We start from the raw sequence: 72,089 nt of genomic DNA, 5'->3' as shown, positions 1-72,089 counted from the left end.
TCTTTTACCATAGAGGATATCTTATGGATCTAGGGTCATAAGATGCCAACATAGTGCATAAATGGATTCTTATAAGTATACACGTAAACATAGTGCATAGAGGGAATTTTACTAACATAAAGATCTACATATGGACTTGGGGCCATAGGGTGCCAACATAAAGCATAGAGGGCTTTTTATTAGCACCTTGTTACCCTTGGGACACACATGATACCTTGGTCACTATCTGGCCCTTGGACCTTATGATAGTAGCATAGAGGACACCCTATAGCCCTAGGGTTTCCTTCTATCACTAGGGCCATACACTGCCAACATATAGTATACATGGTTTCTTCATAGAGCAAACCTTTTAGCCCTACGCAATAGAGTGGAAACCTAGACCATATAATGTATCCTACTAGCATAGAAGGCACCCTATGACCCTAAGGCCAAAGAGTACCAATTTAGGGCACAAAGGGTCTCTTCCTAGGTTGAAGGGCACCTTGTGGCCCTAGGGAGCACCCTATGGCCCCAGGGCCATAGGGTGTCAACATAGTCAAATGGGGTGTAAACTTAGAGCATAGAGGGTTTCTTACTATCATGGAGGACACCCTATTTCCTTGGTGCCATAGGGTGCACACATATAGCATGGAGGGTTTCTTGCTAGCATAGAGAGCACCCTATGGGCTCCCTATGGACTTGGGGCCATATGATTCCAACAAAAGACCATAAATGGTTTTTTGATAGCATAGAGGATAGCTTATTTCCCTGGGGCCATATGATACAAAAATAAAAGAGTCTTAAGAAGGGCACCTAGGCCACTAAATCACCATGGGGCCATAAGGTGTTCTTTGTGGGGAATGCTCCTAAAGGGTTCCTTGGCTATCCTATGGCCTTTGGCTACCAACATAGAGTTTAGATGGTTTCTTACTAACATAGAGCTCACCTTGTGGCCTACGGTCTTTAGATTCTAATATAGAGTTTCAATGGTTTCATACTAGGCATAAGGGGCACCCTATGGCCTTGGGGCCATAGAGTGTCAATGTAGAGCGCAGAGGTTTCCTTTCTAGCATAGAGGGCACCATGTGGCCTAGGAGCCATTTGATGCACCCTAAAGCCCGAGGGCTGTAGGTTGCCAATGTAGACTGTAGAGGTTTTCTTTCTAGCATAGAGGGAACCTTGTGGCCTAGGGTCTATTTGGTGCTCCCCTGGAGCATACAAGGTTTCTTAGTAGCATTATAAAGGGTACCTTGTGGCCCTCAAGTCTCCATAGGGTGCCAACATAGAGCGTAGAGGGTTTTTCTTACTAGCATAGAGGACATCCTATGGCCTTGGGGCCATAGGGTTTCAATATTGAGCATAGAGGATTTCTTACTATCATAGAGACTACCTTGTGACCCTAGGTCCATAGGGTGAAAACATAGATAATAGAGGATTTCTTACTATCATAGAGGGTACCTTGTGGCCCTAGGTCCATAGGGTGCAAACATAGAGCATAGAGGATTTGTTACTAGCACATAGGGCACCCTATGGCCCAAACGCCATAGAGTGATAACATGTAGCATAAAGGTGCATAAAAGGCAGACCTTGTGGCCCTCGGGGCATAGGGTGCCAACATAAAGCATATATGGTTTCTTACTAGTGCTCATAGAGGGCATCTTGTGGCCCTATGACAACCCATGGCCTTAGGGCCATTACACATAAATAAAGTACCATATGGATTTGAAGCCATATATCTATTTATATGTTGAGACCTCCCAACAATCCTGAACCTATGGCCTTGAGGACATAAACAGACATATTTTGGATTATCTTAAAGTCATAGAGATATCTACAAAGAGAACTGTATGGCCTGAAGGCCATAAGAAACTTAGTCAAGGAAATCATCCAATGCAAGAAGATCATGGCAATAGAAAATGAGACTTCTGCTCTAAAGCTTAAAGGCATAAATGTTTCTCCAAGTATACTTCTAGGCGCCACCATCATGGACAAAGAACTAATGTAGCTAGATAAAGATTAGGAATCTCTAGACAATAAGGAGCATAAAAATAAATTCATTGTAGATGTGTTGTCAGTTAGTAAATTTGCTATTTGCGATTACTTTTTTCTAAGAGTGTGACACAAAAGAGTTATCAAAATGTAGATACTTTGGAATCTAAAATTAGGTGTTCTTTAAACTTGCAGTCCTTCAACAAGATATTACGGCTGACAAAGTTTTACTCGAGATTGTTGGTATAGAGGATGCTAATGCCATTGACCCTACCCAGAAATATTCTATCAATCTCCATGTCAACCAAAGAGTTTCTGATGAAGATGACAAGAATCTACAAGTCTTTGAAGGTCAACTGCTACAATGACTGGAGATAAATTTAAAGAGTAATCCAATGGAAGAAGACAGTGAAAGTTCCAGAACATGTGCAAGGGAAGAAGAAGAATCCAATGAAAATATTCTAGTAGCCCAAGAGTTGGGAATTGGATTGCATGACACCACAATGGAAGTAGAAGGCAATGGAAGTTCCAGAACATGTGCAACGCCAGAAGGAGAATCCAACACAAATATTTTAGCACCCCAGGATTTGGAAATCGAAGTGCATGGTGAGTCAGACCTTCCATCCACCAACAAACCAATGCTGACTATAATAGTGAGCTTGTGTGGATTGTTCCTGAGGAGAAGAGCTTAAAAGGAAGCTTAAAGTTTGGACATGAGCATATTGTTCTTCGTCCAGGATGCATTGAGTTTTTAAAGGCTCTATTTAGCAATTTCAATGTAGGGATATGGTCAGCTGCTAATGACATGCATGTTGTGGACATCATCAAGATTTTAGAAAAGGAAGCTAAAGAAAAATTTCCATTCTTTATGATCTGGGGGCAAGATATGGGGGCAAAGCCAATGTCAACCATGCGTAGAATCAAGGATCACTCTCTTAGATAATCCAGGAGTAGAAGCACTTTTCAAACCGCTGGCTATTTGTGAGGTCCCCACCCCGCCGTTTCCAATCGCGGATCTGATGGTGAACCCGGTGGCCACTAGATCTATTGCGGAAGCAAACAAAATGGTTCAGGGTTCGACTAGCGGACGATCTCTCATCACAAAGTGAGTCGAGTTTGAGCCTACTAGCAGGGAGATCTAGCTCCACCTCACAAGGGAAGCGTACTTGAACTATCTAGCGATCCTAAGACCCACTTTCCAAGAGGAGAGAAACCCCGAGCACCTTTTTCCCCATGTTTTAGAGGCACGTACACTCGAGATTTCACCGCTCTAGGGGCAATGAGTATTACTAATATCGAAGTAAGAACAATGGGGACAGAGAGTTCCCGACCAATCGGGACCACCCATCTCGTAGGCATTGGCAACCTGAGCCAAGCCCCCACTTTCCACCCCCACACTCACACTTCCTTGTGTGACCTAATTACTACCACAAAGGTTGTTCAGCATAAATATTCCTTGTTTAATTCCAAATCACATTGTTCGTTAATACAGCCCTTCAACCAGTATTGCAAACAACACCAAGACAAAATTCTCGTAAAAATTCTACTCAAACTTATTCATAAAAGTTCCAATGTTCTGGAGGTACAACATCCCCCTCCAGCGAGAGTTCACTCCTCCCGTTATCGCCTAGCTGCCCATACAACTAGGTATGTCCACCGCATAGAAAGCACGTCATGGACACTCCCACCGCATAGAAAGCAAGTCGTGGATTCAAGAGCCCGAACTCTGCCCCCTATGATCAGTAGGGGGGTCAGGACTGATTCAACATTGGAAATAAAATGAACATGTCGAGCTAAATTTTCCCTAGCAGACATTCTTTCCTAATTGCAACCAGCATACCCATCAATCATTTCCTTCCTACTTTAGAACTTAATGTACAATGAATTCAATGCCGAGGTTTCCATCGGATTTCTCCAACATGTTTCGGGATATTTTCATTCCTAACTAAACGTGTGCAATGTTAAATTAAACAACTTGAATGAAATTATGATCTACCTCTTCCATTTCTTCGTCGATGGCCCGTGGGATGGCCGGTATTTGTTTCTCCATGGGAGCTTTTCCCTTCCCGTTCACCTTGCTCGTTCGTGCCTCGTGGTCGTGGGCTCCACCAAAGCGAGTCCTCTTAACCGGGGCCATTTTAAACTCACTACTTTAAGTAATTAACTTGGGGAAAATAGCTAATGTCCGTAAGCGTCATAACAAGCCAAATGATAGATTAGCAACATCAAACAATGCCTCCTACATGAGAAGTTTAGATTTTTCCGTATAGCAATCATTATGGATGACACATAATCCTATGGGAACCGGCTCTAAAGATAATTACTTGGCTTACATGATTAAGAATAATAGGATTTCACTAATGGAATTACCAGAGAGATGAATTAAGCACGATTAATCTCTTTCCTAGCAATTAGAGGGTGCAGAATCACCGCATGCATAAGTGTGAGAAAAACCACCTCTTAAAGACTTAATGACAGATTAATCTTACCTTAATTATATCTTAATGCATAACAGAGATGGATCTAAATCAGCTACAATATTAATGCGTGATAGAAAGAGTGATTCTCATCAATCTACACAATTACCAGCTTATAGATTAATTTCTATGCTACCTAGAGAGAGAAAATTCTAATAATCGTGCACTAATCATTAATTAAGAGTGATGAATGGCTGATAATTCAGCTATGGGATGATGATTATATGATAGAATATGGTTAAGGAGAATTTAGAGAGTAATTATAGAGAATTACGACTAGGAATAAGCATAATAGACGAGAAATTTATATGGTAATGAAAAGGATTTTCAGAAATCATTAATTAAACCGTGGTTATCGTGATTAAGGGCTGATAATCCTCTCGATTCTCTGATCTAATCGAGCTTCTTGAGGCGAGAATTCGACAACACCTCCCTCCTTGCTTCTCCTTCAAAAGGTGTGTGTTCCGGCAGCACCTTCCCAGAGTGTGTGTAGGTGTGTGTGTGTGTTCACTGTGTGTGTGTGATCATATGTGTGTGTGTGTGTGTGTGTGTGTGTGTGTGTGTGTGTGTGTGTGTGTGTGTGTGTGTATGTGTGTGTGTGCATGTCTTTAAATAGGCTCCTACAAGCTGAAAATCGATTTGTGCTACTATAAGCATCTGAGTGAGCACTCAGTCTCTGCATTGGCAAGTTCAATTCCCCTACCCACCAAGTGTCAGGTTGGCTTGGTTAACTGACTCTGAGACTTAGTTACTGGCTTGGAAACTCTCCCAGGACTCCCACAAAGCAAGAGGGCGCCCCCTAGCTGCTAAAGCTGATCTGGAGTGGGCTGGAACCTGTTCCCACACAGTCCCGGGCCCTCGGTACCTCCCCGGGCAATTTTGAGAAAATTTGATTCTAGGCTAAAACGGGTCATACGAGTCGGATTTTGATGCCGAAAATTGCTATAGCAAGCTCTAACTAAGGTGTACTGGCCCGAGTACCTGCCATATTTAGCAGTCCCCAAGGTCCGAAAATGCATTTTTTTGAAATTCGGGGTACGGGTGCAATTTTTCGAGACGATCAAAACTGGACGGTCGGGTGACCAAAAACTTACTATTTTTTAAAATTTTTCACAAAAATTATTTTAGTTCACATTTCGAAGCTTTAAAACATTCTGAACATCATGGCACTGACAGAATTTGGAAAACTGCTAAAAATAGCAACTTTTTCCATTATGTTCGTTTCATGGTTCAATGGTGCTCTTTTTGATCGGGGTCAGAGACCTTACACTATTGCATCATCAAAATTTGGGCTTGATGCAAGAAGATTGCTTCTTGTAGATGATGAACCATTAAAGGGATGTGTGAATCCTGCATTGAATTGTATTTTTCCACCATCATTTAATGCTGATGATGAGGAGGATAATATCCTCCTTGGGGAGCTGCTACCATATATCAAATCTCTCAATCATGTTAATGACATTCGCACAGTTACAGGGTCTCATTTATATGGACAAGCACCCATTGCTCAAGGTCATGAGCTTTATAACCGTATACACAAGGTTGTTGCAGAGTGGGAGGAGAGAAATCTAATTTTTCTAGGAGAAACCTACTCCACGGGAAGGCTACCAGAAGTTTCTCGTCCTCTTCACAATGAGAAAGTTACAACATCTAGCACTAGTGGAATGTCCACTCAAAGTCAAGACAAGAAAATTTCAGCACGTGATCGAGAAAAAGTAAGGGTCTTAAAGAATATCAAATCATTATTAGCCTTGAAAGGTACAGAAGCAATCATGCTTGCCCAAAAATTGGGATACAAGGAGCCTGTGATCAAAGTACATGAAGCCAGGAATTATATAAAGCATCTAAAAATTCACTATGATCTCAAATAGCCATATATCAAGAAACGATGGAGCAATGTTTTGTAACATTTTGTCATTTACAAAGAGCTTTATGTACTTAAAGACTTTGTTAGAGTTCTTAGGGTTTCAAGATATATGAAGATGTAAATGATTAATGGTTTTTTAAATTGTCTTTCAATATTATAAGTAACTTTTGAGTTTCATGTGCCAAATGCTCTTTTTTTTTAAAGCTTTTATAGTTGTTTGCTTTGAAATTTGAGTTTACTGTGCCATCAAGGACAATCTACATGCTCATAAGGTCAAATCTCACCCTATATGTCCTTGGGGGAATTTCACTTTATGGTCTCAACACCCTATGAATCTAAGGCCATAAGGTCATAGTTTGGCATGTGTTCTTGCATAGAACTTACTAAGTGTAACCACAAATTAGCACCCTATGTCCCTAAGGTCTTCAACACACTTAAGATCTCTATATTAACTTTTTTTTTTAATCATTTCAGGGCTTCTAAGAAAAAATGTTTTGCTATTAGATTATCACAAAATGGAGGAGCTCCCTTTCATATTACATCAAATATCACATTCAAACCAAGAGAAATGGTTTCATTATCTACCAACATCTTTCAAACAGGACAAAAGAACGCTTATCTTGGATTTAGAGGGTGTGCTTCTTGCAACATTTGACTTCAATCAAGGCCTACTTGGACCAAGTACATGTGCATTGTACAAGATAATAATAGCCGTTTTTCGGCTTTCCATAATTTCCATAGTAAGCTACCTCACCCTACCAAAATCACCCAAACACTATGGCTATCCCTACCATTTCACTGTAAATAGGCGTGTGTGAGTTAGGGGACTTTTCCCATATTTTCTTAAAAACCCTAAATTAGCTAGTCACTGGGCTAGTTAAATAAAAAAATAAAAAATAATAATAATAATAATAAATATTATGGCCCATTTGTGTGTAAATATTTCATTATATATGTGGCCTAAATATAGGTATTTTTATAATTATTTTGATATTTATTTAAATATTTATACCTAGGTGTGTGTTTTATTAAATTTACCTTCTTTCATCCTCTTGTACCATAAGTATATTTTTTGCCAATATGTACATACTCTAACCTCATATTTTTCCTTTATACAAATCACTCCCACATTTTCACCCTCACCCTCGTGAAAACAAAAAATTGATTTCTACTCATTGGTCACGTTTATTATATTATTTACTTGCATACCTTTTCCTCTTTCACCCAAAAGAATTCAAAGAGGGACCATATCATATGATTCCAATATCTTTCCATATCCATAACTCCTCCATATTTTTATTATTATTTTTACTCATTATTCTAACACCATGTGCTCATTGAGCTAAAGTCCATGAATAGTCCATACACTAGTCCCACCATGTATATATTTCTTTATTCACCAATCATCCTCCTCCATGCATGGGTCAAGGGCAACTTGGATGCTTTGTATTATGATATGACAAAGGAGGGGTTCACTCTTGGATGCATTGTACAAATTCAACAAAGGAGGGGGCCACTAAAAGACTTTTCCATGCATAAAAACAGGTCTTTTGGTGAGAATTTTGGCACCTATCTCCACTCCGAATTTGGAGCGGTGGTCAAAAGAGACAATGTAGCCCACGCTCTGAATAATTACCTCAAATTTTTTCATGATTTTTGGAGCAACCACCGGTGAGATATGATTTTTTGAGTGGACCCCAGTCTGCCCACTTTTCTCACAAGTAGCCCATAGTCTTCTCTCACCTCTTTCCACACTTCTACACACACACACACACATTCCTCTCAATCCCTCACTCAAACCTGCACCTTCAATGGTTTCTCTCACCTTCTTCACCATTAACCTCCCCACTTACTTCCATAGCTCTCATATGAGCTCCACATGTACATACACCATCTCTATGCCTCTCTCTATTATCTCCAAAGTACAATTCCATCTTAACCCTATATATATACATAAATTCAGCATGTGTACCATGCTTAAACTCTGCAAATCAAGAGATCTCATCAACGGAATTACCATTTTCATCACGATGATCAACCTTGGCGGCGGTGGCGTAAAGAAGAGAAGACGAAGAAGAAGATCGATAGTCATTTTGAGAACCTACACAAGTAAGTCCGAAACTTCTTCAAGCTTCACCATCACAAGGATTTGTTCACTTCATTCAACCATCTTACTCCAACCATCCACCCCATTCTACCCATTGTAAATATATCATTAACTTTCTAGTGATTACTAACACTAACCACTAACATACTAACACAAAATAGCATTGACCTAACCATAAAAGACACCTCACCTCAAGACATGTACAAAGTAACTCTCTCTGTCTCCCTCTCTCTCTCTCCTTTTCCTTAAAACTCTACTTTCACCTTATTCACCATCAATAATGCTCTCTTTTGAGCCCACACCCATGACTCAAGCAGACAAAGAAGGCCCGCAATGTTTTGATATTCAAAAAAATCATAATCCTGATTTGTTAGCTTGTAAATTAGGATTTCCAATAATCTTAATGAGGGGTCTCCAACCTATAAATAGGCCCCTCTCCTTCTTGTAAAACAACCTCCAATATCTCACATAGCACCCCAACACTCTATGCGTGAGGAGAGACTTAGGTGTAGCAACCACTTGTGAGCTTCACTCTTGGTGTGAGAGAAGCTTTCAAGTTACACATTGCAAGTGAGAGAGCGTGAGTTCCACAAATCTCAAAACCACTATTGTATATGCTCCTTCATCATCAATAAATTGAGGTTTGGTGCATCAAAGACGCGATTCGACGTTCAAATCTTCGTCCTTCCATTGTGCAATACGGTTTGGTGAATTCAAGGTGACTTGTGTATTTTGAGTTTTTATCGGTTGATCTTGATTCTAGAAAGTGTTTTAGTGTGTTTTTCATTGCCAGTTTTGTGTCCATTGTAAGAGGGTATTGTGGTGAGAGGTCTCCCACACCCTAAGACAGTGTGTGTGTGTGTTTTGGCAATGTTTAGCAATCACTAAGCATTGAGTGAGTTTTGTACAAGTTCTACGATAGCATCATAATGAACCATCTCAATTTGCAAGTCACAAATAAGGTATTACGCAAGATCCTTTCCTCTCTCTCTTCTCTTTGCTCTAGCTCTCTCTGGTCCATTTCATGTGTGTCTTGGTGTGAGGTTGCTTGTGTGTGTTGTGTGGTGCATCTTCTTGGTTGTGCCAAAATCTCTCTTGCGTCCTAGTTCGCATACCATAACTAGGTGGTGCCCCTATCTTGTTTGTGTTTGGTTGTGGGTTTGTTGTTGTGTTGTGCTTGTGGTTGCCCCAGCCCCAATTGAGCAGCACGGGAGCCTTGAGGGGTGTTTAGAGGTCGCCTCTCTTGTTGCCTGCCCCGGACCGCCTCAATAACAATGAGGTGTATGCGGTGCGTCCAGATGCAGAGTATTTCTTAAGATTTTGCTTTGAGTTCTTTGAGGTTTTGATTTGGAGCTGCCATCGTTTACAAAAAGCTCAACACATAATCAAGACCTGTTTTCCTACACAAAGTCACAAATTCAAGATGATTATGGATAACTGGTGCTGCCAAAATTCAAATTTCATGATCAGTTACAAAAGAGCCTATCACAAAAATCTTTCAACCATATGGAAGCTATTTGATTATTTAGATGGGGGCAACACTATAATATTTGATGATAGTCCATATCGAATTGTTGACCGTTGGGTCAACAACACAACATAACTCAAGTTTCATACCAAAGTCTTATCTTTTGCGAGTTATGAAATGCTGCGGATTATGGCTATAAACGTCATTTGTAATGAGTAGTTATTCTAGTTTTAGAAGCCGGGGTGCAATGGCACTTCCAGATTTTAAATACAAAGCCATTTGACCTTTTCAACCCCATTTTTGGTTAAACCTAAGGTAGCCTTAGTATATAAGGTACCTAGGTCATTTTGTAAAAAGACTTTTATCATAATCAAAACTAAGCGCTTCCGTCTACTATGTGTGAGAGAGAAAGAGAGTGAGCGTGAGCTTCATCCTCTCGCTACGCCCGGCTCGCTCAACACATTGGAGATCCGACTGCACCATTGCTGTAGGCTCGAGGAGAGCTACGCGACGACGCCAAGCATTCCACGCGAGACGAAGCGCACACGCCGACGCATCTACGAGCTATTTGTGGCTGTAAGTGTATCAAAGGATGTCTGTTTTCTGCGTGCTAGTAGTCTATAGAATCATGGTGACATAAGCTACACATAGGTACTCATAAATTTCAGTTTCGAGCACTTTCAAAATTCTGCTCTGTCATCCTACGCGTTTTTCGCATATGGGTTTAGAGTGAGGTTTTTGAGTGTAGAAGCTTAGGGACAGGTGTATCCTAGCGAGGGGATGGTGTTCCTTAAGTTTCCTACGAATCTGGTATGATTAGGTGAGTTACCTTCCGTATGTGTATATGTGGCTAGGTGGTGTAGTTGAGAGCAGTGAGGTCCTTGATTGTGGTTTAGTTGGCCTTCCTAAGTGTTGTATGTGTAGGATGGTCTCAGCCTGACAAGCTTAAGAGATTTCCTCTGTGTACCTATCGTGTCATATGTGTCCTCGATTGACATTACGTTGATCTAGGTAGTGTTTGCATGCACTTCATGGGTGTGTGAGTCGCTCCCCGTCCAACATTGGCGTCGTTGCCGGGGACACAAGGACCTAAGTAGGTTTCCTACTAACACTCGTGTGATGGTTGCTTGATTTAGTTTTGGCTAAAGAAGGAGTTTTTCTTAAGTGAATCCAGAAGAGGATATTCCGCGATCAAGTGGATAGCCAGGAAGCGTGTGTCTTGCCGAGGGTCTGCGACTAGATAGGTTTAGTTAGGATCTGTGGATTAGAGTATTTGTTCCTGGTCGAGTGATTTGTGAGGTGATAAAAGCGTTTACTAGTCCGTGTGTGGCAGTGGAGCGTTTTTCTACTCATAGATGAAAAACCCATATGATTTGTAGGAGTAGCTTTAGGTAAGTGATCCGATTCTGATCTAGAGCTATTCAACACTGAATTATTTTCTAACGTGCTTGATTGCATTTGAAATCATGGAAAAGTGTGCTTTTGAGGGTAAAAATGCATTAAACAAGCTTTTGTGGATATTTTTGTATGACTGACTGATGTTGTGCATATAAAAGAGCATTTGCAAGGGTTCTGTGAAGAAAACCTGCAATTCTGTAAACATAGACATCCTACGCATAGGATGTCTCAAGGGGGTTCTGGAGACCAAATTTGAAAATTCTGACTGCACCAGTGTGTTCAGAAGGGGGGTTTTACCCTTAGTATACATTGAAACTAGAGTTTTGACCAACTCTTGACACCCAAAAGACCAAAGACGGAGTCAGAAAACGTAAAATTTTAGAAAAGGCTTAAATTGTTACCATATACATGTGGTAGTGATGTGTGTGAACACACTAGGACCGCCGGGGCATTTTTTCCCTCTTTAGGAGGTTTTTTTCCCCGTGCATTGTATATACGCCCATCACTCTAGGGCTATCTATCTTTCCATTGCACACTAAGTAACACACTCTCTATTGTGTGCCTTGAGCTTCCTTCGTCTTCTCCAAGCTGTGTGTGTTTCTCTGCAACCCTAATTCCAACAATTGGTATCAGAACAGGTCATGTCCTCCCGGGCTTAGTCGCCAGCTGCTCCAGCACACGCCTGCTCACTTTCTCCGATTTCAGTGAGCTTTGGCGAGCGTTCGCATGTCGACAAATTTTTTGGGAGAGCTCGAATAGCTCGGTCTGCTCAGAATTTTGATTTGGGCTCATTTCGGCCTCCGTTTCCACTACAGGCAGTACTGCACAGGCTATTTCGTCATTTTGTGCAGATTTTTTGTCAGTTCCATTTTCTGCATAACAAGTGCCTTATAGTCTTCTACGGATTGTGCTATATAGCACAAGTTGTTCCCGCTCCATTTCTCCTATTTTCGGGCAGTTTTCACATCAGGTGCAGCATTTACCATGGCTGACAACAACAACACAGATGTGTTCAAGATGTTTGCTGCTGAGGACAGGTTGGATGGGGACAACTACCCTATGTGGGCTTATATGATGCAACATGTTCTTGTGTCAAAAGGTGTCTGGAACATTGTGCAGGGCATTGATGTACGTCCTGGTTCTGAAGATGTAGGCGATGTTGAGGATGTTGCAGGTCTTGCTGCAAGGATTGCAGCTGTTAGAGTTGTTTTGCCTACGGCAGAACAAGCTCGTTGGGATGTTAAGGATGCGCAGGCTCATGCATTGATTGCGTTGTCTGTGAAGCGCACCATTATTCCTCACATCCGTTCAGCAAAATCTGCAAAACAGGCTTGGGATATTCTAGCAGGTCTTTATGCAAGCCGCAATGAGGCTAAAATTGCTTTGCTGCGTAAAGAGCTAGAGTCGAAGATTATGCATGAGGAAGATGATATGGACACTTTCCTTGCTAGTGTCAAGGATATCAATGAGCAACTCATTTCTGCAGGTGAAGTCATTTCGGACAATTCCCTTGTGCAGACTGTTCTTGATGCCTTACCAGATTCCTACCAGACTTTTGCTAGTACTTGGAGACTCATGACCCAAGGAAATCCTGAAGTTGTCAAGTTTGATGCATTATGCACATTGCTGTTGCAAGAGTCACTTTCTAGAAAAAACAGGACTAGGCAGCGTGCAGTTGAACAGGCTTTTATTGCTGCTCAAAGAAAGAGTGGTAACAGTAATGCATCCACTTCTTATGGTTCTGCTGCGAGTGGCAAAAATTTTGTTCCTTATGCTTCTACTGGCAGTACTTCGTTTGGCAATTCTGGTGATAAGGGCAAAAAGAAGATGCGTTGCCATTATTGTAAAGCCAATGATCACTTGATCAAGTCGTGTCCTAAGTTGAAGGCCAAAGAGGCTAAGAAGAAAGAGGGTGGTTCCACTGCAAATGCTGGTTCCAATACAAATGCAGCCATTGTTGAGTCTTCTGTGAAAGGAGATTGTGATGCTGATGTTGATGCAGAATGGGCTTTTAGCACAGAGTGCACTTACAATCCTGCTGTCCATGATGCATGCTTGTCAGTTGCTGCAGATTCACATGTGTGGTATTTCGACAGTGGTGCTACAAAGCACATTACCTCACATCGTGAATTGTTTACCTCTCTCGAGTCAGTCCCTCATGGGAACTCAGTCACTTGTGCCAACAACGCCTCTTATCCAGTTCAGGGAGTTGGAAAGATTGTGCTCACTGCTGCTAATGGCAGTTCCTTCACACTTGTTGATGCACTTTATGTACCTGGGATCAAGAAGAATCTCTTGTCTGTATCCACACTTGCTAGACTTGGACTTGTAGTCAAATTTGTGGATGACAGATGTACAGTTCATGATCTCAGTTTTGGTGATGAAATTGTTGCATCTGGGCTTTTGTGTCGTGGGCTGTATAAGCTCACTTTGTATGACAAGTGTGGACAAAATTTTGCAAATGCTGTTGCAAATTCAAGGGCTATTTCAGATGCAAAACTTTGGCATGCACGTTTTGGTCATCTGAATTTTGCCAGTTTGCTGTGTTTGCAGAAATCTGATATGGTTGCTTCTTTGCCGCCTCTTGAAGCACCTGTCAAACATGTTTGTGAAGGCTGTATTCTGGGTAAAATGCAGCGTTCTAAGTTTCCAAAGGATGGTTCAGTTAGGGCCACATGCAGGTTGCAGCTTGTGCATAGTGATGTTTGTGGGCCCATGCAAACTCCGTCCTTGGGCAATTACCTGTACTTCGTGACTTTCATTGATGATTACTCCAGGCATGCATGGGTATTTCCACTTAAAGCGAAGTCCGAAGTTTTTATGTGCTTCAAACAATTTTTGGCTATGGCTGAAAATGTCTCAAAATGTACTATGGGCACCCTCCGTTCCGATCGAGGGGGGGAGTATATGTCTCATGAATTTAATGCATTTCTGGCTAGTCGTGGGATAAAACACCAATGTACAGTGCCTTATACACCTCAGCAAAATGGTGTTGCTGAGAGGAAAAACAGGTCACTAACGGAAATGACACGATGTATGGTCAAAAGTCAAGCTTTGCCACGTTCTTTTTGGCTTGAGGCCATCATGTGTGCCACTTATGTACTTAACATGTGTCCTACGAAAGCTTTGAAGTCTATTACCCCATATGAAGCATGGCATGATAGAAAGCCTTCTATTGAGCACATGCGTGTTTTTGGCTGTTTGGCATATGCTTTGGTGCCACAAGTGCAGCGCAGAAAATTGGATGATAAGGCTGTCAAATATATTTTTGTTGTTTATAGTGCTGAAAGCAAAGGTTACAGGTTGTATCATCCGCAAACAAAACGTATTCTGGTTTCACAGGATGTAGTGTTTGTGGAAGATTCTGTTCAGCCCTTGCTGTCATGTACTAGAGACAGTAATGTAAGCTCACAGGACATTTATGACACTTTGTTGCCTCTTTTCAGTGGTGGAAATACGAATGTAAGTTCCAATGAGGCAAATGTACAGCCTATGGGGGTTTCTGAAAATGTTTTAGAACAGCCTATTACTGATGCAGATGTACATGATGTACTTGATGAGGAAAGGGCTGAAAATGAGCAGGCTAGAGGTATGCCAAAATGGCTGGTGCACACTTTGCGTGATAGTAAATTGGATGCACCTTTATCTAGTCGTACTCGTTCAGGCTCTCGCCATGCATCTTATGCATCAGATTGTTATGCTATGGCTATGTCTAGTTTACATGATGTTGAGGAGCCTCTGTCTTTTGATGAAGCACAGAATGCAGAAAATTGGATTGCTGCCATGAAATCAGAATATGATGCACTTATAGAGAATGACACATGGACTTTATGTGATTTGCCTCCTGGCAAAAAGGCCATTGGTACGAAGTGGGTTTACAAGTTGAAAGGCAAGCCGGATGGTGAGATCGATCGCCATAAGGCTCGACTTCTTGCAAAGGGTTATGCACAAGAAAAAGGCATAGATTATGAAGAGACTTTTGCTCCCACTTGTCGTATGACTACTGTACGTTTTCTATGTGCATTGGCAGCTCATTTTGGTTGGGATGTACATCAATCAGACATTGTTACTGCTTTCTTGAATGGTGACATATTTGAGGAAGTTTATGTAACGCAGCCTCGCGGTTTTGTCATAAAAGGACAAGAGGACAAAGTGTGCAAATGTAAAAAGGCTTTGTATGGGTTGAAGCAATCTCCTCGTGCTTGGTATGAGAAAGCTGACACTCATTTGGTTAAACGAGGCTTTCGTAACAGTCCAACAGAAAGCACATTGTATGTAAAGCATGAGGATGATGTATTTCTCATTGTGGTTCTTTATGTTGATGATTTGCTGATCACTGGACCAAATGAGAGACATATTGCTGAATTTAAGGCTGATTTGAATGCTACTTTCAAGATGAAAGATTTGGGGCTGTTGCATCATTACTTGGGTATACAGTTTAAGCAGTGTGATGGTGGTATTTCCTTGTGTCAGAAAAGTTACATAGAGACATTGCTATGTAAGTTTGGACTTGAGGATTGCAAACCTATTGCCACTCCCATGGAAACAGGTTTGAAGTTGAGTCTACATGATGCTGGCGATCCTGCTGATGTCACTCTTTACCAAACTGTTGTTGGCTGCCTCATTTATATATGCAACACGAGGCCAGATATTCAGTTTGCAGTCTCGCAGGTCAGCAGATTTATGCATAGCCCAGGGTCTAAGCATTGGCAGGCTGTCTAGAGGATTTTCCGCTACCTTAGTGGCACTTTACATCTTGGCTTGTTTTATCCCAAGGGGGGATCATTGCCGCCAGACTTACATGCTTTTTCGGACTCAGATTGGGCTGGTTGTTTTGACACGCGAGTGTCCACATGTGGTTTTTTTTTCATGCTTGGCAGTTCATGTATATCATGGTTGAGCAAGAAGCAACCTACTGTGGCCACTTCGAGTTGTGAGGCTGAGTACAGGGCAGTCTTCACAGCTATGGTTGAGTGTGTATGGCTCAGACGCCTTATGGCTGACTTGGGTGTTGGACAGGACACTGCCAACACTATCTACACTGACAGTTAGAGCGCATTGGCAGTTGCGAGGAACCCAGTTTTTCATGCTCGCACAAAGCACATTGAGGTGCATTACCACTATGTCAGGGAGAGGCTCTCAGCAGGAGAGATCAGCTTGGCTTATGTGCTAACACAGGACAACCTTGCAGATCTTTTCACAAAGGCATTGTCTCGTGAGAAGCTTGAAGCTTTCTGCAAAGCTTTGGGCTTACTCCCCTTTGTGGACTGATCCTGTCCTCAGGGCATGGCACTTCCCTTTACTCATGTGCCAGCTCTCGTTCACCGCATCACTCCAGGGGGGATTTGTTACCATATACATGTGGTAGTGATGTGTGTGAACACACTAGGACCGCCGGGGCATTTTTTCCCTCTTTAGGAGGTTTTTTCCCCCGTGCATTGTATATACGCCCATCACTCTAGGGCTATCTATCTTTCCATTGCACACTAAGTAACACACTCTCTATTGTGTGCCTTGAGCTTCCTTCGTCTTCTCCAAGCTGTGTGTGTTTCTCTGCAACCCTAATTCCAACATAAATTGAGTGTTTTTTGTATGTTTTTGCAAGTGTGGAGCATACTTGCACTTGCTGAGAGCATAAGGAAGCATCAGAGATACTTCAGTCTCAAAAAATCAGCAGTAGACATCCTACGCGTAGGATGTCTATAGGGTGATCTGGTGGAAATTTTGAAAATCTGAGGTTACCAGTGTGTTCAGAAGGTAGGTTTTACCCTATTTTCACCTGGAAAGTGAAAATTTGACCAAATTTTGACAGATCAAAGCCAAAAGACGAGAATTGCCAGACATCCTACCCAAATTGTGTCGAAGGCCTAATTTTGAGACCAAAACCATAGGGAGACTTCATGTGCATGTTATACATGATGTTTTGGGTGCGTGTGATAAATTTCATCTCATTTGGGTCAGTGAAAGGAAAGATTGAACAGACTTTAGCATTTTTTACTGAAAAAGGCAAGAACAGCTAAAATTTGGGACTTTTGACATCCAAATTAAAATCTAAGCATAGAATTGGGTTGCTGACATCAAGGGGAAGCTATGGGACAAGTCTGGGGTCAAACAGGCCAAAAAGACATCCTACGTGTGGATGTCTAAGGCATGATTTAGAGGCCAAATTGTAACTGTGGACATAGCAGGGTGTTGTATAGCCTTAGGCAAGCCTCCTAGTCAATTTTGGTCCAATTTGGAGTTGATTTGACTTAGGAATTCATCAGAACAGACATCAGGCTTCTGAAGCAAATTCTTAATCATTTGACCAACCTATAGGTGTCAGAATCAAAAAGTAAAAATAGTTGTGAGTTTAGCACATCAAGGGGAAGCAATTTTGAGCTGAAACAGAGCAAAAAGACATCCTACGCGTAGGATGTCTCCAACTTGATTTAGGACTCCAAACCAACTTATGAGCACACCACTGTGATCAACACATCAAGGAGAAGCTGGGGTGAAAATTTCAAGTCATTCTGAGCAAAAAGACATCCTACGCGTAGGATGTCTCAAGGCCACTTTTGACATCCAAACTCAAATCTGAGCATACCATTGTGCTACTAGACTTAAGGGGAGTTTGGACCAAATTTTGTTAAATTCTGAGCATATAGACATACTACGTGTAGGATGTCTCTATGCCAGTTTTAGGGTCCAACTGTGCTTTTAACCACACAGAAGTGTTCACAGTGTCACAGAGATCCCAAATCTTTTTTCAAAATTGAATTCGGACTCATTTTGACCAGTCTAAACTGCATTTCACTGTTTTGGCCATAACTTTAACAAACGGTATCGGATCGAAAAAGTTTTTATATCAAAACGTAGCCTGAGAGCAGCTCTACAGATCTTAGAGCAAAACTTGAACTAAATGCATGTCCATGGCAACCATTTTGTTCAACTTTGAAAAAAACATTGTTTAAGGCCTCAAAATTCATCCGGAAGTTAGGGGTGTCTAAAAGCGACAATTTGCGAGAATTGTGACGAAACGGTTGCGGTTTTGGACATAGTTTCGACTTTTCCCTAACCAAAGCACTTGAACACAGTGGACTATGTCTACTTGAACCAAGAAAAATCTCTTAAGCCCAGAAATCATGTCTACCCTAGATTCAAACGCAGCTTACACAAGCTTGGAGATCCCGACGATAGAGGAATATCCTCCCACAATGGATCTTCCAAACTTGCAATTGATAAAGACCCATCTTATTGAGAGTGTTTAGATGATTGGTCATGAGAGTGAAGGACTATATAGATACATTGACGACAATGAGGTAAATCTTTATAGGTGCTTAGATCCATACCTAGAAGAGATAACGGATTACAAGCTCTTATATGTCTACACATACGGAGTCGACTGTCAATGGAGATCTATAGTTGTCGACAAGTATGGACGAGAATAAGGAGTTGTAGAAATCACAAATCCACATATTGTACTAGAAAGAGGTGGATATTTGGTCAATGAAGGACCACAAATGCCTCCACCAAACACGAGAATTCCTATAGGAATTCCAAGAAGAGAGCCACCAAGATTCCCTTCAAGAGCGATAATTAAAGAAGGATTGGGAGAGTCTCTGGTTAGACTTGTAAACAATCGAGGAGTTAGACCATCCCAAGTCCAAAAATGGGTAAACAGAAAATACTCCGGAGATAGAGATTCGAGAGATCACGTAACCGCTTTTAGAAGAGTGATTAGAGCAGAGGAAGTTTCAGATTTTGCGACACAGTTTGTGGGATTTGGATTGACTCTAGAAGATGATGCAGCTACATGGTTTGACTCGGTGGAAAAATGGGATTTTGAGACCCTAGATGAGCTGTTTGAGGAGTTTATTGAAGAATTCTCGCCAAAAGGCATTGCTCATAACACGGTCTCGCAAATCCATAGATTGAAACAGAAAGAGAATGAATCAGTACGCAAAGCATCATTACGGCTCAAGAGATATGTTAAGCTCTGTCTGAGAGCGGAATTACCTACGCAAGCACGGCTGATGCTGATCTTTATCCAGGGAATGAGACATGCGGGCCTTCAGAAGGATCTGCATATGATAAGGAGGATGACGCTAAACGAGTTGATCAAAGAAGCTCTTTATCTAGTGGATAATTTGAGGCATACAAAGAAAAGGACTTAAAGAGTCAAGGAGATGACACATCCTCTCAGCACAGTGTTTCACAGATAAGTGAGTCCATTGCCAAGCCAACGGCACCTATTGATCAAGAAAAGCTTATTGACGACTTGGTCAAGAGGTTGATTCCTCTTGTAAGGTCTGATTCGAGAGAGTCGAAGTGGTGTGAAATTGAGAGAAAATGGACGAAACATACGGGGGAAGAGTGCTATTATAGCATGGAAAATGCTAGGGAAAGGAATGTACAACCTGTTCTAGAAGCACCTACTCCACCTAGATACATTACGGGGAATGCGCCAAGACCAGTAGGAGTTTTAAGGCCACAGCTTGTCTTAGGACAACAACCTCCGTTGCCAGGTCCTAGAATGCCGGTAGACATTAGATACATGCCAATGATGGAAGCATCAAATAAACCAACGCCAGTGCCAGCTACAATGTGGTATAGCAACCAAAGTAGGTACTACCCTTCGGAGCAACAAAATGTGAGAGAAACACATGGAGTCGTGAGGCCGGTACAACCTCCACCTCCTGGGTTTCAGTCGAAAGAAAGAAGGTATGAAATGGATGAAAGGACATTGCGATTCATTGCAAATATACGACGAGACTGATGTACCTTGATACCACATAGGCCATGTGGCTAGTAAGGTAAGTCGGCACAAGTCAGTAATGAGGTATGCATTTGTTTTTGAAGCTGTTTTGCAAATTTATTCAAGCATGATGAGTGATTCTTGTCCCAGCAAGGCTGTTGTACAGGTTATCAATCTCCATTCATTTGCATGGTTTTGCTAGCATGAATGATCATCATTTGCACATGCAACTAAATTATGCCTACAATGTGCATCCTGCATTGTTACTTTGAAATTTACATAACATTTTGTGCAAGCAAGGCTTGCATTTCCTTCTTGCAAGGCTCACATGCAATTGAGGGGAGTGCACTTAAGTCACTCCAAGCACACGCATGGCTTGTGGTAGTTGTTTTAAGCATTACAATTTTGTTGACATCGAACCAATGATTAACCTCCCAACATGACTTAAGCATGTCTTGAGTACCTGCAGCCCTGATTTGCTACACGGATCAATAGCAGTCCAATTTTGATACCCATAGAATCTCAAGGAGATAGGCACACCCTGTGGCTAGACTTCATGAAGGGTGCATAAAGCTCGGCATGGTCGAATTCTTTTCACTGCTTCCCAAAAGCCGGCAAAGATGCTCGCCACACAGCACTAGCCAATTTCAATTGAAAATTGCTTGACAAGGTCAATTCTCGTTTGCCATGATCTTTGTACATCGGGACCAGCATCTGCTCGCTACAATTTGGGCATCTTGCATTGCGACTCCCCACGTTCGGTCTATGCTATGAGCATACAAACTTGGGACGGACTTGACAATATGCTTACAGGTTATTTCGTTACGTGACAGACAGGCCCGTATATGATACAAGGGACATATTTGTACATACGACAGCTCCCACTTGTGCAGCAGATATGGCTATGCACCATTTTTAAGCGAGTTTTCTTCCACAAATATCGGGCCAACTGGTTATAGCAACAACCAGGTTAGCCAATTTTACAATCTTCTTATTTTTCCATGTTTACATCTTTGATTGGAAGCTATTGCTTTTGTGCAAAGCAATGTGCTTTGACAATCTTACATGAAGCAAGGCTTCTTTCTTGTGCCAAGGTACTGCCCAATGACTTGGCATCAAGGGCATTGTCACACAAGTTCCGGAAACAGGAAAAAAAGGGAATCTTAGCTCACAGAATCCCTACCAGTTTCAACTGTGCAAGGCACTTATGGTTTTTGCTCTCACGTTTGAGGCCAGCACTTTTGCCAAGGGCTTAAGTTTATGTATGCATGATATGCTAGCTAGGTGGATTCAATTCTACCGCCTCCTGAAACATGCTTCTGCTACAACACCAAACACTTTGTCAAGGACACTCAAAAGCACCTAAATCAAGGACTTAATTCAAAGGCAAAGTGCTATCATTAGGTCACACTAGTGTCGTCACAACCACATACATGGTAGGTGGGTTAGTCTATGACTTGTATTACATCTCTCGATGAGAGAGTCATAGCAAAAAATTATTGCATGCTTATATGATAAGTTGCACGCTACACATAAGATGCACACGAGCATGGGCACAACATATACAAAGTCGTCACTTAAGGAAAGTTCCTCAGCCCAGCATTCTCTCTCTCTCTCTTTTATTTCTCTCAAAGAATAAAGAAAATTTTTTGAGAATCTTTTGATACATGGTTTGCTCACGAGTCAGCATGACCAAGATGCTAAAAATCTGAGCTAGAAATTGGGCAAGACGTCCTCTACATTAGTCTTCATTGTTTCGTTAATTGAACACTAATTGCCATAAGGGCTATGAGCCACACACGCTGGCTAAGAGTCATTGTCCGATCTCGGGTACAACCCAACTGTTGGCATTCCTTGGGTGATTGTTCTTAAGATCGAATAGATCTACCCAGTGGAGTAAAAAACGACGTTAATAGACAAGCAAGAGTCTTGTCATTACGAATGCTTAGGGTGTCATTTTTGCACGACATGTTTTTACCGTGACACTCGAGTTGAGATTTTGATAATCATAAACTCAACTCAGCTGATGTCTACCATGAATTTTAGATGCAACAAACCGTTGCGACAACATGGCTGTCCATAAGAGCTATGTTTTACACTTGTGTGAATCTCTTGCTCTCTCTATAGCACTACGAGTGGCTATGGACGCATTGTTTGGGGTAAGACCCCACGGGTTCTTACTAAATCACCCCATAGGCATTGAGGATTACAGTTTGATCTATTTCCATTATACTTTTAAGGAAAAAATTCCGCAACGTACCACACGGTAGAGAAAAAAATCAACTTTTCCAGTTGATTCTCATCATTCTGTACACGGTTAACTATGTTGGTTACCGTTACCTGCTAGTTGAGCAGTTTCTACAAAGGGTCTTACCAAGGGGTTTGACTACGTAGATTCTACCCAACGGGTTTGGATTGCAAAGGCAACACCAAGGGTGCAATCTTGGTGTTTTCACAGGTGGGAGACGTGCTCCTGTCCAGTTGAATACAGGTAACTGAACTTTCAGTTCAATCCCAGGGCCATGCCAAGGGCATGTCGGAACAAGTATTTTGGGCCGTATTGTCCACTGTACATTATGTTGTTATGAATCCACTTGTCGGATTCAATTTGGCACATGTTGTCACATGGGAACAACATGGTCTAGTGACTCAAGGAGTTCGGTTTAGCCAGTGTGGAGCAATGAATGAAGGTCCCTCTCACTCTTGTCGCGGAGTGTTTAGAGTTACCTCCACACACAAGTACATCTTGTACTTGAAGGATGTTCTTTTTTTTAATCATCCTTACATGAGACATATTTCACATGCGGAGAATATGAGTCTCGGGACTAACACTGGTATCCATTATTTCAAGTATGTGTCATGACAAAGTCCCTAGGTGCTGGTCAAATCTGTTGGAGTGACCATTTTCAGCACAACGTATCATGAGCAATTTTGGTGGCCAAAAATTTTCGAATACTTAGAATGACTTGTTCAAGTACAAGTACTGCTAAACAACATTACAGATGGTTGTTTATACATATAGCAAGGCTCTAAGTTGTTAATGAAAAATTTTCATTCTTTGTCCCTAGAAGTGATTAATGTTTAACCTTCTATTATGGTTCAAACGTTTTAGCAAGGCTTGCAAATGATTGCAGCAGACAGTATTTAGTTTCTTTTTTGAACTATTTAATGTGTGCTACGAGCATGACATTCACCATAAGTATTGGCAAAGCTAATCATGGATATACAGGTTCAAATATATTTTTTTTGCTAAATGCATGCACACTAGGTGTTATGGGCCCTAGTGTTTAGCAAAGGCTGATTTGGAGAAGCATGTATATTCATCACATCCATTGCTTATGAAGGATTTTGCACTCTATGTGCAGTATCTCTCTGAGATTACTTTTGGAAAACCAATCACCATTAGAGGTCATCACTCGGTTTGGGTGCTTGTGGATTTTTCACGTTAACCAAGATGGTTATTCATCAGGACATTGTTGTTTGCTCAACAATGTTGTATGATATTGTGATCCCCGTTTACGGGCCATCTGGGAGGACTATCAGTAAATCGTGGGAAAAACACCTCAGTACTGTTTGTAAATCGTGGGGATAAACAGATTACAAAGTGTAATCTTGTGCTGAAGGATATGCAAAGTGCGTACGTTAGCACCAAGCGATCCAATTAGTATGCATTTATTGCTCTACTTGGAGTTTTCTTACTATAAGTTAAAGCATGTTTGCAACTAGGTGTAGTATCTTCATGTATAAATCAAGTTCTCAACCTTGAACACTAGTGATGGTGGGGTTGTTTACTGCTGAAATTGGAAAACAAGTCAAGGACTTAAACTTGGCTGATGAGTTATGTTAGCAAGTTACTTTCATGGAAAGTGAAAGAGAGGTACTCTTTAGGGTAGATCTTTGTGTGATAACTCGTTTTGCACATTTCATGTGTGTTCAAAATGGAGTCTACGCACTATGATTGCATAGGAATCGGTAACACAAGCTGGTTGCAAATGGACAAAAATGTGAAAAATCAAGATGTTACTCTTGGTTTCATTGAGCCTCCTGTTGAACCGTGTTCCGCTCAACCAAACAGCTGGATCCATGAAGGATGACACTATAGAAAACATCAGTGTATCATCACTCTTGTTTTCGAGGACAAAAACACTTCTCCAAGGGGGGAGTAATGTCATGCCAAGGGTAGGACCAGGAACGGCCAAGGGCCGGGACGGACATGCAATCAAGGGGTTCCCTATATTTAGTAGGCCAAGGGTCTATATAGGGCGTTGGGTGGTGATGAGCATGTTCCAGTTCCCTATGCCTTTCATCAGCGATACTCCACCACCATGGTCAAGAAAATATGGGTTAAAAAATCAATCATGGAAACCAAGCCTAGGCAATTGTGGATAGCTAAACGACAAACCAATACACGTGAGCCTACATTGCCTACACAAAAATTAAACCACCACAAATTGCCCACCGTTGTTGTCACGCGGCCTAACCCAATGGACCACTATCTTCGACATCCAAACATTGGCAAGTGGGTATGGAAACCAAAGCAACCTCGCCTTCATGATGCCTCTTCTAGAGAATCCAAACCTAGGCAGTTTTGGTGGCAACTCAAACAAAGCCAAAAAGCAACCCAACCATCAACATCAAAACTTTTTCCGGTCATAGTCAAACACAGAGCGCGTCTTCTCCAATTACTATTGTTCAAACCATGCAGCTTCCAAAGAACCTTGCCACCAACAGCCACGAAACATATTGTTCAGCACCTCTCTCTTGCACAGCATTTTGTTTCCACATGCATATCCTCCATCAGCATCATAGAGCCACACTATATGGCTATGCATAGAAACGTGCTTTATTCCCAAGCACTTTGACACATGTTCGTCAGGGACGACTCACTCTAGAAGGGGGGAAATGTGGCAGAATTATCATTTGTATATACTATTATTATCATCTTACTTCTTTTCTTTTCTTTTTCTTTACTTTCTTTTTCTTTAAAAAACACACAACAAGTTTTTCAGAGCCTGACATAATCATGAGCCATACCATCACCATCTAATACCAGAATAAGAGTATGTATATAGGGAGGTGACACTATTTTTGGCTTATTTTTGGCCGACTAATAATCATTGTAAATAATTTCTTTTTACAAAAAAAAAAAAACAAAAAACGACAAATAATCCACTCGCACGGAGAGGAACAGCATGACACACAGGACCAGCAAGGTCAAGACCTTGGTTCTCCCAAGGATGCTGAGCCACTTCCAGAGACTTTGGAAAAAAAGGAAGGAGAAATTGCAGGACTGCTAGAACAAGGAGCGGAGGAAAAGCAGACGGAACACAAAACAGATCAAGAAACGGAGTCCACACAAACAAAGCCTGCCACAATCTCTACTGCTCTAAAAGATTCAAAACGAAGAGAAAATCAAGCTGAGGTGGCTGAATAATCGGATCAAAACCAAAAAGGCCAGCATAGGCCACCACGCTCACAAGCGACCATGGAGGAAGGAGCGCAGATAGCTAAATCCTTTAACATTGACGCTCACTTAGAGCAGATCAAGCTACAGTTTCAATGTCAAAGGGCTCTTTACAATCTAAGAGAGATGGATTTAGAAGATAACAAGAAGGAAGCATCTAAAACGGCAGCAGAATCCTTGCAGCTAAAGCAACAAATAGAAGCACTAAAGAAGGCACAACTCTAGGCACAATCAGAGTTGTAGAGAGAATAGGAGAATGCAGCCTACTATTACAAGGAAGTGCAACAATTTAACGAGGCGAACTCCACATTGCAGATCGAGCAGCAACGTCTCGAGGAGGATCTAACCAGAGAAAGAGAACAAAATGAGAATTGACAAGGCTTGTATGCGGTGGTTAGCAGATCTTTGACTCAGCTCCTGGCCATACAAGAGACCCCCTCCTCCTCAACAGTGTTGGCGGATACGCCGCGACGGACGTCAGCACAGCGAGAACTCACTAACAAGATTTGTCAGCTAAGGAAGAAGCTCAACCCACAGGCATGTGGAAGCAAGCATAAGGTGTCAACCTACACTCGATCGACTATTGACTACTTCCTACAGAGGTCTCTACCCGATGTCTAAGTTACAGCCTTCAAGAGTACACAAGAGGAGATTTCCTACAACGCTTTCAAGAGCCAAATACCCATCAAACGTTCTCGAAACGCTACGAAACTTGAGAGAAATCCTATTAACACCAATAGGTCGCTCTCCCTAAGGTTCGTGACCCAAAATCCCAACCCTAAACACCCGGTGTAGAATCGTATAGGATGTCTGGTCAAAATTTATAGGTCGACATTTTCTGAAACTAACATTCCTAGTGCGTATCTTATCTCGATTCGAACGCGTGGATATGCTGTAATAAGAAAACAGACACCAGAAACTCACCGAAACCCTAGATAATGCTCGTGGGTCTATCTCGCAGAAACGGGCCGTACGCGCACAGTGATGAGCTTGGCGTGTAGCTCTCTTCGGCGGCAAGGAGCTGCACTTCTCAGTTCTTCAAACGGATCACCAGGGCGCGCATAGCGAAGCTCTAAACTCTCACTCTCTCTCTTACACAGAGTACGCTCAACTCACACAGACAAACTTATGAAAATGACAAAAGGTTCTTTGCATTAAGGTCAAAAGTGGTATAAATACCTTACAATCTCAAACCCTAATGTTCCAATTTAACCATTTACTAAGTCTAAATGTCAAAAATGGAATACAATTTGGAAGCTTTTGCAAGCCCCACTATTTACAAAGGTGAAATGACGGTTTCTTCTCAATTAAGGAATGATCACAAAGGAAATTAGTATCCCGCCGGGCAATCATCCTCCGTTGAGTGTGTCTAGCCGCTAACACTCCCCCCCTCCTAGATCATTTCGTCCCCGCCATGACAGTAGAACTGCTTCTTTAGTGGAGGCTTTCGTGCATCTTCAGAACAGACTCATACCGTGCATGTTGGGCCAGTAATGTAGGTCCCAATGTATCTATATCGATGGTGAAGAAACCAGTGTAGAAGGATTCTTCAAAGGCCTGGAGATGGTACGAGGGCAAAAACATTATTCATTGGTAGAGGGCATTGTTACCATATACATGTGGTAGTGATGTGTGTGAACACATTAGGACCGCCGGGGCATTTTTTCCCTCTTTAGGAGGTTTTTTCCCCCGTGCATTGTATATACGCCCATCACTCTAGGGCTATCTATCTTTCCATTGCACACTAAGTAATACACTCTCTATTGTGTGCCTTGAGATTCCTTCGTCTTCTCCAAGTTGTGTGCGTTTCTCTGCAACCCTAATTCCAACAATTGGTATCAGAGCAAGTCACGTCCTCCCGGGCTTAGTCGTCAGCTTCTCCAGCACACGCCTGCTCACTTTCTCCGATTTTAGTGAGCTTTGGCAAGCGTTCGCAGGCCAACAAATATTTTGGGATAGCTCGAAGAGCTTGGTCTACTCAGAATTTTGATTTGGGCTCATTTCGGCCTCCGTTTCCACTACAGGCAGTACTGCACATGCTATTTTGTCATTTTGTGCAGAATTTCTCTCAGTGCCGTTTTCTACATACCATGTGCCTTATAGTCTTCTACGGTTTGTGCTATATAGCACAGGTTGTTCCCGCTCCGTTTCTCCTATTTTTGCGCAGTTTTCACATCGGGTGCAGCATTTACCATGGCTGACAACAACAACATAGATGTGTTCAAGATGTTTGCTGCTGAGGACATTTACCATGGCTGACAACAACAACATAGATGTGTTCAAGATGTTTGTTGTTGAGGACAAGTTGGATGGGGACAACTACCCTATGTGGTCTTATATGATGCAACATGTTCTTGTGTCAAAGGGTATCTGGAACATTGTGCAGGGCATTGATGTACGTCCTGGTTCTCAGGATGTAAGCGATGTTGAGGATGTTGCAGGTCTTGCTGCAAGGATTGCAGCTATTAGAGTTGTTTTTCCTACGATAGAACAAGCTCGTTGGGATGTTAAGGATGCGCAGGCTCATGCATTGATTGCGTTGTTTGTGAAGCGCACCATTGTTCCTCACATCCGTTCAGCAAAATCTGCAAAACAGGCTTGGGATATTCTAGCAGGTCTTTATGCAAGCCGTGATGAGGCTAAAATTGCTTTGCTGCGTAAAGAGCTGGAGTCGAAGATTATGCATGAGGAAGATGATATGGACACTTTCCTTGCTAGTGTCAAGGATATCAATGAGCAACTTATTTCTGCAGGTGAAGTTATTTCAGACAGTTTCCTTGTGCAGATTGTTCTTGATGCCTTACCAGATTCTTACCAGACTTTTGCTAGTACTTGGAGACTTATGGCCCAAGGAAATCCAGAAGTTGTCAAGTTTGATGCATTATGCACATTGATGTCTCGCAAGAGTCACTTTCCAGAAAAAACAAGACTAGACAATGTGCAGTTGAACAGGCTTTTATTGCTTCTCAAAGAAAGGGTGGTAACAGCAATGCAGTTGTGCGCTCCTTGCCGCACTTTCGAAGCAAGGGACTTGCCAATACACCGTGTCCGAGCCACAAATGGCTCCAAGCACACAACAAGCCTAAACTAGCAAGCTCAAGAGAGCAAAGGGTGTGTCACTCACCGCTCTACGCTCGCCTTCGTGGCGGATTCCTCGCCGCGATGAAGAAGAAGCTGTAGTCGTGCCACGCTCAACCGCTTCGCCGCCATCGTGCCTTCGTAATGCTCGATCACACACACACTCTCCCTCTCTCTCTCTCTCTCTCTCTCTCTCTCTCTCTCTCTCTCTCTCTCTCACACACACACACACACACACACACACACACAAGGAGGTGAAGAAGAAGAAGATGGAGATGGAGATGGAGCAAGAGCACTCTTCTATTGCACAAATGAGAGAATGAGTAAAAATTAGGTTTAGTTGGCTTTTATATGAGCTCACCCCATTCACACTTGGGCGCCCATGCTTAGCCAACTAATCCCTTGAATGTCCCAGTTAGAGTGCGCCTCTCATCGGCGATCACTCTTACCCTTTTCCTATTGGTCCGACAAGCCCGGTACCTGACTCTACCAAATACATAATACACGTCCATCGTAGGTGATGGGGTGTCCGTGAGCCGTGAGGGTTAACATGCCCCCCTTCCTGATGTAGATTCCGTCCTCGGAAGCTATTGAGTTGAAGCTGGTTCATCGAGGTGGAAGAGCAGTCGACATGGATGTGCGTAGCCTTCTTCAATCACTGCAAAATCAAACAACATTGCCACAGTAATTGCATTCTCATATACAATTAAAAATCATATGCAATAGACAGACAAAGTGATTGGTAACAGCATTTTAGACAATTTGTCAGCAATAAACATTGAATTGCAATGTAATCAAATGCATAAACATTTGTCGCTAAAGTGATTGGTAACAGAATTTTAGACAATTTGTCAGCAATAAACATTGAATTGCAATGTAATCAAATGTAATCAAATGCATAAACATTTGTCGCTAATTTGACGGTCGAAAGGCACTAGAGATCGAATATTAATACCATGGGTAAGCTTCTTAATTATCTGTGGTCAATTAAGTTGTTTAATCGCGAGAGCCAAGTATGCATGTTCGAGGGCTGACTAGAGGCTATATCTAGAAGACCTTGTAGTTAAGCTACCATAAAAGGAATTTCTCATGAAATCATCGCCTGGCTGATTACTTTTTCTTTGACCCCCCAAAGAGTTTTCACATTGATTCAATTATGATGTGTGTGCTTATTTTGTATGCCTTGGGTTTTTTGCTTTTCAAGGAAAAGCGCCCACACTAGGAACCTCTAGGGCTCAAGTACCATAGGCAATACATGTGAGTGAAGTACCAAATCAAGCTAAGATTTCTCTTCCAGCTTAAAATTTTACATTGTGGCACTTTGATTTTTTGTTTGTTCATTTTCAACATTTTAATTTTGTAACTTTGGGGGGTCATATAACACTGTTACCCTCCCCAGGCTCATCACATTAGTAAACTCCCTTTATAATGCTTAAGCTAAAGGTCACTAGGGTTAACCTCACTAGAAAGCCCTAGTACATTTCATACAATGCTGCCTAAATCGGATTAAGAACCTAAGTAACCATTGTTTATTAGGAAGGCATTCCCCATGGTATTAAGAGAAGATCTCTAACACCTAACTTGGTCAAAGTAGCTTAGTCGGACTGCTTGATTTTTAAACCTAGACAAGTGATTATGACAAAACATTACATTGAATTAAATGTTTGTTACTAAGCAAATGCGGTGAATATTAGGCTACCAATCACAATCAAAGCAGACAAACATGGATGCAAAAAGATAAGGGCAATGCTAATGGACATAAAACACCTGTTTGTGTTGATGGTCGCGCTTGATTTGAAGTGTGAACGAGAGAAAGGTTCCATGAAGGTCCAAATCCTATCAATAGCAACACGCTCCTGTACACACTAGGAAACAAAAGGAATACCTCCAGGAGGCACATTAGTGGGAAAAGAGAACTTCGCTAATCTCTCAACTCTAAAACAGAAACACTCCTATCGTACTAATCTTACCTACCCTCCATCACTCAAGTGATGAGGATCAAAAGGTGTTTTATGGCATAGGTTTCTGTTTCACTGTACCAAATGTGACATGTGTAGGTCTGAGTCAATGTTTTGACTTTTAATGTGCATACTCGTTTGCTAATTGCTCTTGCTCTTTATTTTTTTTGTTTTTTGTGAGTATAAATCTTTATACATACATTCCCTAAGATTGGTGATTGAGAGGTCATGGAAAAAGGTTGAGAGGGAAACAAATGAATGATGACTGTCAGCAAACACTCCCCCCTTCCTTGGGTAGATCATACCGTTTGAAATGAGCTTGTCACCCTTTGAAACCAATTGTTCCAGTTGGTAATAGGTGAGGATTTTTTCCAGTAGTTTTCTATTACCCTAGGTGCCTCGTCAAGCTGCAAGGGTGGTAAGGTACTCTCCCAGGATCGAACTTGAAGTGGTTCATCAGATGATTCTTGAACACTGGGAGGTGTGGATTCTTTTGTAGCTTCATGGAGGTCCACTACTATAGATGGAGGCTGTGTAGAAGCTTTTACCTCTATGGATGTATTACATGAGGAGCTAGAAGCTTCATGGGACTCCCCCCTTCCTGAGCTAGGTGGAACAAATCGTTCTTTCTTTGGTACCCAAACTAGCTCTGGACTAGGTGTGTAGCATTCTGTAATTTTTTTCTTTCCACGATCATTGATTCGTTTTGGAGCTACGGGATTGGGCTCACTTGGGTCAGGTGATAGGTAAGAGCACAATCTACGTTTTGGCACCCAGATTTGATCATTTCCTTGATAGTAGCCTTGGGCTTCCAATAGTCGTTTAGGGATCCATCGCAACATTTTCTTACTTTTCTTGGAGCGAGTGGTACGTTTCTTACAAGGCTTCTGTTTTTTAGCACTAGCTATGGTCACTAAGGAAGCTTTAGGGACCCACTTGTATGTTTTCTTCGTTACATTAGGATGAGTCTTGTCGGAAGCGATATGCATTGCTTGTAGCATATTTAAGGGTATAGGCATTTCATCCCCCTCAGGTGTTACCGAGGTCGTCCCCCTATTTCCCCAAGTGTCTATGGTTGCTGCTAGGTGGACCCAATCCACATTGTCCGACTCAGTCATCCCAGGTAGGATATCCATATAAGGAGAATCTTGGCCAATGTCTGTATCCTTCTTACAAGTGTAACAATATTGTAGTGGGGCCGAGTGAACTGTGGTGTCAGAGCGATGATCAATAATGGATTTACTCCCTAAGGGGTGTACCTTACCAGTCACCAAATCCACTCTAAGGACAGAGTCTTGGAATTGCAAATAGATATGATTTTTAGACCAATCATGAACCATTTGTGCTTCCCTCATGAATGGTCATCCTAAAATCATTTCAGATGACATAAGGTGTTTAGAGAAATCCATTACAATGAACGTATGTCGTACCTTGTGTCCTAGAACTTTGATCTTAAGATCCTTGAGCATCCCCATAGGTTTGGCTATGGTACCATTTGCCATCTTTACCACAATGTTAGTAACACTGAGGCGGGGTTTTCCCATGGATTCCCAACAATCTTTTGTAACGATGCTAACTCCTGCACCACCATCAAGAATTCCATTTATAGTTAATCCCTTGGTAGTGATGGGTAGGGTCGCATTAGACTCGTCGCCTTCAAAATACTGCCCTAATTCATTAATGGGTACCTCGATCACAAACTCGTGTCCATCTAAGTCAAGTGATTGCACATGATTTTCCTCATCAATCATAATTGAGTTAGGCCTATTTGGTTGCGCAAACTGCGGTAATCCTGTTCGTAGCTCTCCGTTAAGGAATGCTCGAAGTGCAAGGAATAACTCAGGATCTCCATACAGCTTTGCTATGATTGTGGTTCGGACCTCAGAAGACAAGAAGTCCACTAGTTTGGCAACATTCATTGGCATTTTGCAGGGTGTAGGTCCTTGACTAGGAACTGGTGAGGATGGAATCTCATATTCCTCAATGGGATCAGGTATTCCTTCATTAAACATTCTTTCCAACAAGAAAGGTGTATGCTCACTTTCTGATGTCCCGTCCTCACTCCCTTCTTGGATGATACTACATATGGCTAACGGTATATGGTTCATGTGGGGTGGATGAACTTGCGTGGGAAACACTGTGTCATGAATTTTGACATGCATGGGTTCTGGTTCTAGTTTCCCTTGAGTCTCCTCCACTAAACCTCTTAGATGTTTCACCTGCTCAATCTCGTCTACTGGGTTTGGGTACGTCCCAATCTTCTTTTTACGATTCTTCCCTTTTTGCCCCTGTTGTTTATCTTGGGGGTCTTGGATTGGATTTGGAAACACTTGTGGTGTTTTCAGAGGCTCTTTATGGTTTTCTCTTATTCGGTTTTCATTTGGTTCCATGTTACGGTTTTCTTTGTCGGTCTTTCCCTTTGTGGTATTGGTTCTAGTCTCCATTGTCTCGATTGAATCTGAATCATCCTCGAGTTCATTCATATACACGGGGTCATCTCCTGTTCCTATGTTTGTTTTGGAACTTGGCTTTGAATTTCCCGTAATCTGCGACCTCTTCCTTCGTGTCTTCTTTTTCTTTGCTTGGATAACTGACGTGGTATCTCTCTCTTCGAGGATATGGCCTGGCCCTTGAAGCATGGACCGTGTAATCGCATAAGCGGGTGCGACGGGTGGTATTGGCGATGTCACACTAGCAATTTCGACCAAATTTAGGGGTGTGATTTTAGGCGCATTTGGGTTATAGGGGCATTGGGCAATCAAGTGATCTATGCCACAACGATTACATGTGAGTATTGGCATTGCAGACGTGCTCCCTTGATTCATTTGCATCTGTGCAGCATTCTTTTGCAGCCTAATAGGGCACTCCGCTGCCCGATGTGGTCCACCACACTCGTAGCATTGAAGAGGTGGCCTCCTAGCCTGGGTATTGATATTTTGACCTCTGGATGCGAGAGCAGCAGCTTGATAAACCGGCTTGACTTGCCCCCAACAATCTTCCATGTAGTATATAGGACACTCTTCCAATGTATCAAGTCCGTAGGCAATACTAGTGTCTATTTCCTCCTCACAGCCATCTGCATAAGCATTAGATGACTCACAACCCACTTGGTTCATAGGGGCGACTCTTGGATGCGGGGGCTGCGGTCCTAGCACAGGAGGTGGTAGCGGTGTAGCTTGTACAACATTTTGAGATCTAGGGACCATGTGTTGCGGTAGTTGCTCAACAGGTGGAGCGGGCATCAATACAGGAGCTCGAGGTGCATCCGTCCAGGCTACAGGTGGTCTATTTGCCATCATACGTTTGATCATTAAACAATCCTTAGCTTGGTGACCATACCTACCACATGTGTTGCAAGTTCCATTAAATTTTACTCTAAACGTAGGGCACTCACTAGTGCTATGTGGACCTAAGCAAATGGAACACCATTGTTGCTCCCTTCTTGGATACATGTGACTATTTTGAGGGGGTCGGTTATCCTTGAGAGACTCTTGGATTGCCTTGGTGAGGTCTGTCAAGAATGTCTCAAATACCTTTGGCTCATTGGCAATGGGCTTTGCAGTCATGGGTTCATACTCAATGGCTTGTGAGCTAGTGGATCTCGTGTCAGGAGACACCCTCATGCCTGCTATCATCAAGTTGTCCTCTAATTGGATTGCATTGGCAGTGACATCTTCCCAGGTTGTGATACCTCTAATCACTAGTCCATTATAGATTCCTTCATTCCTCAACCCTCGAATGAATTGATCAAGCAGTTGGTTATTGTTGAAGCGCTCATTTACAGGGCAGCGAGAGTTTAAGTGCTTTAGACGACTAATGAAGTCCCTTACTGACTCTCCTTCCTTACGTTCGGCCTTCTGTAGCTGAGATGCTACACCCCAAAGCACACCTTCTCGTATGTACTCCTTTAGAAAAAACCTTCGAAGGGTAGGGTAGATTGTTTTCTCGTCCACCCTTAGGGTTCTATACCAATCTCTAGCCTTCCCACTTAATCTCAAGCTTAAGGCATTGCACTTATGTAGTTCGTTGAGTTCCCCTAAGGAATCACATACTTGTTCAAACACTTCAATGTATTTTCTAGCATCTTCGTCCCCATTGAATTTTTGCGTGAGTTTGGCAATTTGTACTGCCTTACTTCTAGGCTCTCTATCAGATGCATGACGCATATTTTCCGCGATAGATCGACCTATGGTTTGAGCAAACACTGCCAAGTCACCTATGTGAGGAGGCAGGGCCGGTGGAGGTACTCTTGGAATCATATGTTGGAGAGGAACGGGTACCGGTCTTGGCATATGTGTGGATGATGCAGGATATGGAACATAACCGGGCATAGGTCCACTCGGATAAGGGCTAGGGAGCGGCACTCGAGGAGCATGAACAAGTGGTACAATTGGAGGTGTAGGGGCCATGTGTGCATAAGGGGCTAGAGGCACATACGGTCGATGCCCCATATTAGGTACTACGACACTAGGTAGTGGCACTGCGCTAACCGTAGATGTCATCGGTACATTCTCTGTCAGGCCTATCCCTGGAGTGAGCACTGTGTTTTCCTTAATAGAGGGTTGAGCCAAGTTAGGGAAGCTAAAGTTGTCGCTCGGAGGCTCAGATTGCATAGAGACCCCAGGTGAAATGACGTAAGATGGGTCCATGGGACTCATTAGAGGAGTCTCCATTTGTGATAGAGTAGGCTGTTGAGCCTTGCTCGTATCCAGAAATCTCATGGGGCCAGTTGAGAGTATATTTACCCCTCGGTTTTGCCTTTCTGATTGAATAATGCCATGGATAACATTACATATCATTTTCTGTTGATCTTCGATGCTCGTGACACTAGAGGTGGATTGTACAATCTCTATCCATCCTACATGGTAGGCGTGGCCAGAGTGTAGATCCGTCAACACCTCAGTGTGGAGGTCGTATGTCCAATGATCATTAATGAACAATCCTTCTAGAGTCGACGTGTTAACGGTTTCTTGTGAGGTAGAAGCAATGTTGCTCCCCGTGGTTTTACTTGTCACCAACGGTACTCTAGAGGGAACTTCTGAAGGAGGCAGCTCAACAGGGCCTTCTTGGTAAGAAGTTGGCAGGATATCCACATGGACACTCTTTGGGGGTGTGGGGTCAACGTGCGATGTGAAAGGAGATTCCACTTCCCCACCCCCTTCGTGTGCTTCATTTGCATCAGGTTCCGAGCGAGTAGCTCTACCTAATGTTTCCATGAAACGGCTAAACATACTAGTACTAGGCTATGGAGCTTCGGGAGGTGCATGGCCTTCTCTCTCAATGTTTTGGGTAGGGTATGCTTCCATGATTTCTGAGTCGGAGGAGGAATCACTAGCGGCTATTTTAGGGTCTTAGGTGGTGCTACCTTGTGTTCCCGCTGAGGGTCTAGAGCCTATCGTGGATGGGTAATGGGTGTCCGTATGAACAGAGGCACCCTCAATATGCTCGTGCTCTAGCACCCGCCCAGAGCGTAAGTGCATGTGCTTTTGATACCCTAAGGTGTCAAAAAGCTGCTCTAGGAGGCCTTGTGACTAGTTTTTTGCGTGTTTTTTGTTTGTTTTTTTGCTAGATTTTTTAGAGCGTGTCGTGGAATGGGCCGTGTGATAGCTCGAAATGAGCGTATCGCTAGGAGGGACGCGCTGTGCTTTACAGCCCACCGTTTGGTTCTATTTTGCTCCAGAAAATCCCGAAACAGTCTTTTTCTAGCTTGGGAACTAGGCTCCAAATAGCAAGTCTAAGGGTGCAAGTGGGAAGAGAAGGGAGGAGAGTGGAGGACTTGTCCCACATGCTCTCATTCCCTCTTGAGGAGGTAGGGTATATATATAAGAGTGAGTCTAGTATATATCATAAGACTGCGGACTGAGGCCTAGGACTGGGCCTGGGCTTGGCCTTGGGGAAATGATCCCGATCCCGATCTATGTTTTATACAAACCAACCCGTCCGTTTTTATAACTCACGTTTTTTATTTTTGAAAATTTAACCTCCCCCTCACTCGCCTAATTACTTTCTGTCTCGCCTAATTACTAGCCTGCTTAATTAACTAACTGTGCGTCTAACTGTGCACAAACCAGAAAACACAGAAAATGCAGAAAATTGAAACTTGATAGAACTGTGCAGTGCAAAACAGAAAATGCAGAGAACGCAAAAAATGCTAACTGCGCAGTGCAAACCAGAAAACGCAGAAAACGCAAAAAACAGAAATCTCCACACAACTACACACACTCATTCCCTGCCTTTCCTATGATAAAAATTGCACCACAAGAAAGCGTAAAGTGCTTAACCGAGCTTAGTGTAGGGCATTTCCCCGGCAGCGGCACCAAAAATGTGCGCTCCTTGCCGCACTGTCGAAGCAAGGGACTTGCCAATACACCGTGTGCAAGACACAAATGGCTCCAAGCACACAACAAGCCTAAACTACCAAGCTCAAGAGAGCAAAGGGTGTGTCACTCACCGCTCTACGCTCGCCTTCGTGGTGGATTCCTCGCCGCGATGAAGAAGAAGCTGCAGTTGTGCCGCGCTCAACCGCTTCGCCGCCGTCGTGCCTTCGTAATGCTCGATCGCACACACACTCTCCCTCTCTCTCTCTCTCTCACACACACACACACACAAGGAGGTGAAGAAGAAGAAGATGGAGATGGAGATGGAGCAAGAGCACTCTTCTATTGCACAAATGAGAGAATGAGTAAAAATTAGGTTTAGTTGGCTTTTATATGAGCTCACCCCATTCACACTTGGGCACCCATGCTTAGCCAACTAATCTCTTGAATGTCCCAGTTAGAGTGCGCCTCTCATCGGCGATCACTCTTACCCTTTTCCTATTGGTCTGACAAGCCCGGTACCTGACTCTACCAAATACATAATACACGTCCGTCGTAGGTGATGGGGTGTCCGTGAGCCGTGAGGGTTAATAGCAACCACTTCTTATAGTTCTCTTGTGAGTGGCAAAAATTTTGTTCCTAATGCTTCTGCTAGCAGCAATTTGTCTGGAAATTCTGGTGATAAGGGAAAAAACAAGATGCGTTGCCATTATTGTAAATCCAATGATCACTTGATCAAGTCGTATCCTAAGTTGAAGGCCAAAGAGGCTCAGAAGAAAGAGGGTGGTTCCACTGCAAATGCTAGTTCCACTACAAATGCAGCCATTGTTGAGTCTTCTGTGAAAGGAGATTGTGATGCTGATGTTGATGCAGAATGGGCTTTTAGCGCAGAGTGCACTTACAATCCTGCTGTCCGTGATGCATGCTTGTCAGTTGCTGCAGATTCACATGTGTGGTATTTCGACAGTGGTGCTACAAAGCACATTACCTCACATCGTGAATTGTTTACCTCTCTCGAGTCAGTCCCTCATGGGAACTCAGTCACTTGTGCCAACAACGCCTCTTATCCAATTCAAGGAGTTGGAAAGATTTTGCTCACTGCTGCTAATGGCAGTTCCTTCACACTTGTTGATGCACTTTATGTACCTGGGATCAAGAAGAATCTCTTGTCTGTATCCGCACTTGCTAGACTTGGACTTGTAGTCAAATTTGTGGATGACAGATGTACAGTTCATGATCTCAGTTTTGGTGATGAAATTGTTGCATCTGGGCTTTTGTGCCGTGGGCTGTATAAGCTCACTTTGTATGACAAGTGTGGACAAAATTTTGCAAATGCTGTTGCAAATTCAAGGGCTATTTCAGATGCAAAACTTTGGCATGCACGTTTTGGTCATCTGAATTTTGCCAATTTGCTGTGTTTGCAGAAATCTGATATGGTTGCTTCTTTGCCGCCTCTTGAAGCACCTGTCAAACATGTTTGTGAAGGCTGTATTCTGGGTAAAATGCAGCGTTCTAAGTTTCCAAAGGATGGTTCAGTTAGGGCCACATGCAGGTTGCAGCTTGTGCATAGTGATGTTTGTGGGCCCATGCAAACTCCGTCCTTGGGCAATTACCTGTACTTCGTGACTTTCATTGATGATTACTCCAGGCATGCATGGGTATTTCCGCTTAAAGCGAAGTCCGAAGTTTTTATGTGCTTCAAACAATTTTTGGCTATGGCTGAAAATGTCTCAAAATGTACTATGGGCACCCTCCGTTCCGATCGAGGGGGGGAGTATATGTCTCATGAATTTAATGCATTTCTGGCTAGTCGTGGGATAAAACACCAATGTACAGTGCCTTATACACCTCAGCAAAATGGTGTTGCTGAGAGGAAAAACAGGTCACTAACGGAAATGACACGATGTATGGTCAAAAGTCAAGCTTTGCCACATTCTTTTTGGCTTGAGGCCATCATGTGTGTCACTTATGTACTTAACAGGTGTCCTACGAAAGCTTTGCAGTCTATTACTCCATATGAAGCATGGCATGATAGAAAGCCTTCTATTGAGCACATGCGTGTTTTTGGCTGTTTGGCATATGCTTTGGTGCCACAAGTGCAGCGCAGAAAATTGGATGATAAGGCTGTCAAATGTATTTTTGTTGTTTATAGTGCTGAAAGCAAAGGTTACAGGTTGTATCATCCGCAAACAAAACATATTCTGGTTTCTCGGGATGTAGTGTTTGTGGAAGATTATGTTCAGCCCTTGCTGTCATGTACTAGAGACAGTAATGTAAGCTCACAGGACATTGATGACACTTTGTTGCCTCTTTTCGGTGGTGGAAATACGAATGTAAGTTCCAATGAGGCAAATGTATAGCCTATGGGGGTTTCTGAAAATGTTCTAGATCAGCCTATTACTGATGCAGATGTACATGATGTACTAGATGAGGAAAGGGCTGAAAATGAGCAGGCTTGAGGTATGCCAAAATGGCTGGTGCACACTTTGCGTGATAGTAAAGTGGATGCACCTTTGTCTAGTCGTACTTGTTCAGGCTCTCGCCATGCATCTTATGCATCAGATTATTATGCTTTGGCTGTGTCTAGCTTACATGATTTTGAGGAGCCTCTGTCTTTTGATGAAGCACAGAATTCAGAAAATTGGATGGCTGCCATGCGCTCAGAATATGATGCACTCATAGAAACTGACACATGGACTTTATGTGATTTGCCTCCTGGCAAAAAGGCCATTAGTATGAAGTGGGTTTACAAGTTGAAACGCAAGCCGGATGGTGAGATTGATCGCCATAAGGCTGGACTTATTGCAAAGGGTTATGCACAGCAAAAAGGCATAGATTATGAAGAGACTTTTGCTCCCACTTGTCATATGACTACTGTGTGTTTTCTATGTGCATTGGCAGCTCACTTTGGTTGGGATGTACATCAATCAAACATTGTTACTGCTTTCTTGAATGGTGACATATTTGAGGAAGTTTATGTAACGCAGCCTCGCGGTTTTGTCATAAAAGGACAAGAGGACAAAGTGTGCAGATGTAAGAAGGCTTTGTATGGGTTGAAGCAATCTCCTGGTGCTTGGTATGAGAAAGCTGACACTCATTTGGTTAAAAAAGGCTTTCGTAACAGTCCAACAGAAAGCACATTGTATGTAAAGCGTGAGGGTGATGTACTTCTCATCGTGGTTCTTTATGTTGATGATTTGCTGATCACACTGGACCAAATGAGAGACATATTGCTGAATTTAAGGCTGATTTGAATGCTACTTTAAATATGAAAGATTTGGGGCTATTGCATCATTACTTGGGTATACAGGTTAAGCAGTGTGATGGTGGTATTGCCTTGTGTCAGAAAAGTTACATAGAGACATTGCTATGTAAGTTTGGACTTGAGGATTGCAAACCTATTGCCACTCCCATGGAAACAGGTTTGAAGTTGAGTCTACATGATGCTGGCGATCTTGCTGATGTCACTCTTTACCAAATTGTTGTTGGCTGCCTCATTTATGTATGCAACACGAGGCCAGATATTCAGTTTGCAGTCTCACAAGTCAGCAGATTTATGCATAGCCCAGGGTCTAAGCATTGGCAGGCTGTCAAGAGGATTTTCCGCTACCATAGTGGCACTTTACATCTTGGCTTGTTTTATCCCAAGGGGGGATCATTTCCGCCAGACTTACATGCTTTTTCGGACTCAGATTGGGCTGGTTGTTTTGACACGCTAGTGTCCACAAGTGGTTTTTGTTTCATGCTTGGCAGTTCATGTATATCATGGTTGAGCAAGAAGCAACCTACTGTGGCCACTTCGAGTTGTGAGGTTGAGTACAGGGCAGTCTTCACAGCTACGGTTGAGTGTGTATGGCTCAGACACCTTATGGCTGATTTGGGTGTTGGACAGGACACTGCCAACACTATCTACACTATCAGTCAAAGCGCATTGGCAGTTGCGAGGAACCCAGTTTTTCACGCTCGCACAAAGCACATTGAGGTGCATTACCACTATGTCAGGGAGAGGCTCTCAGCAGGAGAGATCAGCTTGGCTTATGTGCCAACACAGGAAAACCTTGCAAATCTTTTCACAAAGGCATTGTCTCATGAGAAGCTTGGAGCTTTCCACAAAGCTTTGGCCTTACTCCCCTTTGTGGACTGATCATGTCCTCAGGGCATGGCACTTTCCTTTACTCATGTGCTAGCTCTCATTTACTGCATTACTCCAGGGGGTATTTGTTACCATATACATGTGGTAGTGATGTGTGTGAACACATTAGGACCGCCGGAGCATTTTTTCCCTCTTTAGGAGGTTTTTTCCCCCGTGCATTGTATATACGCCCATCACTCTAGGGCTATCTATCTTTCCATTGCACACTAAGTAATACACTCTCTATTGTGTGCCTTGAGCTTCCTTCGTCTTCTCCAAGCTGTGTGAGTTTCTCTGCAACCCTAATTCCAACAGGCATGTATCATTTCATGGGAAGGTTGAGCATACAGTTCATACGCACATCTATATATATCTTGGAAGAAAAATATGCTGTCTGTTGCCTGTCCAGGTTTAAAGATCTCAAAAACTACAAGAAGGGTTTTACATATCTTCCTCAGCATAATGCAAGAGAGGTCAGGAGAGCCATGAACAATTTAATGGCGCCCGTTAGGGTTTTCATCATGTATTGCTCACTCATTCTCTCACATGCCTTCAAGCCTAGCAGCTTTGGGTAGTTGATCCATGTGGGGTGGCTTTTCTTTAGCAGTTCTTGTTCTTTCCAGGTCTGCATCCTTGTTAGAGGGCAAAAGCTAAGGTTGTCTCTGATTATTTTAGGCGCCTCTACCAAATGTACTAAATACTGTGGGTATTTAGTTAGCCATGCCTTCCTCCATTTTGGCTGAGAGTTCACAATAAGCTTAACACCTTCTGGTTTGGTGATATCTTATTCGTATAGTGGCACTATTGGCTCCTCTTTAATCCTCTTGTTTAGTGTAGCAGCTTCATACTTGAGAAGAGGATATGGGAGAGAGGGTTGTAGCCATTCATGTTGAACGACATTTGCATCTAATTTCTGAATGGTCATAGACTTCAATATCCTCTGCTCCCACTGCATTGCTTCTTTGGCGGTGTCTTTTATGGCCGCTTCTATTGCCTTTTGTAGATTGTCTTCTTCTTCTTGTTTCAGATCTTGGGGCTCTTGGGATGGTCCCACAAGGATGTCCTCTTGCATTGTTGTGTCCATTGGATCTAACACATTGTCTATATCAATTCCTTCCATAACTATTGGCCCTGTGCTCAATTGTGGCTCTTCAGTCTGTTGTTGGCCTTTTAGCTCATCAATCTGCTTTTAATATGCTTTCTTTTCCTATTCATCTTGATCCCCCATGGTCACTAAAAGGTCATTCAATTCAGCATTGGCTTTCTCAGCTTCTTCTTGGTGTCTTCATTTTCAGTTTGCATCTTCTTGAGATCCTCGTCCATCTTCTTTTTCAAGGCTGCTAGCTCATCTTTCATGGCCTTGTTCTCATCCTCCAAACGGCTTTGCATCACTAGGGAGCCCTCGACCAGCATCAATCTTTGTCTCTTCTCTAGTGTCAACTCCTTTTGAATTTCCTTCATCTGTTCTTCATACATATCCTTCCCTGAAGCAGTGCTAGTTGAGGCCGCGGCTCTGACTCTACCCGGAGATGCCCTTAGCCTCTGGATTGTCTGATCTTTCACTTTTATTTGATCTTTCAGCTCTATAACTTCGTCTTGGCTGGCCTCATGTTCTAGCTCAGCTTTTTCCTTAGCATTCCTCAAAGTCTCCACTTCTTTGGACTCATCGGCAAGCTGGAGTGTCAAGTTGTCCCTTTCTTTCTCTGCATTCGTCAGTGATTTGCTAATTTTCTTATACTCCTCATCTGCTCTTTGAAGCTTTTGGTCTGTTGCTTGACTCTGACTTTCCAGCTCTTGGTATCTTTTTAGTGTTGCGTGCAGATCAGCTTGCAGCTTAGCTTGCTTCTATGTGTTCTCTTGGTCCTGCTTTTGCAGCGAGTCCACCTCGGCTTTGATTTGAACTTCATTTACTTTGAGATTATCACACTCAATCTCAGTGGCCATAGACCTTGCTCTGAGCCCAGTGAGTCTTTGCATCACCTCATCCCAATCATTGGTTTGTGGCTGTTAATCCATTATATCTGTGGCCATTTCCTTAAACTCCACCAATCGAGGGCTCATCATATATTCTTTGGGCCTAGTGCTAGACAACTGAAAAGTTGCATGAGCTGCCTCTTCTCGAGAGTATCGGCAGCTAGTAGATCAAGGAATATTCTATAGTTTTTTGTTTCTGGATCTGGCTTCTCCAACTCTGGTTCAAACTCTTTCTCTTTGTCGTGTTCTTTCTTAGAGACTTGCAACTTCTCATATTTAATTAACTCCTCAGTCTGTAGAGGTTGAGGAGACTAAGAGGAGGTGGTGATGGTGGAGGGCTAGATTCTCAGCTTGATGGTGGGGTTGGTTGCTTCTTCTCGAAGTCCCAATCAGCCTTTGTTTTCCTCTTTCTTTCTGCATTTTCTTGCTCTTTCAGCAGCTATCATCTCACTGAAGGAGTACGAGCGGAAGTGCGATGCGAGAGAGAGTGCGAGAAGAAGAGCACAACGATATGGTGAACTCGCTCTATTGTAATGTATAGAGCATAGTGAGTTCTTATTAGGTTTTTACAAAAGAATATGTGTACATACCTGGCGGCCCGCCCACTTACCTGGGCGACCACATTGGGCTTTATACCCCAACAACCTCCCACTTAAAGTCCAATGTGGTACTTTAAGTGTGAGAGAAGCTACTATACAAGCTAATATACAAGAGATGTAGAGAAGTGATGTACTACCCTACACCTAACTGCTTGCGAAAATGCGCAAATCTCTCTGAGGTAAGTCCTTTTGTAAGTAGATCAGCAGGATTTTCTGTGGTGAACTTTGACAAGTTGAAGTTGCTTATCCTCGAGCATTTCCCTAATGAAATGATACTTCACATCCACATGCTTTGTCTTTGAGTGATAAACTGGATTGCGAGCCAATTGTATAGCACTTTGACTATCACAATATAACACAGGCATCTCTTCTTTGATTCCCAAATCTGTTACTAGTCGATTAAGCCAAATTGATTCTTTGTATGCCTCTGATGCTGCAACATATTCAACCTCTGTAGTAGACTGAGTAACACAATCTTGTAATCTAGAACGCCATGATACTGCTCCACCAGCCAATGTAAAGACATACCTTGACGTAGACCTTTGGTTGTCTAAGTCACCTGCATAATCTGAGTCTGTAAAACCCTTTACACTTAGCTCCTGACTCCCATAGCATATACGCATACTCTTTGTAGCTTTCAGGTATCTCAATATTCCTTTCACTGCCTCCCAATGTTTCTTGCCTGGGTTTGACATGTATCGACTTACTACTCCCACTGCAAATGCAATGTCTGGGCGAGTAGAAATCATTGCATACATCCAACTACCCACTGCAGATGCATATGGAATCTTATCCATTTCAGCCTGTTCTTCCTCAAACACAGGACAATCTTGTTTGCTAAGTTTCACATATGGTGGAAATGGAACACTCAGTGCCTTTCCCTTCTCCATATTGAAACGTTGCAAAACCTTGTCAATATACTCTGTTTGAGATAACCAAATCAACTTCTTTGATCTGTCTCTCTCAATGCACATACCAAGTATATGACTTGCCTCACCCATGTCTTTCATGTCAAATGATTTTGCCATCTTTGACTTCAAAGCTGAAATTTCTTCCAAGTTCTTGCCAGCAATCAACATGTCATCCACACACACAATAAGGATCAGCCAACTACCATCCTTAGCCTTCTTTGTATATAGATAGTGATCGAACTCACTATCTTTGTAGCCTTGAGAAAGCATAAACTTGTGGAATTTATGGTACCATGCCCTCGGTGATTGTTTTAAGCCATAAAGACTCTTTAACAACTGCATACCCAATCTTCCTTGCCTTTCTCAACAAACCCTTCTGGCTGCTGCATGTAAATTTCCACATCTAAATCACCATTCAAGAACGCTGTCTTGACATCCATTTGGTGCAACACCAAATCTAATATGGCAACCAATGCAAGAAAGCATCTCAATGTAGTCATCTTGACCACCGGAGAGAAGACTTCATCAAAGTCAATGCCTTGTTCTTGCTTAAAGCCCTTGGCAACAAGCCTTGCTTTGTACTTTGGCTGACTATCATGAGCGGTGATCTTATACCTGTAAACCCATTTACAAGGGAGACGCAGGTTTTTGGAGCACACAGGTGTAGCTTCTTTCACTGGTTTTCACAAAATACTTTGGTAGTGATTTTGTGCTTGGATTCATGGTCTTTGCGGATGGTTTGCATATGGTTATGGCACATGGTTGATGCCCATTATATATGCATTTTGGCGAGCACTTTCAAGTGCCGGTGAGCTCTCTTGAGAGCATTGTTTTCGCATTGATCAAGTTTCCGGATTGCAAATCTTTTGGCGCTTGCTTATGCGCGGTCACTCCGTTGATGTACGTTGAGTGCGGATTGCCATTGTATGTGAAAATGTGGAGCCATTTTGGAATTCTTACTCATTGGCATTGAGTAGTGTTATGGTTTGTGGCTGAGATTATTTGAGATTTGGCTCAATTTATAGAAGAAACTCTGTTGGATTTTATCCAGGTTCTCGCCATAGATTCTACATATCCGTAGGTTGCTCTTTGACAGTTTAGTGGTTGAGTTTACTCCCACTTTGACAGGTGATTTTCAGTCATCATTTGGTTGGAGTTTGGAGTCACTTGTGTATGCCCTTGTGTGCCGTATTTCGTATTGCGCATAGCGACAGATCTTGCAAGGTTTTGCGAAATGATGCTATAGTTATCTGGCAGACATTTGGTCATGGATTGAAAGGTATTTTGGCAGCAATCATCACTCACATGTATGTCATTTGAGGTGCCGTTGAGTGGTACTCCGGAAAGAGCGGGTATGCTCATATGCATGACTTTGTGAGGTGATTCCAGTCGAGTTTATTCCTGGATTGGCCATTGTGGCATATATTATTGTCTCTTTGAGGTTTACTGTTGAGATTTTGCTCCAGTTACAAAGGAGACTCTGCCAAAATTTTGTCAGATATTTATGCGCGATTGAGTCATATTGACTTGTGATTTTGTGCAAGGTTTTGCACGGTTATTGGTGCAACTTTGCATCAAGTTTTGAGCCATATTTGAAGGCTTTTGTTGATGCGATTCGAGCCAGTTTAGGGCTGACTTGTATTGACATTGCGGGAGCTCTATTTTGGAGTGTGTCTCACAGGTTTTACATTGTGTTTCTGGCCATATTGGTAGACAGTTTCCAGGTGTTGTTGGTGAGGTGGTTTTGCTTTCTAGTTTGCTACATTATGCTCATGGCAGAGACAGGTGATCGATCAGATTGTGACCTCTCACAGATGCGCATGTTTGATGGGTCAGACTTTGTGGCATGGAGAGAGTGTATGCTTGATGCATTGACACAGTGAGGGTTGCATCGACCATTGAGTGGTGATGCAGGTAGACCTTCAAACATGTCTGACGATCAGTGGCAGGAGCTAGAGGAGATGGCACTATCTACACTCTCTTTGCACCTTGCGGAATCTGTATATGCTCTTGTTATGTATGAGACTACTTTGAGAGCACTTTGGCGCAGATTACATGATATGTATGATAGATCTAAGTCATCATGGACTCGTGTGAGACATGTACATTCACGAGCACGCCGACAGGTGACATGTTGGTATTGTGGTCATTCTGGACACGTTAGACGGCGTTTTTTTCGTCGTATGCGACATCGTAGGAGACATGGTAGTCTCAGAGATGTATGTAGTGATGCCATGGACTCAGTTGCTTTGACAGTTGAGGCAGATGTAGTGTCGGAGTATACTAGTGACGGGGATGTCACTTTTACCTCGAGCTATGCACAAGATGCTATACATGTGGATAGTGCACTCCCTTCGCAGTGGTTGCTAGACGCAGATGCTATGTTTCATGTCACGCCGCATCGTGCATGGTTTTGTAGCTATTCTAGCGGGATGCTTGGCAGTGTACGTTTGACCGATGGATCAGTGCATGCGATAGCAGGTGCAGGAGATGTGAGACTGTCATTACCGAGTGGTGCATCTTACTTGTTACAACATGTGCGCTATGTACTAGATTTGACAGTGAGTTTGATCTCGACTGGTCAGCTTAGAGATTGTGGATGTCCGATTTCGCTACGAGAGCGAGATTTTGTGATGCATTTGGGTTCGTTAGTGATTGCGATAGGTGCCAGGAGTGGTACAGGTTACCCATTGCATGTGGATCACGCGAGAGACGGTGTTGTCTCTGTGATCACGCAATCAGGTAGAGAGCGAGAGAGCAGACGAGTCTCTTTTTCTTGTGGGTTGCAGGATGCTTTGCATGGAGTGCAGAGTAGTGAGCTCGTTGTGCACACAGCTGGGGCACGACTTGAGCAGTCACACAGAGAGGTGACAGAGTCATACATGCATGCTTTGCTAGTGACTGAGCAAAGCAGAGAGTCAGTTGTGCGAGATACTTCTATGCAGGATAGACAGGTAGAGCGGTCTTGCTCTAGTGAGTCACGACAGGAGGACGTTGTGCAAGAGTCTATGCATACGGAGTCAGAGCATGAGAGCTCTAGTGAGTCACACTAGATTGAGTGGTCATGTTTGCAGTGGATGATTGCAGAGGAGGCTGAGACATCAACAATTATGCAATCATTCCTTTCTATGCTCAACAGTGAGCATGGGGATATAGTTGTGCAAGATATGTCTTCCAGCAGACACCTAGAGCAGCTGGTTTGCTCTGAGGTTGCACGACAGGGTGATGCATCTTTTGCGGACAGTCAGGAGATGCATGTGGCTGACACGTGTTGTCAGTCAGAGATGCCTATTGCCAGGGATATATATGTTGATGTATGCTCCGTAGAGCTAGCAGGGCCCGCTAGCATTGCATCGGCATTTGGTGGTCTCATGTATGAGATGCTGATCTTGAGACCGGATATCGCAGCTGCAGTGGGAGCATTTGCAGTTGTGGTTGTCAGTCGTTTGTTGACTGATGATGGCATAGTGCACGAGGGAGATATGCAGGTATTGCGTACATACTTGCAGTACGTGTGCGGTACGTCTGGTGGTGTATGGACTTACACGGGAGCAGGACAGCCGGATGCACACGATCACAGCCAGCCATTGGGCATCGGTTGAGAGTGGTTCTCTCTCGCCTTTTGTAGTCTTTAGACTAGGTTCTCTTGCTTAAAGGCACAGTCGCCTTTAAGTGGGAGGTTGTTGGGGTATAGGCGCCTGTGCCTTGCCCGGCCGCCCAGAGTCTGGGCGCCCACTGACTTGTATACCTTATACATAGCATAAGTGTGTAGGGGGCTGCTCACTCTTTTGAGTCTCCCCACCCACATTGTCGTGTGTCTCCTTCTCTCTCTCACTCTCCGTCTGTGGTGCTCCCCGATCCCCTTCAAGCACATGTTACCATAGTAGGACTTCACTTTGCAGAAGACCAAACTATGCAACGAATCTTAAGATTTGGAGTATTTTGGCCGACTATGAGAAGAGATGTTAGATCTTTTGTAAAAGATTGCCCTCAGTGTCAAAAACAACCACCCATTCCTCATGTAACATTGTTTCAAATGTCACCTGTTCCCAAGTGGAGTAACTATTTGGTTACTTACTTATCGAACCGAACATTTCCTGAGGATATGAGTAAACGCCGTTCCAAAGAGAAATTGGAACGGAAGCAAGATACTATGCTCTCATTGGGAACCAATTGTATCGAAGAGGTAAAGATCAACATTTGCGTCTTTGTGCAAATGAAAACGAGTATATTCCGATTATAGAACAAACACATGCTGGATTAGCTGGAGGTCACTTTTCTAGTGAGACCACTGCAAGAGCAATCTTGATGGCAGGCATATGGTGGCCAACACTTTTTGCAGATGCCAAAGAATATGTTCAAAGGTGTGATGCTTGTCAACGAGCAAAAATGCCAACACGAGTAGACAGCATGCCCTTAAGACCAATGATGAGAGCTAGAGCCTTCGAAAAATGGGGTATAGATTTTGTTGGACCGATACAACCACTTGCTTATAGAACCCAAGCTCAATATATCATTGTAGCTACAGACTATTTGACCAAGTGGGCCGAGGCCGAGGCTAAAGCAACCCAAAAGAATGATGCAAGAATCACTGCTGCATTCTAATATGAGTATGTATTCACAAGGTATGGGTTGCCAATAGAGATTGTCAGTGATCAGGGAACTCATTTCCTCAACGAGGTAATAGAGTATTTGCTTAATGAGTTTATGGTTATCCATAACAAATCAGCCCCCTATCCCCACAAGAAAACGGACAAGCTGAGCATACAAATAAAATTCTTAGCTCGGTACTAATTAAAGTGGTTAGTTCAGGAAGGACAGACTGGGAAATGAATCTCCATGCCGCTCTATGGGCTTATTGAGTTTCATTCAAAACAACTTTAAATGCCACACCCTTTAACCTTGTTTATGGTCTTGATGTCATACTGCCAATAGAATTTCTATTGCCGACATTAAGGGTAGCACAGACTCTTGAGTGGACTGGACATGAATTGTCAGAAAGGCTAACTGCTGTAGCTCATATCTATGCACAAAAGCGAAAACAAAAACAGTTTTTTGATTCTCACTTAATCACCAAAATTTTCAAGAAAGGGGACTTAGTTCTAGTCTATTCCCTTAAGCAACACATTCCCAAGTTTAAGAAAAAGGGAAATTGACCATTTATCATTGAAGATGTATCTCCAAGTGGAGCAGTAAAATTGTCAACCCTAGATGGTGAACCAATGGCTAATTGGATTAGTGGATGTCGTTTAAAGAAATACAATTTGCCACTAACCAATGAATTGCTAGAAAGAATGCATGCAGCCAAACAAAGGAAGATGAAGCGACAGCAGGTTATTGATGAATCCTAAGAGGAAGCTAGACTTTGAATACTCAAGCATAAAGCTGCTCTTAAGAATCAACAAATACCGATTCCCATCAACACTTTGGAACTAGATGATCGACAATGGGAATTTCCTAAAGACGCAGTTTCAACAGATGACGATGGGATGGAGCTCCGCATCAAAGTACAGCTCAACAATCATAGCACCAATGCTTTGGTAGACACAGGAGCTAGAGTGAATGCAGTCAGTTACTCCACATACAAGAAGGCAACAAGTCAAGCATTGACCGCAGGAATAACGACAATCAAAGGATGCAACAAGAATCCAACTCCAACATTGGGAGTAGTCAACTTGAACGTGGTAGTACATGGATGCTCATGTCTGCATCAGCTTGTATGCTTGCCGAATGAACACATGAACAAGACGATGATTCTTAGCATTCCTTGGATGCGTACTTACAAAGTAGTACCAAATTGGGATACGAATCAGTTAAAGGTATCACTTAAAGGAGGGCAACTCATTGTTCCTATTGCACCAAGCAAAGAGGAATGGAAAAGATGCAATCAGAAGACCAATCCATGAAGAAAATCTTCTCCATCTCCTCAGCAAACAAATGCTACAAGTAGCATGCAAGGAGTGAGGCAAATTTGGGTACCAAAAGCACAACTTGTGGATAAACCAAATCAGATATGGGTGACAAAAATTTCACCAAAGAAACAGAAGACGGTTCCAAGGATTCGAGCACAGAATCGAGCATCTATGAACGAGGAACCTAACATGAAAAAAGTTAGGAAGAAAAAGGAGCACTTATCTTCTCCACACAGCACAAAACCAATCAAACAGTGGCGAGTTAAGTCGCAACAGGCTCTCAAACACCATGCACCAAGCAGACCGAGCTACCAATGGCGAGAAAAAGCTCGACAACCGTCTAACGTGCTACCAATAGCTCAAGCAATCAGCGTGCTTAAACACCTTGATGGTACTATCAAACAGAGAGCATAAAGGCTTCAAGATCTGCTCTTTGGAAGGCATCAACAACAAACCTCGACATTGAAAACCCTTGAGTTATTTACTCAAGACCCAGCTCTTGCACAGCATATTGAGTTGAATTGCATTGATCTTCATATCATGGTAGAGCTAATCACGGCTGTGCATAGACTCAATTGTTCAACCCTGCAAGGTCTCTGACCCCGACCAAAAAGAGTACCCTTGTACCATGGAATGAACATAATGGAAAAAGTTACTATTTTTAGCAGTTTTTCAAATTCTGTCAGTGCCATGATGTTTAGAATGTTATAAAGCTTCAAAATGTGAATTAAATTAATTTTTGTGAAAAAAATCCAAAAATAGTAAGTTTTTGGTCAACCGACCCGTTTAGTTTTGACCGTCTCGAAAACTACACCCGTACCCCGAATTTGAAAAAAATGCATTTTCAGACCCCAGGGGCTACTAAATATGGCAGGTACTCGGACAGATGCGCCTTAGTTAGAGCTTAGTATAGAAATTTACGAAATTAAATTCCGACTCGTATGGCCCGTTTTAGCTTAAAACCAATTTTTCCTAAAGTTGTGCGGGGAGGCACTGGGGCTCGAGGCTGTGTGGGAACAGGTCCCAGGCCACTCATAGCCTGCTTTAGCAGCTAGGGGGCACCCTCTCTTCTTTTGGGAGTTGTGGGAGAGTTTCCAAGCTTGAGAGAGAGTGTGAGAGTCAGCTAGACTAGCTAACTGGACACTTGGTAGGCATGTAACTAGACTGCCATGCATGAAGTGAGTGCTCATTCATATGCTTATAGCAGCTAGGTTCGATTTTCAGCATGGAGAGGCCTATTTAAGAGTGTGCTCACACACACACACACACACACACACACACACACACACACACACACACACACACACACACACATGCTCACACACCCACTCAGTACACATACACACACTTACACACACACCTTGGGGAGGTACTGGCGGCACACATAGTTTTTGGAGAAGAAGCAAAGGAGGGAAGTGCTGCCCGATTCTCGTCTTGAGAACTCCATTGGATCAGACTTTCGAGTAGATTTCAGGCCCTAATCACGGTAATGTCGATTTAATTTATGCTTTTCTGCAAATCTCTTCATCATTCTCTTAATTCCTCATCTATTATGCTTAATCATAGCTATATTTCTTAATAGCTGTTCTCTAATTCTCCATATCATCATTCTATTACATAATCATCATCCAATAGTTAATTATGCAAGCCATTGATCTCTCCTAATCATAGATTAATGCATGATTAGTAAGAAGAAATCTCCCGCTAGTCAGCATAGTAATTAATTGTCAAGCCGGTAATGATGTGGATTTGGTCAATTTCATTCTATTACCACACAATATTGGAGTAACTAAGTTGGATTCAATTTATTCATAGATTAGGATGTAATTAAGGAAAATTAATCCGTCATTAATCCACTAGGAAGGGAATATCCTCTCACCTATGCATATGATGATTCTGCTTTTCTCTACTTACTTCAGGAAGGTGATTAAGCATGTCTAATTCACCTCTCTTGTAATTTAATTAGTGAAAATCTGAAATTCTTAATTACCTAGGCCAAGTATTTAAATTTTAGAGTCAGTTCCCATAGAACATGTAAGGTAAAATACTATGTCTCGAAGGAAACCTAACCATCTCGTATAGAATGAATTGTTCAGTGATTCTAATCAATCATATTGATTGTTATGGTACTCTCGGACATTAGTTCTTTTCTCCAAGTTTGTCAATTAAGTAGTGAGTATAAAAGGCCCCCAGTAAAGAGAACTCGCTTCGGTGGTGCCCACGACCGCGAGGCGAGAACAAGCAACGTGAACGAGAAAGGAAAAGCTCCCCTGGACGACCAAGTACCGGCCATCTCACGGGCCAATGACGAGGAAATGGAGGAGGTAGGTCACATTTTTATTCAAGTTGTTTAATTTAACATTGCATACGATTAGCCAGAAAAGAACATATCTCTAAACATGTTGGAGAAATCCAATGGAAACCTCGGCATTTGAATTCAATTGTATATTAAAGTCTAAGTAGGAAAGAATGGTTGATGGATATACTGTTTGAAATAGGAAAGAATGTCTGCTAGGGAAAATTTAGCTCGGCATGTTCATTTCTATTTCCAATGTTGATACTAGTCTGAACCCCCTCCTGATCACAGGGGCACAGTTCTTAGTTATGGGCTCTTTAATCCACGACTACTGGTTAAGCGGTGGATACCCACGACTTGCTTTCTATGCGGTGGGAACCCACGTCTTGCTTTCTATGCGGTGGGAATGTTCATGTCATGCTTTCTATGCGGTGGACATCCCTAGTTGTATGGGCAACTAGGCGACAACGGGAGGAGTAAACTCTCACTGGAGGGGGGATGTTGTACCTCCAGAACATTGGAGTTTAATGAATAAGTTTGAGTAGAATTTTTACTAGAACTCTGTCTTGGTGCCGCTTTGCAATACTGGTTGAAGGGCTGTCTTAACAAACCTTGTGAATTGGAATCTAATCAAGGAATTTTTATGTTGAACAACCATTGTGGTAGTAATTAGGACACACAAGGAAGTGTGAGTGTGGGGGTGGAAAGTGGGGGTTGGCTCAGGTTGCCAATGCCTATGAGAAGGGTGGTCCCGATTGGTCGGGAACTCTCCGTCCCCATAGTTCTATAAGTTGACGCTAGTATTACTCATTGTCCTTAGAGAGAAAAGTTTCAAGTGTACGTGCCTCTGAAACATGGGGAAAAAGGCACTCGGGACTTCTCTCCTCTTGGAAGGTGGGTTTTAGGACCGATAATTGATTAGACACGCTTCCCCTGCGAGGTGGAACTAGATCTCGATGCTAGTAGGCTCGAACTCGACTCACTTTGTGATGAGAGATCGTCCGCTAGATGAACCATAAACCACTTTGTTTGTTTCCGTTATAGATCTAGTGGCCATCAGGTTTACCATCAGATCCGTCGTTTGAGATGGCGGGGTGGGGACCTCACAAACCCATGCACGCAGTCGTCCCAGAGAACGCCATCTAGGAGGGGTGGAAGGGCACTAAGTACTAAAGTGCTAAGTAACTAAGGGCAATGTTTGAAGAGGGAGGAAAAATTTCCATGTTAAAATGTGATTTTTTTACAAAATTCCCTTATAATTCAACAACAAGGGAAAAGTCATTGATAATATCTTCCGATGAGTGTAAATAGTGTATATACTATCAAAAAATCATCAAAAATAGTCCTTTTTTGGGTTATTTTCATCATTTTTGTTGAAAAGGAGGCTTAAAAATGGAGAAATCCAACAAAAAACAATAAATTTGTGTTCTTCAAGGGATTTTCTTACTTATTGGGTTTTCACTTTTATTTTTTAGAGCATTTTTCTATTTTCTTTGATTTTTTCAAATACAAAGGTCAAAAATTAATAATAAATAGCAGGGAAGCTCAGATGGAAATACGGAAGACACGCTGGTGATCATAAATACAAGGCAGACAAGCACAAAAATTTCAACAAGATCAGAAGATGGAAGCGGGAAGCCCAAATTAGGCGGCCAAGCCTACTTCTGCAAAATTTTTGCAGAATGTGCTACAGGAATCCAATTTGGGAAATTTTTGAGCCTAACATAGGTTTCACGGACTAATAGGACTAACGGGGGAATCTGAGGAAATTTGGTTCGGGAAGTCCGGGTATAGATAGCCAGGGTAGGCTAAAACCACCTCATTTTCACTTTGAGCCTTTGCAGAGAGAGCATTTTGGCTTCTTTCCCGCGTCATTTTCGGAGCCCACAGTTGACCTTTTTCAGTGCCGTCTCACACGAGACATGAAGGGGTAAGTTCTTTACTCATCAGTGATCCATTTTGTACGGCCGGTAGCTAGTCTAAAGCCCTAGAAAAAACCCTAGAAACCGAGCAGTGCATGAAGACCTACGACCTAAAAGTGACCATGGTGGCCTGCCAGCTTGACCAAATCAGATGGGATTTGAACCATAGCATTCCCTAACAATATAGAACCTTTCCATACCATCAGATAACCATTTGGCTGGGGTCAAGGGGGTCCCCAGTAGAGACCTGACTCCACAGATGGCTTGCTAATGAGGTTCATATACAATGTATATGATTGGTTTGGAGAAATCCATCAAGTAAAGTCCTCGAAAAGCGGAAAACGGCTCGAAGGTTACAAAGCGTCAAATTTGACATACGAGGCCAAACTGACTCCAAATGAGCCAAAATTGGACAGGTAGTTTTATGACTATCTTACGGACAAGTCCAAAGCCTTAAAGTTGACCGACCAACCCAACATACAGAGTAATCACAAAAAACGGTGATTTCAGAGTCGGTAGAGCACCAAGTGATGCCGGCATGACCAAACTTGACCAAATTTGATTTAGGACTTGTATTAGGTGTATGAAACATGTCTAGGTCAAAATTTGCGAGTTGCAAAGTTTTTGTCACTGTAGTAAATAATCGCGATTATTTAATTGTAATATTTTTTCTTGGAAATTTTCAATTCACCTCACCTATCATGCATACACACCTATTACATGCCAAAAATCAAGTATGAGCTAAAATGACCACCCTTTACTTGCAAAACTGCCAGAAAACTCAAGGAAGTCTGTGTAAGCCAAAATTTAGGTTATGAACAATTTTTCTTAATCCAAATCACCTCAATTCATACCCAAGCTCTATACCATGCCTAGAACCAGTCTATGCCAAAAAATGTCAATTTTGGAAGAAAAGTTAATAATCGCGATTATTTACTTTTTGGTCAAAATGGGGGAATTTGGAAAATTTGTCATCATACATCCAAAGTACATGTTGTAATAAGCCCACTAGCCAATTTTGAGTAAATTTGGATTTCAAAATCTCAAATTTCCTTTATATCTACTGTTTTAGAGACCTAAAGCCAGAATCTGGTACCATTTTCACCCTGTACATCCAAATGAGCCCATATTTCTCTCAGAGCATGTACTTGGCATATACTTCAAGCCTATAAAGCCAAGTTTGCAAAAAAGTTGAAAATTTTTCCAGTTGTAAATAATCGTGATTATTTACTTTGGTTGCAACTTTTTGTTTTGACCATACAGTTTTATTCCTTGCATGATTTTATGCATCTTTTCTTGTTCAAAAATTGATCTGAAGCAATTTGGACCAGATTATCAGCATTTCAGTCTAAAAGAACATTCCAGAGAAAATCCGACAAATCTACTAACTTTACACTCTATTCACTGAACAGGAGCAATGCAAGCTGCGGAGAAAGCCAAGAAGAAGTTAAACCAAAAGAAGAAATTGCAAGAGCTACCCCCGTATCAATTGGACCCCGAGTCGGTCAAAGCTGCAAAAGCATACCTTTCTAAAGAACAGTTGGAAGAACACCATACCACGGTCTTCACTGGCAGGTTTAAGAGTGAAGAAGGGCATCCGATAGAGTTGCAGCTCTTGCGTAAAGAGGTCTACGATGTAGCTGCAAATCCAGAAACCAAAGAGGCTAACCGCAGGTTGGGACTCCGACACTTCTATGAACAAGAGCCCTACGGAGTAGACTTTCAGAAAGCTTATGAGCTTCTATCCACCATCAAGAAGACGGAACTGCCCAAATCTTAGACAACCAAGGAAACAAGGTCAAGGTTGTAATTACAAAGGAAATAGTGGCAGAGGCACTCAGATTTCCCATTGAAGGGATGACCATGCAGGCAAGAGATAGGAAAACAGCAGGCACATTTACAAAGGAAACAACTGCAGCTACATTTTTCGATCTCATCCACAAGTAGGTGGAAGAGCCAGCCCGTATGTACCATCAACATTTCCATTTCTTGGCGAAAAGGCCACCAAGTACATGACACCAAATCACGCCGTGGCCACCACTTTTACACAAGTTCTGAAGTCAACCACCAGACAACCTGTGGACCACGCGCAATATGTGTTGACAACATTGACGGCCACCAAGAAGGAAGGGAAGATAACATACTTGGGCGTGTCGGAAGTATTGACCAGAATAGCCTATCATGCCATCGGCATGGCCGACAACCTACCGCCTGCCCCGGATCAGAATACATGGATCTTGGCAGCACAGCCCTCTCCAAGAGCTACAAGATCTAGTAAAAGATCATTTAAATCAGGTGATGAATCAGATGATAGCTCATCAGAGCAGCATAGCAGTGAAAGCTCTGACAACGAAGAAAAAAGAGCTAGGAGGCCAGAGATGAAGCGAAAAGCTGTGGCTGCCCACCAAGAGGAGCCAGTGCAGAAACAAGCAAGATTTGACAGAGAAAAACAGGCGTATCAGCGCACTAGGCAAGCACAAGGAACAGTCCCAAAAAAGTGGATACCCACCGGCTTGAAAGGACTTCGAACAAAACACCATTCAAGAAAAGAGGCCGAGGATCCCAAAGACCATTTAGAAAGGATATACCAAGAGGTCGAGGCCTTGAAGCTGAAAGAGGCAGAAGAAGTGGCAAAGAAAGCTAAGGAAGCAGCTACTCAAGAGAAAAGCTAGGCATCTCCCCGACCCACCTCACCGCCGTTGGAACAACAGGACTAGCCCATGCCTAGTCCACCATCATCACCATCAGGCCGAGAGACCAATGAAGAAGCCGAACAACATGAGGAAAAGGCAATTGAACCAGAACCAGAGCAGACAGCCGAGGAAGCTCACAAGCCGACGGATGGAACAAAAGAAAGGAAGATACAAAAAAAGAGAACCACTACACATGAGAAAGAAACTGAGACTGAGACAGCATCAAGGCCTGCAACCGTGGAAACGGAAAGGGTTGAGACCACAATAGTAATTTCCACTCAGCCAACAACCGTCGAGGTTTCAAAACCTCAGGATGGCCAAGAAAAAGCAACCATCTCTATAGAAACACCAGCAATAACAACACAGCAAGAAGCAACACAAGAGGCTGTCGGCACATCTCAACTTGCAAGACAGGAGGAGTGGCAGTCCAATGATGAAGTCATTCTACAAGTAAATGAGTATGCAAGGTAGATGCAAATCATGACAGAGAAACTCCGCTCAGCAGCCTTTAACCGCAATACTAAAGCCAAAGAATTAGAAATGGTCATCGATGCTCTTCAAGGAGAGCTCGACGATAGAATGGTTACAATCATTGATCTCCAAAAACAGGTACAAGAACTCAAAATAGAGGCAGAACAACATCAAATAGCACGAGACAAACAACAGAAGGAAATGGAGGAGCTAGGTGACCTCCTGTCTAAGTTATCCGATGCCTGCAAAGTGAAAGATGATCAGGCCACCTTCTTGCGGCAAATAAGAGAAAATCTAGCCGTGGCCTCGATCAAGGGAATAGATGAAGTGTATAAATCACTTGAAAAGAAAAACAGAGATTTAGAACTGGAGTTGACGCTGGAGCATCACAACGTAGAGACCTGGCACTCATGAGGGTCCAAAGAGAGGAGGAGCTCCTTAAGGAAATTGCAGAATTGAAAAGAATGAATCAACTCCTCAAAGAGGGAAAGCCAGATATACAGGAAGAGGCAGGCACTTCAGAGCCGCCCCAAGTGGAAATCCCCTCGGTCTCATTTGCTGAATTCGAGATATAGTCTACCGAAGGGCGGTGTGGTGGAGAAGATTTTCAGGTCCAAATCACAGAGGAAGACACAGTGCCAATCGTCCAGCTGTCAAAGGCTGAAGAAGATGCACTAAAGGAGAAGACCGCATTAGAGGTAGATGAGCAGTGGAAGGCAGCTATGGATTGGGAGTTGAGAGTTTTACACTCTATCAACGTCACTCAACTCACTCCCAATCAAATCAATGCTCAATGGCACCAACAATCCCTGCCATACCCTCTCATCAAGGTAGAACTCTTACAGGTAAAGGAAAGATTATACAAGGATATGCAAGAAGATGACGCAGATCAAGACCACCCGAAGTGGAGGCTAAGCTGGCTGAACAAGAATCCTAGATATTTTATTCTGCTCACAAGAGCACCTGCGGCCATACAGAAAGATCCCACATTTTTTTCGGTACCGCGAGTAAGGACGTGGCAAGCACACGAAGCACTGTAGAAGAAGAGGCCAACATGGCTAAATTTTCCCAGGCTGCCAGCTCTAGAGAGAGACCAAGCAACAGAAGAATACATGGTGAAAACCCTAACTTGGGCGCCATGACATTCTTCAAAAGTCTGCCAGATCTCTCCTGTGCCATGTTATATAAAATCTTTCGGATGCTACTCACATGCATACAGGTCTTCAATGATCCTGAGCAGACAGGATCCCCATGGCTCTCATTTTTGGAAGGAAACAAAGGCCTCTGCTATGATCTAAGTGGGCAACCCTCAGAAGAAGTTCTTTATGGATTTTATGCCCGATGCATGTTTCTGCCCTCGCACAATATGCTAGCTTTTGAGGAGGCATTTTACAATGGCTTCTTCACCTGGCGAACGAAGATATTTGCACCAGTGATAAGCAACCTCACAACAAGATTTGTAGGATACTCGACAGTGGAACTAAAAAACAGAGTCACCATGTAATTTTTGCAAGTGCCAGACAAAGAACGCAAAATTAGATGCCAAAAGGAACTGGAAGCACTGAAGGACCGCCTCGCCCACCGTCAACCTGAAGATTACTTCAGTCCATAAAGTTGTGTCAAGGGACGACACAGGCGAGGAGGGGGGGAATGTTAGCAGCAAGCTAACTTGGACACCATTTTTTGGTGTTCTCCTTGTAAAACAATTATTATTTTGATAAATCGAGAATATTGTAACTATTATTTTCTTGATAAACCTTGTAATTAATGAGCCGAGGCTACATGCTTCTAGATTGTATCAACCAGTCAATTCCCAGCTTTGGTAGAAGTCCAGATTATTACTTTTGACCACCCAAAAACCTTGGCTAAGGTATAAAAGCCGATTTTTATAAGTTTTTGGATAAGAAATACACAGCGTGAGCTAACGACGCTCACTTCTCTCCTTCTCGCGCTTCCTACCTCTCCCGTTGTCACATTGTGAATGCGTTTGTTGCAACCGCAGGTAAGAGCTCTATGCATTGACGTAAGCCATTCACAGTATTTCGTAGCTTTTAGCGTTCGGACCCGCGGCCTAATTTCATCATAACTAGGAATTTACACTTTTAAAATGAAAACTAAGCATAGGCAGGATATTGGGACATCATTGCTAAGCATTTAGATGCATTCTGGGTCAAAACCGACTAGGTCAAAAATCCACTGCTGTTAATAATCACGATTTTGGAACTTGACCTAAAGTGGGGTTTGAGGCCATAGGCATGTGTGCTTAGGTCTTATAAACCTGTCCTAGAAATTTCATTACGTTTGAATGTCGTTTGATGTTGTAACGGATGTGAATTGTTTGTCAATGAGGGATTGGCTTTTGGTGATTTCAGTCACTTGAATGTAGCTTGAGTTAGATGCGAGTTGTTAGTTGTTTTCCAAGAGATTGACAACCTCTTGTAGCCTCTATGCACTAGTCAAGTCAGCTTCGTCGCATGGTTTGATAAATTAATTGTGGTTCTCGCTAATACTACAATAAGATAGGATGGTGAGGTTAGACATGCGTCCCACAGGTAGACCAACTGAAAGGCAAAGGCAAATCTTTTCAGTGGGGACCCGCTCAACAGCATAGTTTTGATACACTCAAGGATGCATTAGCTACAGGTCCAATTCTAGCTATTGTAGATCCTTTGAAACCGTTCGTTTTGGAAACGAATGCCAGTGATCGTGCTATTGGAGCAGTCCTGCTCTACAAGAAGGGCGGCCAATTGCATTTGAAAGTAAGAAGCTTGATTCAGCACATCAGAATTATTTTGCTTATGAACTCAAACTCTATGCAATAGTGTGTGCCTTGAAAACATGGCGACATTATTTGTATGGTGCTCAATTTAAGATTGTGTTTGACCATGAAAGCATTAAATGGTTTACACAACAAACCGATTTGAAGGGTCAAAAAGCCAGGTAGACTGAGATTCTTCAGGAATATGATGCAAATCTCTGGTATCGTAAAGGACGATACAATGTGGTGACTGACGCTCTTAGTCATATGCCTGAGATCAATTCTCTCTTGTTCACGGAACTTCTTTTTGGATTCTCTAAAGGGCAAATACGAGCAGGATGATGCATATTCCAAAGTGTGGAGCCATGTACAAATGAGGGATCCTTCTCACTCCAATGATGGTAGTGTATCATTAACCTCCACACAATTCTTCTCTGTCGAGTGATGAACTACATCGATGGAAGAATTTTACCATCGACAATGGGTACCTACTCCATAAGGGGAGAGTTTGTGTACCGACAGACACAGATGTTCGGCGCCAAATTCTTTATGAATGTCATGACAGTCCAAGCGCAAGGCACTCGGGTATTAGAAATACTTATGCTCTCATACGATGATAGTTTTACTGGCCAGGTTTACATGGCTTTGTTCAAGATTCTGTCGTACATTGCCAAAAATGTCAAGCTAACAAAGTAGAGTGCCTGAAAGCAGGAGGACTCTTACATCCTTTGGAGATTCCCAATGGTAAATGGGAAAGTATCTCTATGGATTTTATTGTGGGTTTATCAACCACTGTACGAGGGCATGACTTAGTATGGGTGATCGTAGACCGGTTGACTAAACTATGTACGTTTATTCCAACCAAATCAACGATGAATACTCCAAAATTAGCCAAGTTATTTGTGAACAACCTATACAAGTTGTATGTCTTTCCAAGTAACATTGTCAGTGATCATGATCCCAAGTTTAACAGTCATTTTTGGAGGGTTGTGTTTAAACGATTGGGTACACAACTCAACCTCAGTACAGCCGATCATTCAAAAACGGATGGTCAAACTGAACGAGTTAACCAAGTGCTAGAGGATATGCTACACGCATACATTAGCAAGAAACAAACAGGCTGGGAAAAATATCTACCTCTTCTTGAGTTTGCTTACAACAGTGCTAAGCATGTCACAATTGGATTTAGTCCTTTCATGCTCATGTATGGTTTTCAACCTAGATCACCTGTTACAGTAGGGTTGGGAACCAAAAAACTCCAACAGGTTAAGGATTTTCTCCAAGTCCACATGGATATGCTGAAACTCGCTCGTCAGAACGTCTGACAAGCGCAGGATCGGTATAAGAAGTACGCTAATGAGAAACGTTGGCAAGTTACCTTTGAGGAAGGGGAGGAAGTATTTTTACGTGTGCCAGAGCATTCAGAAAGTCTGAAAACTGGGCCAACACCTAAATTATCTCCACGATATTGTGGGCCTTTCAAAATACTCAAGTGAGTGGGTGATCGTGCCTACAAACTATCGTTACCTACACATTCTCGTATCCATCCAGTGTTTCATGTAAGCCATCTACGTAAGCGACTACATGGGGACGACAACGTCCTTGACCAACAGATTCTGGTCAATTACATTGAAGCTCCTACCTTACCGCATGAACCTGAATGAATTCTTGACTATCATGATTTACGTATGCATCATCATGTACATCGACAAGCTTTAATCAAGTGGAAAGATCGACCTGAGAAAGGTGCCAAGCTTTAATCAAGTGGAAAGATTGACCTGAGAAAGGTGCCACTTGGGAAAACATTAGTGCTCTTAAAAAGAAGTTCCCACTTTTGTTTTCAAGGACGAAAACTCTTCCTTAAGGGGGGAGTAATGTCAAGACAAGGGCAAGGCCAGGGAGTCACGGACTGGGCCAGGGGCTAGAGTAGGCAGTGTAGACAAGGGAATCCGGCTAGGGAAAAAGGCTAGGAGCCTGCCTATATAGTGGGAGGTTGGGAGGTGGATTCTAGGGTCTAGTCACCCATGCTTTACAACCAGGGTTCTCTACTCCACCTAGAGACATGAAAAACGTTGCAATGCCAACAACAAAAGGATTGGAAGAATACATAGAGGAGAGGCATCTCTGATCAAAAAACCAAACGTGAGATTCGTCAAAGCCAATGATACCATGAGAGTGCTTACAGATTATGCTCATGAGGGCTTGTATAGATTCACAAACGGGGATCAAGATATCTTGTGTGTAGAATCCTATGTTAGAGAGTTGACCATCCATAAGAACCTCTATGCATTCATGTATAGATATGCCCACGGAGTGCAAGTTTTGATGGTAGATAAGTATGAAAGAGAGTACAAACTTGTCAATCCAATTGACCTAGAATGATATACATGCAAGGGTACTCCAATATCTACTTACTTCCAGACAATAACGATGCTAGAGTATAATCAGAGAAGATTTCATCGGGATTCTCTCCAAGACGAGAGGAGAGCACCAGAGACGTCTTTCCACGAGATCACAAATTGGTTAGATTGGTGATTGAACCACAACGACTAAGACTGTATCAAGTGGCTCAATGTGTCAAGACAAAGTACAATGGGTAAGGGGATCCATATGCTCATGTCTCACTCATCAAACAAGTTTTGAGAGCCAAACAGATTGCGGATTTCCATACTCAATATGAGGGATTCGGATTGACATTGGAAGGAACGGTGTTGACTTGGTTCCAACCACTAAATAGAGATGATTTTTCCAACATAGCACAACTCTTACAAGAATTTCTAGAGGAGTTCTCAAAAAGGGAGATCAAACACACACAATGTCACACATCTACGGTTTCAAGCAAAAAGTGAACGAGAGAGTGAAGGAAGCTTTGCTTTGCTTCAAATAATACATAGAGATGTCATGTGAGAGAGTTGTCGCAAGATGAGAGATTGTTAGTTCTCTTCATTAAGGGCTTAAAAAATGAGATTCTAAAAAAAGACCTACACTTGAAAGGATACAAGACGTTTGATCAAGTCACTAGAGAAGCTCTATATCTAGTTGATAATTGTAAGGCCTACGGAGAGGTAATTGAAGATACAGACAACACGACTAGTAGTGCCTCATCTCCGAAGGACGAATCAACAAAAAAGAGATATGTTCAAACTCCTTGGGAGCCAATCATTGAACAAGTGGTTGAGGGGGTGATTAGAATAATAAACCAAGGCTACAAACAAAACCTAAATATACGACAACCTCAATTGAAGAGATATAATACTTGTGGAGGGGATCATCCCACTCCATGGTGTAGCACTCAACCAAAACCACAATGTGTGGTAGGGCAACAACCACCTCTTCTAAATGATGGTAGAGTGATAATGAATTGTACTCATCCATCACACATGCCACTACCCATGAAAAACCAGTACTCCATGGATGGGAATATGTTCATGTTCATAGCCAATCAGGAGTATGATTCAAAGAACATCCTTACCAGGCCAGAACAACCATTGGCTGGATCACCAGCTATGAAACAAGAAGGTCCATGCTATGAATGTGGAGGTTACCATTGGGCACAAAGTTTTCCAAACAAGGGTCAACAAACAGAATTATTTGGATTCTGTGAACGTTGTGGGAGAGACCATCTACGTCGACACTGTGCTAAAAATCCAAACTACAAAGGGAAAGCAACAATGAATGTTGTAGGCATAATGCCTTCTTCAAGTGGATCTGAGATAGAACCCACCATTCCTTTAAACGTGATGAGTCAAGCTCAAGTTGAAGAAGCTGCTAAAAACGCAATTGTTGAGGAGGAACCCACATTGCCTATTCAAACAAAAATAAAAAACTTATCGGTGAGAACAGGAAGAAAATCATGGAAAGACAAAAAGGATAAAATGAAAGCAAAGATGCTGCAAGAGAAAGCTGCTTTGGAAAATGAGCTGCACCAAACCAAAGAACAGCTGAAACATAAGCAAGAAAGCAAGAAAAATGCAAAGGGATCTAAAGAGTCAAAGACTAACTCAGGAGGTTGAGTCTTGCTTGACAAAGTCTTTGAACCTTTGGATGCAATCTTGAAAGCTTATGATGGTAGGTTAAAGACCAACCAAACCAAGGATGATAGATGGCTAACGTACCCTCACCGGGGTATGAAAAAGGGAGGTTGAAAATGTGCAAGGAGCTCATCCAAAAGGCCCAAGCTCTTATGGAACCAATTCTAGATGCTCCAAAAATGGAGGTGCTAGTCCGTGAAAAAATCCAAGAATTGAAAAGTCTTGGTATTGTAAACAAAGACTAGGAAGAGCCAGGAGTTGAGGCACCTTTAGATACAAGGGAAGTAGCCAATACCACAGATGGGGTGGGTTCACAAGTAGTGATGCCTATTCCGGAGGTAGACGAACCGTGGCCACAATCCTTATAGGAATCGATCAGAAACCAAAACAATGGTAGTGCTACTTTAAAGTCATCACCTATCCCTGAAATAAACATGGATCTTGAATTTTTCCCATGAGATATAAGATCTTTATATAGGGATGTCGGGTCTATCGCATCTGAAGAGAGTAAACCACGCTCTCTTTAGACTCTTCCATCTTTCATAGAAGAACTCGAAACAAAATTAGAGGTTAAAATGGTACCTTCTCAGTGGAAAGCCACACCAAAAATTATGGATACCAAGAGCTTGCACAAATTGATGTCTTCTCCTATAAAATTCACACTTTATCTCTTAGAGATACTAAAAATTAGACCGCATCTATGGGACCAAATGGGCAGAAACCTAGAAAACATGGGGTTGAAAATCCCTTCACATGACCAACTTGCAGACAAAAACATGGATGACACCTTACCTAAGAAGCCACAGACAAAGCCAATACCAGTAAATAAGGTGGGTGACTACTTACCACTTGAGTGCAAAGGAGTAAAGACGGTTGCTATATTAGATAGTGGGGCAGGAATTGACATTGCAACCAAAGAAATATGGAAAAAATGGGGAAAGCCTGCTCTTAGAACTCAAATGAAATTTCAATTAGCAAATGGATACGTTGAGAGACCAATAGGAATATTAAAACAAATCATTGTATCCTCGTGTTGCATAGAGTATAAACATACCTTTGCCATAATGAATTCTGACAAGAGCAGTAACTTTGAAATCATATTGGGCAGACCATTCATGCATCATCTCAAAATGGCACAAGACTGGGGCAATGACTATATCTACTTGAGACACAAATAGATCACTACAAAAATCAGCATAAAAGATCATAGTTATAGAGACGTAGAACGAATCCCGCGGGAAAAATTAAACTCCACAACTGATTTTGAAAGCAAAGTGCATATTTGGATGTACGGAGCTCCTGAGAGTGTAAGTCTGAGGAAGGAGGATTGTATTCTCGATTGACTTGTGGAGGAAACAGACTATATTACAAAACCTTTTCCTGAAGAAATGTTTGAAAAATTTGGATGGCAGCAAATTCTTGTCACTCTTGATGTGTGTGTGAATGAGGTGACCCTGACTAAATTTTGCAATGAAGATGGCTATGATATAACTCCCTTGTTTAGGATAAAGGTGTTGAAGGAAGCTAATGAAGTTTGTGAGTGTGAAAGCAGAAATGGTGAGATAGATGGTTACGACTTGGAGCATGAGGCAAAAGTGAAAATGAAAGAAGCAGAGCAACCACAATAATATGTCATCATTGACATACCTGAAGAATCAAAAAAATATGTTTCAAAGAAGCCGACTCCAGAAAGAGTGCAAATGAAAGCAGATGAAGAAGTAACGTTTCCAAGTTCATCAAATGTTCAGCAAACGCAAGATCAAAATAAGAATAGGGACAAGGACAAAGATCGAATGTCTCCTATGATGATCAAATTCAAAATATGCGAGGAAACAGGACACAAAATCACATGTTCACTTGTGATAGATCTAGAAGCGACAAAGACTTTAATGACTTATACTACATGGCTCATGATGGGAAAGCCACCAATCAAAGAGCTAGAGGACATCGTGTACACAAGTTCAAAAATGCCCATTCCTAGCTTTGGCATGGCAGAAGCCGTACTCAAGTTGAGTATTGGGGAGTATAAGGATACTTTCCACATAATCGACTCCATTAAAAAAGCTGGAGACATATCTTCTTTCAACACAACAATCAAAAGCTTCAACAACAACTGTAAGAGTCCATGAAGCTTCTCAAATCCATGCAAAGAAGAAACCGCCAACCATCGTGGAAAAAGGTAAAACAAAGGTAAACACTGAAGTGTATCAACCTTGCAAGACGACTTTACCTTCAACAATCTTCCATCAAACTTCCCGTGAAGCCTCTACATCAAGAGCCACACCATCGACAATGCAATGGAAACCAAAGCAAAAAGTCTACCAACTAAAGTTTTCATCACCAAAAAACATCCAAAAGAAGACAAAGAGAATCAATCATGTGCTAGTATCCAAAGAGCACATCCAAGTCAAAGACCCAGTTTGGATACACCAAACACCATTTCAACCACAACAACAAAAGGTGACAGGATGGGTAGCATCAAATGAGTCAATCACTGCTCAGGGCTACTTCCAAGGAAACGCTAATGTTTGGGCCAAAAAGCCTAAAGTAATAGCCTGGACCTACCCACCTCAACCAACGTGTTCTACACAGAACAAGACGTGCTATAAATGCAAGACAAACAAATCAAATAGGAGAAAGAAAAACCACAAAAGGCAGAAGAAAATACCTTCCAAGCAAGAAATGTGACAAGTTTGGGTACCAAAGTTAGACCTCGGTGAAGCTACCCAACACAAACAGGTGAAGCTGCTGACAATTCTAGTCAAGCTACTTTAAGCACAAGGATTTTATGAAGGTAACACTCAAATATAGTTACCAAAAGTTGTAACTCAATCTAGAACAACCAAGAGAAATCATGTGGTACAAGCTTCTATCCAAAGGCAAACAATGAAAACCAAGATCCAACAGAAGCCAATTGCAATGAAGGCTGCTACAATCTCTAGATGGATACCTTGTCATCAACTCCAAAATCAAGGCTTCTACAAAGGAGATCATCAGATATGGATATCGAAGCATAGTGTCAATCAAGTCAAAGCAGAAGAAAATTTTCCAAAGACAATCACACAAAGACCAAAAACAAGATGGGTTCCGAAATTGCTCGTGGAAACTCAAACACAAAGAACCCACACACAGATTCAATCGCTTAGAATGGGCGATAAAGCAAAGGCTCCATCAGACTCTACATCAGTGGAAGAACTTATTTCACAAAGTAGTGACGACATACGACAAGCCTGTTAAGAGGAGCCAAAATATGCCAACTTACTTGACAAAATGGTGGCAACCAATGACCAAAACAATGGAAGAGGCCTAAATTTTTAGAATTTATGAAATTGGGTTTCTGGCTTGAACAGGTAAGTCCAAGTCGCCATTAAAATACATGGTATAAAAGTCACAGTCGTGCAACTAAGCCACTAAATGAGCAAGGTGTTAGTCCTAAACCTTCATGTAATATTCTCTATGGTCTAAGAATCTTAGTTATTCTAGGTAATGCTCAAGTTGGAAGAGTTGAGCATAATTACGTTGTGTCACTCATGCTGGTATAGGTGAGCATAAGAGTCAAAGTCATTGTAGTATAGTGGTAAGTGAAGGAGGAAGTCCAAAAGACACTCATGCACTCAGCACAGTGAGGTATGAGTGGGGAAGCTTCTACATTGAAAACCCTTCTCAAAAACATGGAATCTATTGAGACATCCTTTGATGTCACATGTGCTACACTTGTTCCTTGAATCACCCATCATCTCCATCTCTTACACTACATGCTTTTGTTCAACAAATTTTCATATGCATATAGAGTGTCCCATAATTGGCACTTGCATTAGACACTTTTCCTTGGTTTCTCCCAAGCACTCACCTTGCATGACAGGTACTTCAAGTCCAAATGCTCAACTCCAATAAGAGTGTATACCAAAGGCACTTTTTTTCCCAGCGGGTTTTTTCCCTTTGGTCATCCAGGTTTTAAGACTCTAATCTAGAAACCATCATTTTTGACTTCTTGTATATATTCCTTCTACATCATCAAAAAGGAAATGGCTACCCAAGTCATTCGTCAAAGAGAGCAAAAACCGAAGGTCCATATGCTTATCAACAGAATATTTTATCTACTCCAAGGTCGACAACAAAGCTCCATCAAAAAATGGAAAGTCAAAGAATGGCCTACAACAATGACAAATTCCGCAAGAGAGTCATCAACAACAATCAAAAGTAGCTCACACAGTGCTTCAACATTAGTGACCTATTGCAGACAACTCAAATTACAATGGACATGGAAAGCATACCCGTCATAAAGTCCATGCCACAAAGAGAATTGGCTCAATAAACTTAAAAACATTAAAATCGATCTTCATGGTGGCCAAGACTGGCAACAAAGAGAGAGAAGGTTGTGTAATGTGAAAAAAAGTTATCTCGATGATCAAAGTTCAAGTCACGTATCAATAACATGGAAGATATGAATCACTCAAGGAAGGGGGGAGCGTCATCAACGCCAAAGCACTTCCAAAGCTAAAGACCAACCTTGAAGACAAATATTCAACGATCAATGGAAAGATGAAGAATGTCATACAAAGACAACGGATAAACAATGATAATTTCAACAAAAAAGCTCCCAACAACAAAACATAAGGAGTTCCATAGTGTTGAAGTAGTGAAGTATACAAGTCAATGACAAAGATAGAAACATCAAAAGAACTCTTCACGGAAGATATGAATCACTCAAGGAAGGGGGAGCGTCATCAACGATAAAGCACTTCCCAAGCTGAAGTCCAACCTTGAAGACAAAGATGAAGACAACTCTATGACAAGACTGTACAAGGTTGTCTCAAGGGACAACACGATTTAGAAAGGGGGGAATGCTTGAGGACAGATCGAACGGGTGCCCAATTGGTTGAACACGTAGCCGGACACCACATTTGTACTCTATTAGTTTTTTGAGCTAGTGTAGTAATACTCTTGTAAATCCTGATTACAGAGTAGTGGATCAATCCCCTGAGTTGTAATGTTGTAATGATATTTGTAAAGGTCCATGTGAGCCGGCCACTGGCCATTTAGAAATCCCTAGGTATAAAGGTCAATAACCTTAATCTGAAAGGAAGGCTTATCTTTAGAAGAAGAAGGGAGTCTTAAAAACGTACGCTCAAGCTACGATTCTGCTCCAACTTGTAATCATCGCAACTAATGATTGGGTAATTCATTTTTGAATTCAAAACTTGCATTGTGTTCCTCTCTCTTTGCTCTTTCATTCAAGTGTAAGCATTGTCAGGTTTTTTGTGGTTTGTGACTAGATGTTAGTGAGTCTTAATAATTGTATATTTGAGTGCTCAAATCATTGTTTTTAGTTGTTTTGACCATAGGAGAGTGTTCTTAGACCATAGGACGACATTTCTGGCATGTTCTGTTGCAATTTTTAGTACCTTTTTTATGATGGATCGTGATTTTGTTACCTTGTCACATTACAACCAGACTTGCTAGGATAGTGCCCCTAGGTGTCCTAGACCTCCTTCTAAAGTTTCACTGCATTTTGAGTCCGTTCGAGGTGCCAAAATGGCGTGATAACCTAGAGCTGTGAGAAAGGACATAGACAGATTTTCATGATCATTGAGTGTTTGTTTGCTTGTTGAGCTAGTGTGTTTGCTTGTTAAGGTTCACTTCTTGAGATTGACGATCTCAAAGAGTCTCCATGCCCCATCCAAGTCACTTCCGTGAGTATTGACATTGTTAGTACCAAAAAGCTATGCTACAGACGTCCATCGTGGTGACCCGCTAACATACCTATTTCACACACTTTATTTGAAATTGCAAGGTGGTGTATCTAGGAGACATCAACAATTGGATCCACATTTCAAGCCTTGATTATAATGGCCGAGTGGTGGATCTTTCATCTACTTCTCAATTCTTAGTGTAAATAGCCAACTGGTAGATCTAGGATCTACTCATCCCACAAACTTTGTGTGAAACTACAAGTGTCATGACGGCCAAGTGTTGAATGCACGTAACATTAATACATGGTTAGAATGGCCAAATGATGGATCTACGGTATGCACCCACCTACCAATACTTAGTTAGAATGGCCAAGTGGTGGATCTATAGTATATCTTTCCTATAAACACTATTTAAAATTGATAGATGGTGGACGTAGAAGAAACCAACCATTGCATCCACCTTGAAAAATTTGGTTAGAATGGCCAAGTGGTGGATCTAAATTGCAGTTACCTTCAAAACTTGGTTAGAATGGCTAAGTGGTGGATCTAAGGTCTACATATTGAACACACTTTGTTTAAAATGAGAAGTTGGTGGGTATATGAGAAACCAACCATTGCATCCACCTTACAAGACCTGGTTAGAATGACTAAGTGGTGATCTAAGGTCTATCTTTGTCACACACTTTTTTGAAAGTTGTAAATTGGAGGATTTAGGAGACACCAAACATTACACCCACATTCCAAAACTTGGCTAGAATGGCCAAGTGTTGGATCTTGGATGCACTCACTCTCCAAGACTTGGTTAAAATGGACCACTAGGGAATCTTAGGTCTACCTATTTCATGCACTTTATTTGAAATTGCAAGGTGGTGGATCTAGGAGACGCCAACAATTGGATCCACATTTCAAACCTTGGTTAGGATGACCAATTGGTGGATCTTTGATGCACACACTTTCCAAATCTTAATTGGAATGGCCAAGTGGTGGATCTAGGGTCTACTCATCCTACAAAATTTGTGTAAGAATTACAAGTCTTATGCTGGCCAAGTGTTGAATGCATCTAACTTTAAGACATGGTTAGAATGACCAAGTGGTGGATGATGGATGCACCCACCTACCAATACTTGGATCATGGATGTACCCACCTATCAATACTTTGTTAGAATGGCCAACTGGTGGATCTAAGGTCTACATATTGCACACACTTTGTTTAAATGTGAAATTGGTGGATGTAAGAGAAACCAACAATTGCATCCACCTTGTAAGATTTGTTTAGAATGTCCAAGTGGTGGATCTTAATTGTAGCCACCTTCAAAACTTGGTTAGAATGGCCAAGTGGTGGATCTAAGGTCTACATATTGCACACACTTTTTTTGGAATAGGAAGTTGGTGTATGTAGGAGAAACCAACCATTGCATTCACCTTGCAAGACGTGCTTAGAATGGCCAAGTGGTGAATCTGAATTGCAGCCATCTTCAAAACTTGGTTAGAATGGTTAGGTTCTGGATCTAAGGTGTGCATATTTCACACACTTTGCTTAAAATGGGAAGTTTGTGGATGTAGGAGAAACCAACCATTGCATCCACCTTGGAAGACCTAATTAGAATGGCCAAGTGGTGGATCTTGGATGCATCCACCTTCCAAGAATTGACTAGAATGGCCAAATAGTGAATCTAGTATCTACCTATCCTACATACTTTATTTGAAGATGCAATGTGATGGATCTAAGATACACCAACAATTGCACCACCTTTCAAAGACTTTCTTAGAACGGCCAAGTGGTGGATCTTTGATGCACCCACCTTTCAAGGCTTGGTTAGAATGGCCAAGTGGTGGATCTAAGATGGATACAATCTTG

Source organism: Adiantum capillus-veneris, chromosome 19, assembly GCF_014529385.1.
Source record: "Adiantum capillus-veneris isolate H3 chromosome 19, ASM1452938v2, whole genome shotgun sequence".
Taxonomy (NCBI): Eukaryota; Viridiplantae; Streptophyta; class Polypodiopsida; order Polypodiales; family Pteridaceae; genus Adiantum; species Adiantum capillus-veneris.
The sequence above is the reverse complement of the archived record's forward strand: the minus strand, read 5'-3'. Positions refer to the sequence as shown.